The sequence below is a fragment of the Bidens hawaiensis genome, unplaced genomic scaffold (assembly GCF_021521415.1).
Source record: "Bidens hawaiensis isolate Kalapana, Puna unplaced genomic scaffold, B.hawaiensis_p1.1 tig00013743_1, whole genome shotgun sequence".
Lineage (NCBI taxonomy): Eukaryota > Viridiplantae > Streptophyta > Magnoliopsida > Asterales > Asteraceae > Bidens > Bidens hawaiensis.
In genome coordinates this window covers 486,525-558,613 of record NW_027492168.1, presented here as the reverse complement: position 1 = coordinate 558,613, position 72,089 = coordinate 486,525, and the positions used below count along the sequence as shown (strand labels likewise).

Below are 72,089 nucleotides of genomic sequence, written 5' to 3'. Positions count from 1 at the left end.
TCTCGACGTTCCCATTATGCGGGGATGTTATTCCCGTTTCCGCAAGCATGGCCCAGAAGATCCTTCTTGGTTTCAATTCCCTGCGGAGTGCTAGGTATGTGAAGGGTTTCGCCTTGACACTGTACCCGCACTTGTCTTATAGTTACTTTACTTCCAAGGTATTCCTGGCTTCAATTCCCTGCGGGTGCTAAGTATGTGAAGGGTTTTGCCTTGACACTGTACTCGCACCTGTCTTATAGTTACTTGGTTGCCAAGGTAAGGGGTATTTTCCCGCTTATTTTTGAATCTTTTTGAAATTCGAAGAGTTGGTGAAAGGATAAGAACAGTCCAAACTGTTGAAACGTCGTCCGACGGTTTCTTCTGACAGTGTCAGGACGTGCAGGAAGTTATGGCGACGTGACAGTATATGGTCATTCCAGGTGCTTTTTCAGGCGCGTGGGTGCGATTTTTCGGGCGCGTGGCCGCGAAATTAATGGCACGCGTCCTTTCAACAGCTGTTGCCAGCTTGCTCTTTGCCACGTGTCATAGTTTCATTGCACCTGCGATTTCTCTCTCTTCCGCATTAAATTCATCGCATTAATTGCGAAGAGTATATAAAGGGCGAGAGGGTACGCCTTAGTCCACACTTTCACTTTTCTCTTCATCTTCTTAAAACGATTTCCGGCGAATACTCACTATTCTGTCGAGCATTCTTCTGGAATCGTTGTTCTGTACATCCAAAACATGTCTTCTACCCGTGATTTTGAGGCCACTGCCGAGGAGGCTGAGTTGTTCGTCGAGAACCCGACGTCGACGTCCGAAAAGGACGACAAGAGCACTGCCGGCGAGTGCCAGTGCGCTCTTCCTATTGACCTCTACCAGTACATCGTCCGGAAGTTCATGCTCGAGCCTGAGTTTCCGGAGCCTCATCGGACGGTGTACGATGCCCCCAAGGGCAAGATAGGGGTGTACGCTGCATTCTTCGTCTATGGGAATCTGAGGTTCCCATTGACGAAGTTTGTGTACCGTGTTCTAGAGAGACACAGTGTACACTTGACGGAGGTACACCCAATGGCGATCGCGAAGATCCGCCATTTCGAGTGGGTGTGCCTCATTATGGGTGTAGAGCCCCATGTCGACCGCCTGATGACCTTCTACTCCTGGAGGTGCATCCAAGGGTGGTACAACCTGGTCAACCGGATCAAGGGTCTGAAGATTTGCGCCACCGAGCGCAGTCTTCGGTCTTGGAAGCGGGAGTTCTTCTACATCTCTGCCCGTGTCGTCCCTATTGCGATGACATTCAAGAACGGGAGAGCACTCCCCAACCTTCACGCCTCCAACTACCAGGAGGCGGAATGGTTCTCCAAGATTTCCCGGATCCAGACTCCGGTTTACCGGTTTGCGGAGTCCGGGATGGTGATGCTCGGGATGAGCCGGGTATGGAAGGATGCAGGCTCTGAGACTCCGCAAGTACCGATCGTCCTCGAATACGGTTTGAACTCTGTCCCTTACGGTATGCTTTATTTTATTTGCTAGGTTAGGGTTTTTGTTCTAACAATCTCTTTATTTTCAGAGGGAAACGACTTGCAGTCTCTCCTGCAGCCGCGGGAGGCTGGTGGTCCCGCTCGGATGGGTACTCGCGCTCTTGACGAGAACGAGTTGCCCATCCTTGAGCAAACGGCGGATCGGTTCGTGGAGGTCTACCCGCCAGGCCACGAGATCCTGAGCGCCAGGCGGCCAGGTAAAGAACTTTTTAACCCTCGCCCTGTCAATGCTGAAACCTCTGCGGGATTTCCTCTAATTTTGTCATCTTCTGATGAGGAATCCGCAGATGGTCCTTTCTTGGCGAGGAAGAAGAAGGCTGCCGGCGGGAAGGGGAAGGCGAAGGTTGCCTCCACTGCCGATCCGGTGAATCGGTCCGAGTCAGAGACCGAGAGTGAAGAGGCGGCGGGGAACCCAGGTGGTGTTGAGACCACTGCTCCGGAGGTAGAAACGGCTGTCACCTCCGAGCAACCCAGGACGACGACGGTAACCGGTACGAAGAGGCCGGCTCCATCGGGTTCGTCCCCGCCTGTTAGCACATTCAGGCTCAAAAAGACCCGTAAGTGTTCATAACTTTTTCTTATCTTTCCGCTATTATACTTATATATCTTGTGTTCGTGTAGGCGTGGATGCTACGGCATTCCAAAGTGGAGCGGGAAGGAGCAGCTCTGGACCAATGAAGGTAGGTTTGGTCAACCTACCCGAGGCGATGACCCAGGCGGCTACGCCTGCTTGCAGTACTGGTTCAGTTGCTCATCCCGTTGAGCCAACTGTTCCAGCTGTAACCTTATCTCCGCCGGCTGTCAGTGCCATTTTCACCGAATCCGTCACTGAGCCGGCGGTGATTTCTGTTGAGGGTTCTTCCGCAGTCGCGGCCACGGTTGTGAGTTCACCTCCGTTGGTTTCCACCGCGGCAGCCTCCACCGCGTCTCCTCCGGCGCCTGCGACTACGGCCAGTCCTTTAGGTACGTTTGGGGTTGGGGCGTCTAGCCAATCCTTGCCTCCTTCCCGTCTCCTTGACCTTTTGGATGGTTATCCCTTAGGTTCAGGTGATGGGTTTGGTGGCTATCGGCCTGTTGTTGACCCTACAGGTGCGTAGGGTTATTTTGGCCTATATCCCTTTCATCGTTTCTCTGTTTAACTGTTTTTTGTTTTATTGCAGTTCGTGATTCCAACGAGGTGTACGCTCCTCGGTGGAAGATCCGCCGGGGAACAACCCTCCGGACTGCTGAGGACTGCGTCGAATGGGCGCGTCACGCCGCCCCAAGCGGTGTGCTGGGGGAGGCAATGGCCAGCTACCAGGAAGGTAGGCTGTCCAACGAGCTTCGAATCCTTCTCGCCCGGATGCAGCCGCGCGTCGAGCTACTTTGTCGTGAAAACGACAAGTTGAAGACGGCGCGTAGCCTTGAAGTGGCTCAGGCGCGGGCCATCCGGGAGGAGAATGCGAAGCTTGCCGCCATTGCTGCGGAAAAGGAGAAGGCCTTCAAGGCCCTTGAGGTTGACGTTCAGGCTCGTCTGGAGGCCCGTTCCAAGGCTGCCCAAGCTGTTAACGAACAGCTTCGGCTGGCCAAGGAAACTGCACGGAACGCAACCGAGAGGGCCACCAAGGCTGAAGCTGCTGCTGAGCCTCTACGCATCGAAAATGAGGAACTTAAAGCCAAATTAGAGAGGCTCCAGCAGGCTCATGATGCCTTGGCCATGGAAGATGCCAAGAAGCTCCAGGAGATCTTGGACCAGAGGGGGGTGCTTGACCACACTGAGCGTAAGCTAAAGGGCGTCGAAGAGGCTGCAGCCAAAGATGTGTTGCTTGCCAACCTCACAAAGAACGAAGCCGAACGCGCCCGTAATGAAGCTCAAGCTGCCCTCCAGGAGGCTCTGGTTACCAAGGAATGGCTTCTTCGAGAAGCGTTGTCGCAGGTATGCGCAGCTTCCTAACTTCTAACTTTACGCTTTTCCTTACTCTTGAGTTTGACAAACTTCTGTTTTGTAGGTTGTGCATCGGGTGTTCACGAACACATCATATGACGATGCGATGAGCGCAGCCCTCAACGCTTCTCATGAGGATGGGGAAAAGGCTGGCTTCCTGCTTGGTCTAGGGTTTGTTGAACAAGGCATCCCGCCTTCCAACTTCCCTCTTTACAATGTGGATACTGAAGCTGCGTATGACCAAGCAGTGAATCAGTATGCTGCCTTCCCGCATCCGGTGGTGGAGAAGGTCAACGAGATTGCTGCTGCTGATGACGGGCTAGCTATCCTTAAAGCTTTCCTTGAACCGCCACACTCTACTGATGGTGCGGGTCCAAGTGGAAGTGGTCCTGAAGCTTGATCCTTTAGATCCCTTTCCACCATTAGAGTAGATTTTTATTTTTGTATAGCTTCTTTTGTATGCGGGTATGTACCCAGCAATCTTTGTAATATTTGAATTTTGATGGAATAAAGATTATTTGCTAATGCCTTGCCTTGTTCATTTCACGCATATTTTGATTTAACTTAGCAATTTCTTTAGTACTTAGATAAGTTAAATTTTCAACATGGCAGGTAATAAGTCAAAGTTTTGCTTCCTCTTTCGTGATTGTGCGGATAAGACCGTCACTTGCACTTAGTAGGATGGCCAAACTTTACCTATATCTGACCTGCGTGGAAGTTTTCCTCATCTTTTCCTTTGAAATTTTCTAAGTGTTTTGAATAAGTTAACCTTTCGACGCGCGGTTGCCAATAGGTCAATGTTCAGTTTCCTTTATCATGATTGTGCGGGTAGAACCGTCACTTTCATTTATTGGGATGACTAAACTTTACCTATAGCTGACCTGCGTGAAGGTTTTCCTTAGAAATTTTTACCGTTTTATGTGTTTATGCGGATTTTGCCGCCTTCCACATGCAACGACTTACTTCTTCCCATATTTATGCGGTGAATACCGGCATATCAGCGTGGGAAGTTCATAAGTATAAAGGTAAGGCTATCAACACAATGTGAAAGGAGAATCATTTCCATTAGAAGTGGCTCTAGGCCTTTTCTTTACAAGTTTGGAATTGATCTACATGTAACATTTGCGTAATTGAGCTCCGTTCCATGTTCTTGGGATAAGAGTGCCATCGAGCCTTTCGAGCCGGTATGCGCCTTTTCCCAAAACTTCTTTGATAATGTATGGTCCTTCCCAGACCGGTGCCAGTTTTCTTGGGCGCTCTTGGTTTGAAGCCTCGTTGTTACGCAATATGTAGTCTCCTACATTGAAGTTGCAGAGTTTTACCCGCGTGTTGTAGTACTTTTGCATTTGTCGCTTGTAGTTTTCTTCACGCGCTGCGGCTAAGTCTCTGCGTTCCTCGGTTAGCATAAGGTCTAACCGTCTTTCCGCATCATTGTCTTCTGGCTGAATCAAGACCCTTGGTGAGGGTAAACCAATTTCGACTGGGACCATGGCTTCAGTGCCATAAGTGAGGCTGAACAGGGTTTCTCCCGTACTGGCCTTTTTCAGCGTTCTGTTTGCCCAAAGGACGTGTGGAACTTCGTCTACCCAGCTGGATCTGTGTTCCAGGAGTCTTTTCTTTATGCCTTCGACGATGCTTTTATTTGCTCTTTCCACCTCACCGTTACCTTGCGGGTGTGCCACTGAGGTAAAGGTGTGGGTGATTTGAAGTTCTTCTAACCACTTTTGTAGCTTCTTGTCAGCAAAGTTAGTGCCGTTATCACTCACCAAAGTCTGTGGAAGTCCAAAACGACAAACAATAAATTCCCAAATAAATTTTTTAATATGTTTTGCGGTTGTTTGGGCTAAGGGTTTTGCTTCTATCCACTTGGTGAAGTAGTCGATGGCTACCACTAGGAACTGGACGTTTCCTGCTGCTGTAGGAAATGGGTCTGTCACATCGATGGCCCACTTCTGAAATGGCCTTGAAGAGGTGACTGGAACAAGTTCATTCTTCGGGCGATGCGTGTTGGGTGCGTAGAGCTGGCAAGACCTACACTTTCTGATGTATGCCAGCGCATCCATATGCATCCCCGGCCAAAAGTATCCCGCATTATTTAGCTTAGCTACAACAGCGCGTGGACCTGCGTGTACTCCACAGATGCCTTCGTGTACTTCCCTTAGGAGGTAGTCAGCATCTTGGTTGTCCACGCATCTTAAGAGTGGGCCAAGAAAGTTACGTCTGTAAAGGATGTCATCAATGAGCTAATAGTTTAATGCTTTACAACGTATCTTTCTTGCATGTGTTTTTGACTCTGGTAGTATACCCGCTGCAAGGTAATTTATTATTGGTGTCATCCACATTTCTGTACCGGTTTGGATGACACAAATTTTCTTGTGCAGGACTGATGGTGCTTCAAGGAGTTCAATGCGGATGTCCTTTCCCAAATGGGTGAAGGCTAATGATGCAAGCTTGCTTAACGCATCCGCAGATTTGTTTTCGCTACGCTTGACGTGTATGACTTTACAATCATTAAAATCGCGCATAAGGGTTTTTGCTTGTGCGAGGTACAGGGCCATTGTGTCGTTCACGGCCGTGTACGTTCCGTTTATCTGATTGGCTACTAACATGGAATCTACGTGGGCTTCCAAGTTTTTCACTCCCATTTTACGCGCAATTCTCAGCCCTGCCAAGAATGCTTCGTACTCGGCTTCGTTATTCGTACTTGGAAAGTCCAGTCGAATAGCGTAAGTGTATTCTTGGCTTGCTGGGTTGGTTAATTTCAACCCTGCGCCTGAACCCTCGTTGCTGGCTGCTCCATCAGTGTAGAGTCGCCAGACATCATTGATGTCCTGTGCAGGGGAGGGTTGAGCCTCCTCCTGGCACTCTTTCTCCCGCGAAGCGGGGACTTCTGTAATAAAGTCGGCCAGGACCTGGCCTTTCATAGCTGGTCTTGGCTTGTACTTTATCGCATATTTCCCCAACTCAATTGCCCATTTAGCTAGACGTCCCGATAATTCGGGTTTGCCTAGAACGTTTGCGAGTTTGAAGTTGGTGAGAATGGTGATTGGGTGACCCTGGAAATATCGTCTCAGTCTGCGTGAAGCTTGTACAAGTGCTAAGACTAATTTTTCCAGGGTGGAGTACCGGGTTTCTACGTCTGTTAGGACACGGCTAACATAGTAGATTGGCATCTGGATGCCTTTCCGCTCTGCTAGCAGGACTGCTCCGGTTGCTCTATCTGTGGCGGAAACGTATAGGATTAATTCCTCCCCCGCTTCTGGTGCTGTGAGCTTTGGGAGTTCAATCAAGCGTGACCGAATCTCCTGAAAAGCTGCTTCCGCTTCTGGTGTCAAGCGGAAGTGCGTTTTCTGTAAACAGTTCCTCAATGTTGACACGAAAGGAAACGACTTATCCGCATGGTTTGCCAAAAAGCGGTTAAGTGCAACTAGTCGTCCATTCAGTGTCTGAGCTTGCTTGATGGTAGTAGGTGATTCCATTTTGATAATGGCTTCGACCTTTTCAGGGTTCGCTCTGAAGCCATCTTTAGTGACGATGACCCCTAAGAACTTCCCTTCTTCCATCCCAAAGGAACACTTGCTCGGGTTGAGCTTCATGTTTATCTTCCTGAGCGTGTTGAAAGTTTCTTCGATGTCTTTCAACATCGCTTCTGCGTCAGGGCTTTTGATGACCAAGTCATCCATGTAGACTTCCAAGTTCCTCCCAATTTGGGCCATGAACTCTTTGTCCATCAGGCGTTGATATGTGGACCCGGCATTCTTAAGTCCGAATGGCATCATTTGATAACAAAATGTGCAATCGGGCGTCCGAAATGCGGTTTTGTCCTGATCATCTACAGCCATGTGGATTTGATGATACCCCTTATACGCATCCAGGAAGCATTTAAGGCGAAACGGTGCTAACGAATCTACCTTAAGATCAATTTCGGGTAACGGATAACAATCTTTGGGGCATGCTTTGTTTAAGTCTTTGAAATCTATGCACATGCGCCATTGTTTGTTATTCTTCGGTACCATAACGGGATTTGCAACCCATGTTTGATATCTGCTAACGCGTACGATGCCCGCATCAAGGAGTTCCTTGACTTGGGTTCTACACGCGTTAGCTTGTTCCGCCCCCATTACTCTGCGCTTTTGTATGACTGGCGTAAAAGCCGGGTCACACTTCAGCTTATGCTCTGCCTTACTTCGAGGTACACCAGTCATGTCAGCTGGTGTCCATGCGAAGATGTCAGCGTTTTTCAGTAGTAAGCGCTTGAGTAAGGTGCGTGTGGGATCAATGACTGTTGGACCAATGGTAACGGCCTGGTCAGGGTATTTGCCATTGAAGGCCCATTCTTCCTGTTCGGTGATGGTTGGCTTAGCCATCTTTGGTTTGGGTTTAGATGAGAAAGATGTGATGCATACCTGGGGAATGCCGGTGATCATCGCTACACCCTCAGCTGTTGGCCATCCCATCATGCCGTGGACTGAAGATGCCACGGCGTTGAATCTTGCCATCCCGTCTCTCCCGAAGAGAATGTCGTATGTGTGGTGTGGCTTCCTCATTACGACAAAGTCCACATCTTCTGTGCGGGAGTGTTTCCCGTCCGAGAGAGTGACGGGGAAAGATAGGATACCCAGGGGGGTGTTTGTGCTGCCGTCGAACCCTTCCATCGAGGCGTAGACCGTTTCCAGGCGTTCCTTGTCTTCATCATCTAGCTTGTCGAAGAACTGCCTGTACATCACCGTTGACGAGGTGCCGTTGTCAGCAAGAGTGCGTGAAGTGATGTAGTGCCCCAGTTGGCTTTTGATGACGATAGGGCCTTCTTTGCTGGGTCCTCCTGGCACTCGCGGGAAGCGCACCTCAGCTTCCTTCCACGCGCATGGTTCTGTCGTTCGTCTTTTTCTTCCTGTGATGTTAGTATGAACCATGTGGATGCTGATGTCAACGGGCTTTCGTCCATTACCTTTGTACCGTTTCTCATTCCTCCCTCCATTCTTGATTGATGCCACAAGGTGTGCAAGTCTTCCACCCTTGACGAATGTTTCAACTATATCCTTCAAGGATGTACACTCCTCTGTACTGTGACCCTTTGTCCCGTGGAAGTCACAGAATTTGCTCTGATCCGCATTAGGGCGTTGCCGGATCATTGGAGCTTTTGGCCATGGGAGTTTTTCGGTGGCAAATATCTCCGTGACGCTTTTGGTGAGTGGCGTCCACCGGTGTTTTCGGCTTGAAGGGTGCGTGTTATCCCTTCCGCCAACAAGAGGGCGAGAGCTGGATGAGGTGTCAAAGTTTACCCTTGACTGCCAAATACCTAGCTTCCTCTTTTTGTTCTGTCGGGCGATCCGAACATTGTTTTCTCTGATCCTCTGCGTGTAGAGATGTGTACTCTGGGGAAGGTCCCTACCCAGTTGCTTCTCCGTCTCGGCAAAGCGCTTGGCCGCCGTCATGATAGCATCCCATGTGGATGGCATGCCGTCCTTACCCGTCAACGTGCGGATAAGCTCTGGGTATTCGGCACCCTGGATGAAAGCGGCGCGAACAAGATCTTCACTTATGTCGCCCAGACTCAGCTTTTTGGAGTTGAAGCGAGTGATGAAGTCTAGTAAAGATTCATCCTCCTCTCTGGCGCAGTTGAGGGTCGTCCACTGTTCTTCAGTATATTTCCTCTTTTGACTGAAGTGTTGGCTGAACTTGTGCTGAAAGTCCGCCCAATCATAGATGTGGTGGACCGGTAAACGATCGAACCACGCTCTGGCTGCTCCAACCAACGTCATCTGGAACATATAACACCACGTGGGTTCCGTCCAGTTGCTGACGGTTGCCCCCGCTATGAATCTGTTCAAATGATCGTCTGGGTCAGATATACCATCATAGGTGCCAATGTTTGACATCTGTTTGGCACTTCTTGGGGCGATTGCTTTCGCAATGTCCCTTGCAAACTTGGAGGTTCCCGCATTTGCAGCGGTTGGTCTGAAGGTTTTAGAGAAGTCACGTGGGTTTCCTCCCGCGTTCCTTGGTTTGAAGGTTTCTCCAAAATTCCTTCTTGGTTGGAAGTCCGTTTCCTTACGCTTCCCTTTCGCCCTGTGGCGAGGGTTTGCGTCGGTGTCGGATTCCTCCCGATCATCGTCCGAGTACTCGCACTCACTGTTCATGTTGAGCTGTTGTCGAGTACTTCCGAATTCATCAGCCTGTTGGAGTGAACGCAAACGTTCATCCAACTCAGCTTGGAACTCTTTCTGACGTGCTTCGGCCCACGCCTTAACTTGACCGAGTGTTTGGCGAGGGAGCCTCGCCTGTTTCTACAACCGGGCATCTTTGAACCCCAGTGAAATATTGTTTACTGCACTTGCTCCGGCTTGGGTAACCGGGGTAGTGTTCGTAAAATTTGTATAACCGCCGGTGTTCCCCCCAGTAGCTGGGGTTGTGGTTACCGGGGTTTCTTGGTCACTTACTGGCCTTGGGACCGGAGTAACGTTAACCATTTCTTCCGAAATTTTGAAAAAACTGAGAATTAGTTCTAGCTTTTATGCACGGATGGCGCCAATGAAGAAACACTAATCGACCCCGGGTAGATTACGGATAATCTGGGGGTTAAATAGATGTTTCCCACGAGGGTTAGGTTCGGCAAAGAAGGATGTTCTTCAGATGACCTGCAAAAAAAACACCGTGAGCTCGTCACTGAGAAGGGGGGGGGGGGGGTTCCTCCTTATGACCACCCTCCGGCGTGAGAATCAGACTAGATTGCTCTGAATATAAGTGTATATTGAGAGAAATAGCTAGTGAAGGTAAAATACCAGATCCTCCTACCGTTCCAAGGTGTTGGAGTATTTATAGCCGAAGGTAGGTTTCCAAGCAGGTACAGCCAGCTGTATAATATTCCTGTTCTACCAACTATGGGCTACGCATGTGCCATGCTGGTTGGTGGGTAGGCAGCGGCTGATAGTGACAAGGCCGGCTGTGTACTGTTCCCATTCCACCAACTGCAGGCTATGTGCGTGCCACGACAAGGGTTGGTGAGTAGGTAGCGGCTAATAGTGACAAACAGTACTAGAGCATGCTCCTCCTCGTACTGTTGTCGGTGAGCTGTCACCCTGTGATTGGTTCATGGGCTGCTTTGGTCAGATCTTGTCTATTTTGTCCATACCTTGGCAGGTATAGTACAAAAGATCTTCCAGAAGCATACGGACTGGCTCATTTGGGCGGGAGTATTCCCGTCTTGCTCATTCCTTCAGGTGACACTGAATTATTTAGCGCCTTGTGCTTGTAGCCTTGCTATTAGTGCGGGTAGCCTTCCCTGATGGCTTGTATCCGCAGCTGCGGGGACAGGCGGGATACTTCACCATTGGGAGGCTTTCCCTGCGGGAACGGCTGGCGTACTGCGCGTAAGGTCTTCATCTCTGAGCATGGTGGGTCCTGCGGAACCAATTGGTCCTTGCGCAAACGTCCCTCTTCAAGGTGAGTCTTGCGGGTCCAACTGGGCTCTGCTGGGACCTACCTCTTCAGAATCAGAAGATAATTAGGTCAAAATAACAATTAGAAACAAACCTCCTCATGAAGAAGTTGTTAGAATTCAGGATGGATATTGAAGATGAAATTGTGAGGTTAGGTTAATTAATGATGAAGCCAGGGATGGATGATTTTGGTAAAGTAAAGTATGAAAAGCAGAGTGAGTGAGCGTATGTGAATCAGAAAGAGAAAGTCATGGATCTGGTCGAGGTTAATCATATCATCAACTCATATATGATATTGTATCAAGAGAGGAAAGTGGAAAACGTGTTTCTGTTTTTGGATTTATTATTAGGATTAATTTTTATATACCCTTACAAATATAAAACTTAAAATATTATATATACCTTACAAAGTGACTAAAATATCATATATATATATACCCCTGTTAGTTAATAATAATTTAATAAATGACCATTTTATCGTTATTTTTCAAAATTTATAACTTTCATACATGCTCATTTTTTAACGAATAGTTCGTTCTACCCTTCTATTAAATAACATGTTTATATATATATTAATTTTAATCGACGTTTCACCTTTAATGACAACCAAATCGTCTCTCGTAACTTCTTGAAAATTGCAATCCATTCAGATATTTATCACATCGAATGGTCTACATTGTAAAACCTTTTATCGCATCTAATCAAACTAGAGTAATATGGTCGTCTTTTAAATTTTTTAATGAATTGGGTATATATGATATTTTCAATATTTGTAAGGGTATATATGAAATTGCCCCTTGTTATTAAACACCATATCATGTCCGACCAAATTTAAATATAGGACAAGTTTTACTAGTATTTTATTTTGTTTTTAACGAGACGTTGATTGTTGTTTAAGAGATAAAATGTCTGCGAATTACATTTGTAGGAGGTGGACCAAACTTGTGCATTATGTAAGAAAAACACTGTTTGTTTTTAATGTTTGTAAACTACTAAAATAAACCGGTGGCAACGTATGAACAGTGGTAGTGGGTGGTGGTGGAAGATGGTGGTAGACGGTGGTGGTGACGGATGGTGGATGGTGGGTTGTGGTGGTGGTGTACGACGGTGGTGGTGGACAATGAGTGTTGGTAAAGGTTGGTGTTTAATCATTTGCAGAACTTAGACGATTTAAGAATTGGATAGGTCAAATATTTACCAATAAGAGTTTACGTTGGCGTTTTTTAATGAAACGTTTTAAAAAACAAACAATTTGCATTTTGCATATGATAATGTATGTGCGTGGTCTGCATGACGCAGACAAAAAAGCCCTTGTAAACTTTTTTTAGAAAAATAAACACCACCTAACTATTTTCTTAATTGTTTAAACGACTTATTTTTACTTTCACTAACTTATTTATTTGGTTGGGCTAGATGACATGTAGCATGACGTCTTAAAACATTTAGGTTTACATGTCAATCTTTTAATTTTTTAAAAGTGATCTCACAATATAGAAAGTGTATATATTATTCGTTTAGACTTGGGTCATTTCTTAGATGTGTTTATGATAGGACGAAATCAGTGGCCCAAAGTTAATAAGCAGGATAAAAAGACTTGTTCTCGAGAAATCAAGGGCGGTAAGTGGGCCCTTGACAGTTTGGTAATGACAAGTGGTATAAGAGTCGGGTAGGTACTTGGAAAACGGTCCCACAATTCTTAATTATTGGTTAAGTAATGGTGATGGGAGGAGATAAAAAGTTGAAGGAAACTTGGCTGATTAGTTTAGCGGGTCATGCCTGATGACCAGCAGCGAAGGTGTCTGAGGACTCGCGCTAAAAGTCATAGCTAGTTTAAAGATGTGGACATTTGGTATTTTGGTTAGTATGGTCGGGTAGTCATTCTTGAAAACTATAAAGGTGTCGTGAGGAATCACTAGAGAGCATAATTGATATTTGTCATAGACTGTAACAATGTGACATGAAGGTATAAAAAAATTGGATGCTATACTCATCCATTTTCTAGAAATAAAAAGTGAGAAGATTAGTTGATCATGTTAAAAAATGGTAATTGGGGCTACGAAAGACAAAGGTGTGTAACAACGTGAAAATTTCGAGTTCCAAGTATCAATTTTCCAAAGTATAGGAACTAAAATTGTCAAATTCCAAAGTTGAGGGTTTAATTTGAAAATTCTGTTTTCCTGACCCATCGCGCTACGCGATGAGTCAGATGAGACATCCATCGCATATCGCGATGGGGAGTGTGACACGTGTGCCACGTGGCATACGGTGGCACTATGTGCTGCCACGTGTCACCACGTGGCAACACTGCCGCCACGTGTCGCCACGTGTTACCACGTGGAGCGGTAACTGCCACGTGTCGACACGTGGCAGACCTACCCTCTGCGTCATCAAGCCTATATCGCGATACGTGATAGGCCTGCTCAAGGACCTATCGCGTAGCGCGATGGGAGCCAATATTTTGCCTATAAATAGCGGCCAAGGGATGCTCATTTTCATCATCCCAAACTCAGTTTTCACTTCTCTCTAGTCTCTCTCTAAAAACCCAACAATCATATAAACGATTTGCCTCGATAAGCGTGCTCGATCCTTTGTTTGTGTACACTGTTTCCTCGAAGTTTGTGCCACCCTCCACCCCCGATCATCAAGAAGCGTTGTTATGGCAATAAGTCCCGAAAGACGTGCCGACGTGTGTTGAAGTTGGCATATCAAAGCTGATCGAGAAAAGTAAAGCGACGTCTGAGTGCTGCCCAATTCTCTAGAGTTTCTATACGCCACTTAAGGTTAGGCGTAATGATGAATTCAATATAATTCAATATTATATTCAAGGCTTAAGCCTTAAGTCGAGGATATACTCAATACCTCGATAAAAGAAAAGAAAAGAAAAGAAAAGAAAAGAAAAGAAAACATAACAAAGAAACGAATGAAAGTATGATTATGAATACTGATTGAATACGTATATATGTGTGTAAGTATATATGTAAATATTCTTTGTTATGAAATATTATTTAATGAATAAAGAGTATTTTTAAATAATAAAAGAAAAAGATTACGTTTCTTAGAGAAGAAGAAACGTCGGGTTTTGAATATAAACTAAAGGTTTATAATTTACTTTTAAACTAAAGGTTTTCAAATAAATAAAGAATTGAACTAAATGTTCAATCGAGGATTGAGATATAAGACTAAAGGTCTTAAGCCGGATCGTGTATCAGACTAACAAATATTTATACTCGTACTATAGGTGCGAGGTAAAGAAAGGGAAACACCCTTGGACGGTGAGTGAAGCAGATCCTAAAGAGACAAGGTGAATACGCCCCCAAACTTTTACTTATTTAAAAATGAGTCAAACATGTTATTTGATATTGTTTACAAGGAACTATGTGTTCCTAAAACTGTTATAAATAAAGGGTATGAACCTAGCCCTCAGGCTGTGGTATACGTATGTCTGGATCCTTACATAGGTGATACTATGCGATGTATGGGCATGATCGCACCACCCTTGGTCGTAAAACGCTCTCCTGCAGGGAGTACGACCTTATGTGTATATTTACAGGTACTTAACTAAGTCGAACGCTGCAGTGTTTGCTGAGGTGACCTAGAGTAGAGGCTCATATTTATAATGTGTTATTTGACTTTGCTATTCCTAAGCCACGTTGGGCCGAGGCAGGCGTAGTCTCGATGGGTAATAAAGTAAAAGAAATATTTTTGCGTCAGCGTGTTCACCAGCATTCGTTGCTGACGTATTTCCTTACATTTTGCAGGTGAACAAAGTTAGAGCTTGGCATGACGAAGTACTAATATCCGATGGCTCGGATTCTTTTTGTGAACTTAATGTTTTAAGGTGGTGGTTTTGTAAATATTAACAAATAACCTTTTGTTAACTTAAACGGGTGTTTATAATCCCGTCTTTTGAATATATATATAAATGTTACATTTTTGATCCTTTAAGTTTTATAAGTCTTCCGCAAACTAATGCAACTCTGATTTATTTACAAACACGATACCAAGTTGTGGGTCGCACTCCTAGGTCCTGGAAGGGGGTGTGAAAGGCTTGGTATCAGAGCCATCGATCTTAGCGAATTGGGTATCATAAAACAATACCCAAGCTTCGATTCAAGTATAGGAAACTATTTGATTATTTGTTTTAAGGATAAGATAGGTTGGTAACCTTTCTACCCCTCTCTACATTCTAAACCACCTATAAATAATAGATGTCATTTAAAGCTCACAATGAGAACTACATACGCAAGGCCAAGGAAGCCGGTATAGCCGAACCCTACTCTGAAGATAACATGAGCGATGGATATTACGAAGCGTTCTTTGATCAAGACGTGGAATGAGACTTGTCCAAACCCCTATACTATCCCGGAAGTAGGCACTACCCGATCAAAATCCCCGATAGTCCACCGAAGCCAAATGTTGAGGCACCGAGGCATTCAAGCTATCATCCACCGACTATGCCAATGTATCAACAGTCGGAAGTACCAACATACCACCCAACGGAGGTTCCAACTTATCAGCCTACGGAGGTACCACAACATTTCTCAACTGGTTATGTACCGCCAAATCCACATCCATCCTACGCCTTCCTTTCTAACCGACCCATAAAGGAAGAACCACGAAGCCCATCCTTTGATTGGATGCAGTGTCATTCCGACCCATGCCGATGGTTTACTGGAAGTTCTACCTTTTATGAAGTCAGTTCAAAACCCAACAATGGAGAAGGGCCATCCCGAAAGCCCAAGATGAGGATCATGATACCTTTCGAAAGTTTCAAGATGCCTCCATGAACATAGAAACTCCACAACCTATGGAGGAAGACGAACCTGAAGAGGAAGAGGAACCCATGGAGGAGGAAGAACCAATAGAAGAGGAGAATTCCGATCCCGAGGAAGAGGAAGATGATGAGGACCCGGTGGAAGAGTCCAAGGAAGATATGGAAGAAGAGCATCCAAAGAACCCGAACGAAATATCAAGCCCGATGAATGGATCACTCACTTCCAATAATGCAAGCTATGGTTTTGTGGACCCGTATGTCCAGTACTTGGAGAAACTAAGGATCCAAACTTCGTCAAGCTTCCCGCCATTTCAAGGGAGAATTCCTTCCATTCAAGAACAAGCCGATGAAACTCGCGAGCAGAACCAAGCTGCCAAGACCTACCTCTACCTTGCATCTGATCAGACTTATGTGCCATATCCTGAACCGCGAAACCATTACGAGATGGTAAAACTGGGTTATCGCGACCCACCTCCGCAGTACGGATATCCCAACATAGTCCCGCAGTCGTACGAAGAACATCTGGATCGCACATTGCATGAGACCGACGACTGGAGGAAGAAGGTAGATGAGAAAGAGAAGGAAAAGAAGAAAGTTGGAAAAGAACTCCTTCGTAAATGTAACAAGCTCACAAAGGTTGTGAAGAAGTTCTTAAAGGACTGAAGATGGTGATGTGTGATGAGAAGACTATGTGTAAAATAGTTTTTATATGTTATGTGTATGAATAAAGAACGTATGAAACGTTCTCTTGTAATGATAAGGCAAGCTATATATATCGTTGAAACGATATATATACGTATGTGTAATAGAAAGTATATATATATATATATATATATCTTTTATGATATATATATATATATATGTATAATAAATAAAATCTTGTTTTAAAATGAAATATTGCTAAAATTTTCAGACTGAATTGAAAAAGATAAAGAAAATGTCTTAACAAAGCAATAATAATGAAAACGCTCGTAAAGAGAAAGAAGTGAAAGAAAAGGGGAAAGGCCTCGAGAACGAGCGAGAGGAAGAAATTCCCGAAAAATATATGAACAAGATCCAAAAGATGATAAAAGATGCCGTGAGAGAAGAATCTATGAATAGATCTCATTCTAGGCAATCTCGAAATTCTCAATCTGTTATTCCTTCTAAACCCGTTAAATCCCGTCCTAATCCCTCTCGAGTTGAAGAGAGTGTGCATGAGTCTAACGCCGAAGGCGGAGTTAGACATGAGTTCATGAAACTCAAGATAAGCGGTTGTTCGTTTAAAGATTTTAAATACTATGGACCGAAAGAGTTCCATGGTGATAAGGGAGCCATTTCAACCGTGAGGTGGCTCGAGGAGATGGAAACAATCGTGATCACAAGTAAGTGTTCTGAGGTGGAGAAATTCAGTATTCAGCCCTTATGTTCAAGGGTGAAGTGTTGGAATGGTGGAATGCTCTGTTGATGAGCAAAGGAAGAGATGTTATGTACGGTTTGAGTTAGGAAGTGTCACACCCTCAAAATCCACTAACGGCGTTTTACCGTCAGAGGGTGTGAACTAACAGGATCGGAATCATTAGTTATAATCAAACCATAAAACAAAGTTTCAAACCCTTGAAAACGTTTACGAGTAATTAAATGCGGAAGCGTAAAACCATAGAAAACAATGTTACGTCACGCAGGACGACTTAAAACCCAATGATCACAGTTTAAAATAAGTTTGCATAATTAAAAATGTTTCAAGCAATGCATGTTCCTAAACCGCGCGCCCGCCTCGGCTACCTGAGAATAACATACTAAAAGTGTCAACACAAGGTTGGTGAGTTCACAAGTTATATAAAAATAAATCGTTTAGCGTTTGCGTTCAGCGTTACAGCGTTACAGCGTTTTGCGTTACCAGATAGTGTTATGTCAATTATATATCGATAGGTAGCTAGTCTATACAACAAGTATTACTAAGTGTTCGACAACGAAGCTGACTCGTTTATTAAGTGCCTTGTCACCAGGTCCTCCAGACCATGGTACGTGTTAGCCAAAATTACACCCGCTCGACCTCTAGTCGAGTTTAGCGTTGGGTGGGGTTTGTTAGTACTACTCAACAATGACTCGCTATTCAAAATATTAACCGGTTCGATGTGTAGGACTTCAAATGTTTCGTTTGCCACTTAGCCTTTACAAGTGATATATAATTTATAACAAAATCTTAAATGCGTTGTGGAGTATGTTATCTCCCCCAAGTGAAAAGCGTTTGAAAACAGTTTAAAGAGGGGAAAGTGAAACTCACTGTTTGCGAAGAATTTCCCAAATTAAATCACCAAGATGCGCGTCACCGAAAAACTCTCTCTAGCGTTCTAAAACAATAAAGAGATTTTTCTAAGTGTCGGAATATTCTCGAGTCTCTAGACCCGGCACATAATACCTATGCACATAACATGTTTCGTGTTTCGTTTGTGAATCGTGTGTGACTTAAACAAGTGTTTTTGTGACACATTACATGTGTAAGCAATCATATACGTGTCATGTATTCATAAAGTACATCACTATCAATTATTCCCCGTAAGGGCATTTTGGTCAACAAATAACAATTAACTAGCCATTATTCCCCATGAGGGCAATTTGGTCAAATCATGGCAATCAATTAGCAATTATTCCCCGCAAGGGTATTTTGGTCAAAACAAAACAATTATATAGCAAGTATCATGTTTCATGCATTTTTACACAACTCAGCAGCTAGTTTCACCGAGACAGAAATCCTACTAGAAAGATTGTACTATTTCACCGATCATTGCATCTCAATTAATTTACCAAAAATCATCACAGAAGCACATATGTCTTAGGTTTCCAGAACATATTTAATTATATTTTTATTCCACATAGTTTTCTCACAATCATTAAATCATTACAGCAAACTCATAACAGTCAAATTCATGCGCAACAGAATGTTATTTGCAATTCCCGTTAAACTAAAAATCCAATAAATGCAAGACCACTTGGGTTAAGTTCCTAACTCAATAAGTCAACTTCCAGAAGTGGAACCAACCCAATTGGTCTCGTAGTTCATGAGATATAACATTTACAACACAACCTAACAGCAGGTCTAACAACTCAGCTTTGCACAATGTTTTTGTAAAATCATAAAAGTTAACCTTTAATTGTCCAAAAATTACAAATTTATACTCTATAGAAACTAGACTCAACCTAGTTTACATTAGTACCAATAACCTCAACCAATTTTCATCTTTACACTTCGTTACAGTCACTTAAACATCAATAACACATTCTGTCCAGAAACTGTTTGTATCCAAACTCAACATATTAACAATCTATGAACTATCATGCATTCATATAACCCTATAGACTCCATAAACACCATCCATGCACATCAATTACACATTACATACAAGATTAGGGTTTTTGTTTGAACTCAAATCAAAGACACAACAATCAACATGTTACAATATCAATTCATTATCCAATCAACAACAAATCATATTAACTATGCATACATGAAATCGGTCAAGCTAGGGTTTTCAATTAACCCATTAAACATCAAAATCAAGTAACAAGGATGTAAAGGATGATCAATTATATCTTCCTAGCACCTAGTTCTTCAATCAAAAGCTTGAATTGAGGGTTGTATGTGTGTGTATAGTGGACGGCAGCCAAGGGAGCAAGGAGGAAGAGGCCGATCGGAGCTTGTGGGGTTATGATAATAAGTTAGGGTTAAGTTATTAAGGCTATATTTATAAACATACAAGTTACACTCAAATCCCTCTACTTTCAATTGTTGTTTTTCTAACTTAACTAACTAGTTTACATCTTGAGTTAATGTTCATAACCATGTTATCACGTAACACATAAGTCTAACACATAATTATCACATAATTACTGTTTTGACGTTTTTCGTTTATTCATCAATCGTTTGCGTCAACTCGTTTGCGTTTCGGTGCAAATCCCGAAAGACTACACATGTAGTAAGTGTTAAGCGTCATTTAAACCTTAGTTTAAATGTAATGAAGTGTGCGTTATAGATTTAGTGATCTTAAGTTTGAATTGACGGAGTTGAGTTAACGGAGTTAACCTGAAATTGACGATTGTCACATCATTCCCATGTTAAAGAATTTTCGTCCCGAAAATTTGAGTCAAGTCGTGATGAGTGTCTGAAAAAGTAAGAAAAATTTTCAGTTTGTCGTCCCGAAAATTTGAGTCAAGTCGTGATGAGTGTCTGAAAAAGTAAGAAAAATTTTCAGTTTGTCATATCATCCCCTAGTAGAAAGAAATTTCGTCCCGAAATTTAATTCATACCTCCGGTGATGTCTGACGGTTTGCCGGGTTTCGCGGTTTTCTGTGTTTGGTTAGCCCTTCAAAAAGGTGAGGATACTTTTTCATCATTTGATCCTCGCGTTCCCACGTGAACTCCGGTCCACGTCTCGAGTTCCAACGAACCTTAACGATTGGAATCTTGCTGTGCTTGAGTGTTTTGGTTTCCCAATCCAAAACTTCGACTGGTTCTTCAATGAAGCGTAACTGTTCATCGACTTGTAGTTCCTCCAAAGGGACTACTTGGGTTTCATCAGATAGGCATTTCTTCAAATTGGACACGTGGAATACATTGTGTACGCCACTGAGTTCCGTTGGTAGGTCCAGTCGGTACGCCACTGGACCAACGCGCTCAGTTATCCGGTAAGGACCAACATATCGTGGGTTGAGTTTGTTTCGCTTCCCAAAGCGAACCACACCTTTCCAAGGTGAGACTTTGAGTAACACTCGATCGTTCACTTGAAATTCGAGAGGTTTTCGGCGCTTGTCGGCGTAACTCTTTTGGCGATCTCGTGCTGATGCCATGCGATTTCGGATTTGAACAATCTTTTCTGAAGTTTCGAGTACCAGTTCTGGACCAGTGATTTGGCTGTCACCCACCTCTGCCCAGCAGAGTGGTGATCGACACTTCCGTCCGTACAGCGCTTCAAACGGCGCTGCTTTAATACTTGCGTGGTAGCTGTTATTATACGAAAACTCTACCAAAGGTAAGTGAGGTTCCCAACTTTTTCCGAAATCCAACACGCATGCACGCAACATATCCTCCAGGGTCTGAATAGTTCGTTCACTTTGCCCATCCGTCTGAGGATGGTATGCTGTGCTCATATCAAGACGGGTGCCTAGTGCGCTTTGCAGCGACTTCCAAAAGTGCGAAGTGAAACGAGAATCTCGATCAGAAATGATTGAGACAGGCACTCCGTGTCTAGACACTACTTCCTTCACATAGCCGCGAGTCAGTCTTTCCATTTTGTCCGTTTCTTTAATTGCTAGGAAGTGTGCAGACTTAGTCAACCGGTCAACAATCACCCAGATGGTATCGCATCCCGTCGGTGTCTTTGGTAAACCCGTGATAAAATCCATTGAGATATGTTCCCATTTCCACATTGGGAGTTCCGGTTGTTGTAGTAGACCAGATGGTTTCTGGTATTCTATCTTGACTCTGGCACAAGTCAAGCATTTGCTCACGTAGGTGGCAATGTCGGCTTTCATGTTCGGCCACTAGTAAAGTGCCTTTAAATCATGATACATTTTATCTGAGCCAGGGTGGATAGAATATCGGGACTTGTGAGCTTCGTCCATCACTAGAGTTCTCAACTCTCCGTATCGTGGAACCCAAATCCGGTTCTCAAAATATCGGACCCCGTCCGATCTGGTTTCAAGTTGCTTGTTCATGCCCCGCATGAGTTCCGATGGAAGATTGTAATCTTTCAAAGCTTCGTGTTGCGCCTCGCGAATCTGGTCAGGTAAGTTTGCATGAATCGTGAGTTGCAATGCTCGCACTCGTCTGGGTTTATCTGTTTCTTTTCTGCTGAGAGCGTCGGCCACTACATTGGCCTTGCCAGGGTGGTACTTGATGGCACAATCGTAATCTTTAAGCAGCTCGACCCAACGACGCTGTCGCATGCTCAGCTCCTTCTGATCGTAGATATGCTGGAGACTCTTGTGGTCGGTGTAAATGGTAAACTTGGTACCGTACAAGTAATGCCTCCATATCTTAAGGGCAAACACCACAGCTCCGAGTTCCAAATCATGGGTCGTGTAGTTCTTCTCGTGAACCCGTAGTTGTCGAGAGGCATAAGCTATAACCTTCTCGAGTTGTATCAGCACACAACCGAGACCTTGTATCGATGCGTCAAGTGTACCTCAAAATTTTCCGTTCCCTCGGGGAGGGCTAGAATAGGGGCGCTACAGAGTTTGGTTTTCAACAGTTGAAAAGCGGATTCTTGCACGTCACCCCAATTGTACTTAGTGCCTTTGTGAGTCAAAGCGGTGAGGGGTTGAGCAATCTTTGAAAATCCCTCGATGAAACGCCGGTAGTAGCCGGCCAGTCCCAGGAATTGCCGCACCTCAATCGGAGTCTTAGGTGCTTCCCAGTTTTTGATGGCCTCTACCTTACCGGGATCGACATGGATACCATTCTCGTTGATCACATGTCCTAAAAAGTGAACCTCGCGAAGCCAAAACTCACATTTCGAGAGTTTAGCATACAGTTGTTCATTCTTCAATAATTCCAAAATTAACCTCAAGTGCTCTTCATGGTCAGCCTCGTTCTTGGAGTAGACGAGAATATCATCAATGAAAACAATCACAAACTTGTCGAGGTACGCCTTGCATACTCGATTCATGAGATCCATAAATATGGCTGGTGCGTTGGTTAGGCCAGAAGGCATAACCGAAAACTCGTAGTGACCATACCGTGTTCTGAAATCCGTCTTTGAGATATCTTCTTCGCGCACTCTTAGTTGGTGGTAACCGGATCGCAAATCGATCTTCGAGTAGTAACTCGATCCTTGAAGCTGGTCGAACAAATCATCAATTCGGGGTAAAGGATAACGGTTCTTGACCGTCACCTTGTTCAACTCCCGGTAGTCGATACACATGCGGAAAGTCTCGTCCTTCTTTCTGACAAATAAGACAGGGGCTCCCCATGGCGATGAGCTAGGTCGGATAAAACCCTTATCCAACAAATCTTGCAACTGAGTGGACAGTTCCTGAAGCTCCGCCGGTGCGAGCCGATACGGGGCTCGTGCTATGGGTGCTGCACCGGGTGTCAACTCGATTTGGAATTCGACTTGTCGTATAGGAGGGAGTCCAGGCAAATCCTCCGGGAAAACTTCCGGAAAATCTCGCACAATCGGTATATCTTCAATTCGCTTCTCCTCCGCGGGTTTCTCAACAATCTGCGCCAAAATTGCCGGATGACCCTTTCGTAGGTACTTCTGCGCCTTCATGAGGGTAATGACGCTGGTGGTCATGCCGCTTCTCTCACTTCGGATTGAAATGATCTCACCGGAAGGGGTAGAAATGTGAATTATCTTGTCGTGACATATAATCTCCGCTCGATTCTCGGATAACCAGTCCATGCTGACAACGACATCGAAACTACTAAGCGTAAAAGGAATAAGGTCGATGTCAAAGACATGACCTGACAGTTTTAACTTGCATCCCGCAAGTACATGAGTCGTTACTATAGTCTTACCGTCAGCTAATTCAACAGGAAACTTAGCATCTAACGGAGTTGGAGTTAAGTCTAAGAGTTGGCTAAAGGCTTTCGACACAAAACTCCTATCAGATCCAGTGTCAAACAATACAGAAGCAAAATCGTTCACAGGGAACTTACCAGTCACTACGTACGGATCATTGCGGGCTTGACCCGACCCAATTACAAAAGCTCTTCCTTTGCCATTGCCTCCACCACTACTGCCACTTCCATTACCTCCATTGTTGTCGTTCTGTTTCAGCTTGGGACAATCTTTCCTGAAATGACCCTCCTGCCCACATTCGAAACATCCCTTCGTCGTCATAGGTGGTTTAGGAGCACCCTTTGCCGCAAGGTCTTCTCTACATTCCTTCGCCTGGTGACCCATCTTTCCGCATCTTTGACACTTTACGCGGTCACACTGGCCAACATGATGATAGTTGCACCTATTGCACTTTGGATATTTCCCAGCATATCCGCTCGAACCCTGCCCGCTACCGTTGTTATTGTTGTTGTGACTCTGATTGTTAAAGCTCCGAGTGAATTCGGGCTTACGGTAGTGTTGTTGCTGTGGGAGGTTCGAGGACGAGGATCTGGTGTTGTCAAACTTTCTCTTTCCGCTGCTCGGGTTGCTGTTGCTGTTGTTGTCATTACTCGGGTTGTCACGGGCCTTAGTGGTCGAACCCCTAGGTGGTAACGCACCTTGGGTCACAGCCTGATCCGTCAGTTTGTGAGCTAAACGGATCGCTTGTTGAATCGTGGTTGGTCTGGAAGACGTCACCATGCCCTGAATCTGCGGTGCTAACCCATCAATGTACATTTCGATCCTCTTGCTCGGCGGATCCACCATCCGCTGACACATCACAGCCAACTCATGCGAACGGGTAATGTAGGCTTCAATTTCCGAGCCCACCATCTTCAGTGACCAGAACTCTGATTCTAACTTCGAAATCTCTTCTCTCGGACAGTACTCCTCTCGCATCATGTTTTTGAACTCCTCCCAGTTCATAGCATTAGCCAGTTCCAATCCAAGGATCTGCACGTTTGAATTCCACTAAGTGAGGGCAGAATCCTCAAGTGTTCCAGCAGCAAATTTGACCCTACTGGCAGGGGGACAATTGCACATCTCAAATGCCGACTCAGCCTTCTCAGCCCAACGCAGGAAGCCTATAGCTCCCTCAGTGCCCTTAAACGTACTGGGCTTGCAGTCAAGGTAATTCTTGAAGGTACACGTTCCACTTGGACCTCCAGCTTGATTCTGAACGTGTGCGGCTAAAGCGGCCGCCGCATGGTCATTCAGCAGAGTTTGGAGTTCAGCTGCAGTCAAGTTGATGTTACCACGTCCGTGTCCAGCGTTTCTTCCAGCCATTTCCTAGAATCACAGTATAAAATGTTAAACATGAATTTTTCTTTCATATTCAACACACCATACATGTAATAAAAAGATAGGTAAGAAAGAAATAAGAAACAACATCACATCACAACCACATATTAATCTAAATAAAAATTCATGATTAAAACCATTGTATTCGCTACAAGGTATTTCCAATCAATCCTTAAAATCATAGAAAAATAATAGTTCGGATAGAGACAACCCCTCCATCTAAGTGTCATCATCACTAGATGTCATCGTCTGAGGACACCTCTGAGTGTGCCTCTTCCTCAGCCGGTTCTTCTTCGGGTTCCTCCTCGGGATCATCCTCGGGATCCTCCTCAAGCTCCTCTTCGGGGTCTTCTTCAGGTTCCACTTCAGGCTCTGCCTCAGGCTCGGCCTCAGGCTCCGCCTCAGGTTCGGCAGCGTTCTGAGCAAGTTGCATTTGTAAGACATCGCAACGCTCTAGAGCTATCTCGGTTCGGGTCCTTGCTTCTTGGAGTTGCTCTTGCAAGTCTATCATCTCAGCTTGCATCTTCATCATAATCTTCATCTGTTGATCACTAGCCTCTTGCATTTCCTTCATTGCCGCTGCCATGCGGGCAATCTCCTCCTTAGTCTCGGTTCCGTCTTTTAACAGTCCGGAAACGTTCGCTCTCGTATAGCGCATGTAACCAACATCACGCTCCAAACAAGAAACAACAGCTGCGAGAACTCGCTCTACAGGTTCGGTTATGGGTGGTAGGGTGTTGGGGTAAGCAGGGTGGTTCGGGTGAGGTAACGGGGGAACTTGCTCGCGATAGACCATACGCCTGATCATGTTAGGGTACTAATCCCAGCTAACGTCGTTTTCGTATATGCCTCCGGATAGGCGGTACCTCTTCGGTGCGGGAGTTTCGAGTTCCGGGACTACTCGGGTGGCGATGCGGTGGGTAACTGCGGTTCCTTCCCGTGAGCATGCGTCATCGAATCGGATGATGATGAGGGTGGCGTCGACATTCCTACAGGTAAGCCGTGTATGCGCGCGCGTATGAGTGAAAGAGGTAAAGAGATAAGATTTCAAGACTACACAAACCTATGCAGTGCGTATCATTATAACTAATGGGTCGTCTCGGTTATAGTCTAGTATGCATGCAGCTTCTAGTTCGCTATAACCTGGATCTGATACCAATCTGTCACACCCTCAAAATCCACTAACGGCGTTTTACTGTCAGAGGGTGTGAACTAACAGGATCGGAATCATTAGTTATAATCAAACCATAAAACAAAGTTTCAAAACCTTGAAAACGTTTACGAGTAATTAAATGCGGAAGCGTAAAACCATAGAAAACAATGTTACGTCACGCAGGACGACTTAAAACCCAATGATCACAGTTTAAAATAAGTTTGCATAATTAAAAATGTTTCAAGCAATGCATGTTCCTAAACCGCGCGCCCGCCTCGGCTACCTGAGAATAACATACTAAAAGTGTCAACACAAGGTTGGTGAGTTCACAAGTTATATAAAAATAAATCGTTTAGCGTTTGCGTTCAGCGTTGTTACAGCGTTACAGCGTTACAGCGTTTTGCGTTACAGCGTTACAGCGTTTTGCGTTACCAGATAGTGTTATGTCAATTATATATCGATAGGTAGCTAGTCTATACAACAAGTATTACTAAGTGTTCGACACCGAAGCTGACTCGTTTATTAAGTACCTTGTCACCAGGTCCTCCAGACCATGGTACGTGTTAGCCAAAATTACACCCGTTCGACCTCCAGTCGAGTTTAGCGTTGGGTGGGGTTTGTCAAACCCAGTAGTACTACTCAACAGTGACTCGCTATTCAAAATATTAACCGGTTCGATGTGTAGGACTTCAAATGTTTCGTTTGCCACTTAGCCTTTACAAGTGATATATAATTTATAACAAAATCTTAAATGCGTTGTGGAGTATGTTATCTCCCCCAAGTGAAAAGCATTTGAAAACAGTTTAAAGAGGGGAAAGTGAAACTCACTGTTTGCGAAGAATTTTCCAAATTAAATCACCAAGATGCGCGTCACCGAAAAACTCTCTCTAGCGTTCTAAAAAAATAAAGAGATTTTTCTAAGTGTCGGAATATTATCAAGTCTCTAGACCCGGCACATAATACCTATGCACATAACATGTTTCGTGTTTCGTTTGTGAATCGTGTGTGACTTAAACAAGTGTTTTTGTGACACATTACATGTGTAAACAATCATATACGTGTCATGTATTCATAAAGTACATCACTATCAATTATTCCCCGTAAGGGCATTTTGGTCAACAAATAACAATTAACTAGCCATTATTCCCCATGAGGGCAATTTGGTCAAATCATGGCAATCAATTAGCAATTATTCCCCGCAAGGGTATTTTGGTCAAAACAAAACAATTATATAGCAAGTATCATGTTTCATGCATTTTTACACAACTCAGCAGCTAGTTTCACCAAGACAGAAATCCTACTAGAAAGATTGTACTATTTCACCGATCATTGCATCTCAATTAATTTACCAAAAATCATCACAGAAGCACATATGTCTTAGGTTTCCAGAACATATTTAATTATATTTTTATTCCACATAGTTTTCTCACAATCATCAAATCATTACAGCAAACTCATAACAGTCAAATTCATGCGCAACAGAATGTTATTTGCAATTCCCGTTAAACTAAAAATCCAATAAATGCAAGACCACTTGGGTTAAGTTCCTAACTCAATAAGTCAACTTCCAGAAGTGGAACCAACCCAATTGGTCTCGTAGTTCATGAGATATAACATTTACAACACAACCTAACAGCAGGTCTAACAACTCAGCTTTGCACAATGTTTTTGTAAAATCATAAAATTTAACCTTTACTTGTCCAAAAATTACAAATTTATACTCTATAGAAACTAGACTCAACCTAGTTTACATTAGTACCAATAACCTCAACCAATTTTCATCTTTACACTTCGTTACAGTCACTTAAACATCAATAACACATTCTGTCCAGAAACTGTTTGTATCCAAACTCAACATATTAACAATCTATGAACTATCATGCATTCATATAACCCTATAGACTCCATAAACACCATCCATGCACATCAATTACACATTACATACAAGATTAGGGTTTTTGTTTGAACTCAAATCAAAGACACAACAATCAACATGTTACAATATCAATTCATTATCCAATCAACAACAAATCATATTAACTATGCATACATGAAATCGGTCAAGCTAGGGTTTTCAATTAACCCATTAAACATCAAAATCAAGTAACAAGGATGTAAAGGATGATCAATTATACCTTCCTAGCACCTAGTTCTTCAATCAAAAGCTTGAATTGAGGGTTGTATGTGTGTGTATAGTGGACGGCAGCCAAGGGAGCAAGGAGGAAGAGGCCGATCGGAGCTTGTGGGGTTATGATAATAAGTTAGGGTTAAGTTATTAAGGCTATATTTATAAACATACAAGTTACACTCAAATCCCTCTACTTTCAATTGTTGTTTTTCTAACTTAACTAACTAGTTTACATCTTGAGTTAATGTTCATAACCATGTTATCACGTAACACATAAGTCTAACACATAATTATCACATAATACTGTTTTGACGTTTTTCGTTTATTCATCAATCGTTTGCGTCAACTCGTTTGCGTTTCGGTGCAAATCCCGAAAGACTATACATGTAGTAAGTGTTAAGCGTTATTTAAACCCTAGTTTAAATGTAATGAAGTGTGCGTTATAGATTTAGTGATCTTAAGTTTGAATTGACGGAGTTGAGTTAACGGAGTTAACCTGAAATTGACGATTGTCACAGGAAGATTTTAAAGCCTTGTTGATGGCTAAATTATGTCCCATGCATGAGATTGATCAGATTCAAACAAAATTTTTGAATCTCAAGGTCGTTGGGACAAACCTCCGCGAATACAATACTAAGTTCCATGAGAATTGTCGCCTTGTTCCCCAGCTGGTTCACCCTGAATCCAGCAAGGTCACATGATATATTTGGGGACTTCCGCGGGAAATCCGCGACATGGTAAGGTCTCACCTACCACAAACCGCCGACTCTACAATGGAGTTGGCTGGTTACTTAATGGGCGGCATGGTTCGTAACAAGGAAGAATACAAGAAGGTTACGACACCAACAACTCAAGGAAGAACAAGTGGAGGAAATAATCGCTTCAAAGGTAAGGGCGTTAACCAAAGCCGATTTAATTCAAACACGCCACAATGCAAGACATGTAGGAGGTATCACAAGGGCCGTTGCAACTTCGCCCCGCCTCCTAAAGTTTGTGAATCTTGCAATCGCACTGGCCATGATGCTGCTGATTGCTGTAATAAGAGGATGACTTGCTTTAACTGCAAGGAGATGGGCCATTTGAGTTTTGAATGCCCAAAGAACAAGCCTGTTGCTGGTGGAGCAGGTGGTAGTGGCAAGGACAGAAAGGGAAATGCTCGAGTCTTCGTACTCGACACAAAAAGGGCCGCTGACGTGCCAGAAACCATAACCGGTACGTTTTTAGTCAACGACACCTATGCGAGAATTTTGCTTGATTCTGGTGCCAACTTGAGTTTTATAGATTATAATTTTTGTAGTCTACTAAACAAACCATTAACTAAATTAGATAAAACTCTAAGCGTCGAGACTGCTAGCGGTGAAATCATTAAAATCTCCGAAGCTCTTGAAAACGGAAGAATCCTTTTAGCCGGTTATTTGTTGCCTATTTGTTTGTTACCCATGAATCTGGCTGCTTTTGATTTTGTACTTGGTATGGATTGGTTATCCAATAACCATGCCCGTATTATCCGCAATAGCAAAACTTTTGAGCTTCAAGCCCCCGATAAACGAACGATTCGAATTGAAGGGGATAAAGACGCAGGTCAAGTTAGCATAATCTCTATGATTAGGGCTAACAAATGTTTAAATCAAGGATGCCTTGCATTCATGGCCTACGTCAATGAAGAGTCTAAGCCAAAGGAAATCAAAGACGTTCATATCGTTTCCGAATTTTCTGATGTCTTTCCTGGTGAACTCCCTGGTATTCCTCCCGATCGCGAAGTAGAATTCAGAATCGATCTTATTCCCGGTACTGCTCCGATCGCCAAAGCTCCATATCGCTTAGCGCCGACCGAGATGAAGGAGTTAAAGAAACAACTCAACGAACTTTTGGAGAAAGGATTCATACGACCAAGTTCTCCTCCTTGGGGAGCACCCATCTTATTCGTCAAGAAGAAAGACGGTTCCATGAGGATGTGTATCGACTATCGTGCGTTAAACAAAGTTACAATCAAAAACCGTTATCCACTCCCTCGTATTGATGACCTTTTCGATCAACTTCAAGGTGCTAGCTTCTTTTCAAAAATCGATCTTCGTTCCGGCTATCACCAACTTAAAGTCCAATCTGAAGACATTCCAAAGACTGCTTTCCGAACAAGGTATGGACATTATGAGTTCACGGTTATGCCGTTTGGACTTACTAATGCTCCGGCCGCATTTATGGATATGATGAACCGTATCTGCAAGCCTTACTTGGATAAATTCGTTATCGTATTCATCGACGGCATACTTATTTATTCAAGTCAAAGGCCGATCATGAAATTCATCTTCGAACATTACTGGAAATTCTAAGAACCGAGAAGTTGTACGCCAAGTTCTCGAAGTGCGAGTTCTGGTTGCACGAAGTGCAATTTCTTGGTCACATCATTAATGCAAACGGTATTCAAGTGGACCCCGCTAAGATTGAAGCTATCTCTAAGTGGGAGGTCCCAAAGTCGCCAACTGAGATCCGAAGTTTCTTAGGATTGGCCGGCTACTACCGTAGGTTCATCGAAAATTTCTCAAGAATCGCCGTTCCCTTAACCTTGTTAACTCGTAAAACATCAAGTATGAACGGGGAACGAAGCAACAAGAGGCGTTTAACATACTCAAGTAAAAACTTACCCAAGCACCGATACTGGCTCTGCCAGAAGGTACTGAAGATTTTGTAGTCTTTAGTGACGCGTCCCACTCCGGTTTGGGATGCGTACTAATGCAACGCAAGAAGGTAATTGCTTACGCTTCTCGTCAATTGAAAGTACACGAAAAGAATTACACGACTCACGATCTAGAGTTAGGCGCCATAATCTTTGCACTTAAGATTTGGAGGCACTATCTCTATGGAGTACGATTTACCGTGTACACCGATCAAAAAAGCTTGAAACACATCTTTGATCAAAAAGAGCTCAATATGCACCAACGGCGGTGGATGGAGACTCTTAACGACTATGATTGTGAGATTGTGTATCATGAAGGCAAGGCCAACGTCGTGGCCGATGCCTTAAGTCGAAAAGAGCATGAAAAACCCAAAAGGGTTCGAGCTTTGCGCCTAGAACTTCAAATTGATCTCTTGCAAATCAAATCCGCGCAAACGCAAGCAATCAACGAAAATCAAATCTCTGATGAAAAACGCAATGGCACCATTGACTCGCTAGTCAAGGGTGACGATGGTATCCTAAGACTCGGTAATAGGATTTGGGTACCAATCGTTGGAGGTTTGCATAAGAAAATCTTGAATGAAGCTCACAAGTCGAAGTACATGATGCATCCCGGAAGTGATAAGATGTACCACAACCTAAAAGCAAACTATTGGTGTAACGGGATGAAAAGAGATGTCGCTTCGCATGTTGCGAAATGACTTGTTTGAAAGTCAAGGCCGAACATCAAAGGCCTTCGGGATTGCTACAACAACCCGAACTTCCCGTATGGAAGTGGGAGTTAATTACTATGTACTTTATTACAAAACTCCCGAAGACAACTCAACAACATAATGCTATTTGGGTGATTGTGGATCGCTTAAAAAAATCCGCACACTTCATACCCATCAATGAGTCGTATTCTATGGATAGATTAGCGCGAATCTATGTAAACACCATTGTCGCTTTGCATGGAGTACCGATGTCTATAATATCTGATCGAGACAGTCGTTTTACGTCTCATTTCTGGAAAAGCTTCCAACAAGCTCTCGGTACAAGGTTGAACCTTAGCACAACTTATCATCCACAAACCGATGGGCAAAGCAAAAGGACGATTCAAACGTTGGAAGACATGCTCCGCGCTTGTGTGATCGATCTAGGTGGAAGTTTGGATGACCACTTACCCCTAATGGAATTCTCGTATAATAATAGTTATCAAGCAAGTATTCAAACCGCACCGTTCGAGGCGTTGTATGGAAGAAAATGTAGAACGCCCGTGTGTTGGTCTGAAACCGGAGATAATCAATTGTCTGGACCTGAGATAATCAATTGTCTGGACCCGAGATAGTCCAAGAAACAACCGACAAAATCATTCAAATCCGAGAACGACTAAAGACGGCACGTGATCGCCAAAAGAGTTACGACGATGTCCGTCGTAAGCCGTTAGAGTTCAATGTCGGTGACAAAGTGTTATTAAAAGCCTCGCCTTGGAAAGGCGTTGTTCGCTTTGGAAAGAAAGGAAAATTGAGCCCTCGATTCGTTGGACCTTTTGAGGTACTCGAACGAATCGGCACTGTTGCATACCGGTTGCGACTGCCTGAGGAAATGCAAGGGATACACGACGTATTCCACGTCTCGAATCTGCGTAAGTGTTTGACCGATGAATCGTTGGCTATGCCATTAAAAGACGTTGAAATAAATGAGAACTTAAAATTCGTAGAACGTCCAATTCAAATTGAAGATTCGAAAACAAAGAAGTTAAATAAAAGAACGTTGAAAATTGTGAAAGTAAAATGGGACTCGCGTAGAGGGCCCGAATATACTTGGGAACTCGAATCGGAAATGAGAAAGAAATACCACCACTTGTTCGAGTAAAGCAATCTCGAGGACGAGATTTGTTTCAAGGTGGGGAGGATGTAACAACGTAAAAATTTCGAGTTCAAGGTATCAATTTTCCAAAGTATAGGGACTAAAATTGTCAAATTCCAAAGTTGAGGGTTTGATTTGAAAATTTTGTTTTCCTGACCCATCGCGCTACACGATGAGTCAGAGGAGACACCCATCGCGTATCGCGATGGGGAGTCTGACACAGTGTGACACGTGTGCCACGTGGCATACGGTGGCACTATGTGCTGCCATGTGTCACCACGTGGCAACACTGCCGCCACGTGTCGCCACGTGTTACCACATGGAGCGGTAACTGCCATGTGTCGACACGTGGCAGACCCACCCCCTGCGTCATCAAGCCTATATCGCGATATGCGATAGGCCTGCTCAAGGACCTATCGCGTAGCGTGTTGGGAGCCAATATTTTGCATATAAATAACGGCCAAGGGCTGCTCATTTTCATCATCCCAAACTCAGTTTTCACTTCTCTCTAGTCTCTCTCTATAACCCGACAATCATATAAACGATTTGCCTCGATAAGCGTGCCCGATCCTTTGTTTGTGTACACTGTTTCCTCGAAGTTTGTGCCACCCTCCACCCCCAATCATCAAGAAGGCGTTGTTATGGCAATAAGTCCCGAAAGACGTGCCGACGTGTGTTGAAGTTGGCATATCAAAGCTGATCGAGAAAAGTAAAGCGGCGTCTGAGTGCTGCCCAATTCTCTAGAGTTTCTATACGCCACTTAAGGTTAGGCGTAATGATGAATTCAATATAATTCAATATTATATTCAAGGCTTAAGCCTTAAGTCGAGGATATACTCAATACCTCGATAAAAAAAAAGAAAAGAAAAGAAAACATAACAAAGAAACGAATGAAAGTATGATTATGAATACTGATTGAATACGTATATATGTGTGTAAGTATATATGTAAATATTCTTTGTTATGAAATATTATTTAATGAGTAAAGAGTATTCTTAAATAATAAAAGAAAAAGATTACGTTTCTTAGAGAAGAAGAAACGTCGGGTTTTGAATATAAACTAAAGGTTTATAATTTACTTTTAAACTAAAGGTTTTCAAGTAAATAAAGAATTGAACTAAAGGTTCAATCGAGGATTGAGATATAAGACTAAAGGTCTTAAACCGGATCGTGTATCAGACTAACAAATATTTATACTCGTACTATAGGTGCGAGGTAAAGAAAGGGAAAGACCCTTGGACGGTGAGTGAAGCCGATCCTAAAAAGACAAGGTGAATACGCCCCCAAACTTTTACTTATTTAAAAATGAGTCAAACATGTTATTTGAAATTGTTTACAAGGAACTATGTGTTCCTAAAACCGTTATAAATAAAGGGTATGAACCTAGCCCTCAGGTTGTGGTATACGTATGTCTGGATCCTTAGATAGGTGATACTATGCGATGTATGGGCATGATCGCACCACCCTTGGTCGTAGGACGCTCTCTTGCAGGGAGTACGACCTTATGTGTATATTTACGGGTACTTAACTAAGTCGAACGCTGCGGTGTTTGCTGAGGTGACCTAGAGTAGAGGCTCATATTTATAATGTGTTATTTGACTTTGCTATTCCTAAGCCACGTTGGGCCGAGGCAGGCGTAGTCTCGAGGGGTAATAAAGTAAAAGAAATATTTTTGCGTCAGCGCGTTCACCAGCATTCGTTGCCGACGTATTTTCTTACAATTTGCAGGCGAACAAAGTTAGAGCTTGGCATGACGAAGTACTAATATCCGATGGCTCGGATTCTTTTTGTGAACTTAATGTTTTAATGTGGTGGTTTTGTAAATATAAACAAATAACCTTTGTTAACTTAAACGGGTGTTTATAATCCCGTCTTTTGAATATATATAAATGTTACATTTTTGATCCTTAAAGTTTTATAAGTCTTCCGCAAACTAATGCAACTCTGATTTATTTACAAACACGATACTAAGTTGTGGGTCGCACTCCTAGGTCCAGGAAGGGGGCGTGACAAGGTGGAAGCCAAAAACTCGAATGTTCGGTTAGAATGTCAAAGGCAGGAATTCAACATTGGGTTGTTAGAGCCGCAAATCTGACAACGGGTTAACAACATCGTAAGTTTGATTATCATTTGAATGATAGTAGGGAAATAATGGTCATTGTGATCTAGATCTAACTAATTGGTAGATATAGTAATGGTATTACACAATTGAATGGATATAAGCGGAATAGTTTGGATGATGGATGGTTGTTGCATGTTGAGATCAATGAGTTCCTTGAGTCATCAACCCAAAACGATTCATTTATTTATGTGGTGCTACGCAGGATGTGTAGTCAATGCATGACAACGTGAACGATTTTATGGTGAGAGAATGTGACATGCCAAATTGATAATCGTATTTACTCGCTTTGTGTTGAAATTCTAGGCTTCACTCGCTACTCGTGTATGTAATCCTAATGATTGGCCTCATTGATGAAAAATTCACGTACCCCACAAGTGTTTACAGATATGGTTAACAACACCACTACTCCACTAGTCAGGGATTGAGGCCACTTCCCTTATGAGTCAATGACATGATAAAACAATCATATCAATAAGCGGGATAAAAAAACTTGTCTTAGGACGACCAAGGGTATCGCGTGAGGCCTAGAACGACGACACGTAACATCAAGGAATAAACACTTAAACTAATGTTACAAAAATTAATACACCTTGTAATTTCCTTCTATCATTTTAGTATTAAAAAGTTAAAACAAATAAAAAATAATTATAAACTTGTATTTTTAATATTTGAAAGCTATAAACAATGGAATGGAAATAGAAGAAAACATAGGGTTGAGTTATAATAAGAATATTAGTTTTCCTAAGAATGATAATAAATAATCTTGTCAATTCATTTTAAAATTGAATGATTGAGATTAAAATAGAGAGATCATAAAGTCTAAAACAAGGGTAAGGACATAATAGGGATAAAACATTTGTTGATTTTCTCTCTCCACATGCAAGACACATGTCAAATACCCCCATCATTTTAAAACACTCATAACTTTTTTATACGACATTTTTTTTCAAAACAATTTCACCATAATAACGAGTGTTTTTTTATCTTTTATATGAGTACCATATTGCAATATAAAAATAAAAAAAAATTCATGGGTTTTTTACAAAGTGTGTTTTATCAAAATTGTGTTTTACAAAATTGTGTTATATAAGTGTGTTTTATTTTTTCATATTGTTTTTTGCATTGTGTTTTTTACATTGTGTAATTTAATTGTGTTTTTCATTGTGTTTTTATTTTCATAGTGTTTATTCCATTGTGTTATTACATTGTGTCTTTTTATTTGTGTTTTTCATAGTGTTTTATTTTCCGACGAAATTTCCGAAGACTTTTCCGGCAAGGTGGTGGCGGTGGGCGGTGGTGGTTGTTGAAGATAAGTGAAAATTTATGTGGGTTTTAATTAAGTGGGTTTTTAAAATTAAATTAAGTGAGTTTTTAATATTAAGGTATTAGACAAAAATACCCTCCTTCCTAGCCTTCTTAGAATAATCAAACTTCTTATTTGATATTTTCTCAGAAACATATTGACGTATCTTCAAACATGAAATGAACCATGGTGTAGTTGCACATATCCCTTTATAAGTTTATTCAATTTACTTAGTAAAAGTTCATTCCAATTAAGTAAAAAGAATTTAACATTAAGCATATGGTTTGTCATAATTCATATATGAACATGTAGGCACATACAATCACATTTGTACACAAATACAAAACAACTAAGCAGTTGTACATGTCATTGTATAATTAAAACGCAAAAAACCAAGTTAGTCTTTAGGATATTATACGGTGGGACGTGCCCGTGACAACACGGTAATATGCCAATGGCTTAAAAAAATAATTATTGTGTTATGGTTGCGACACATATAGTAAAAATGTAACATTATCATTCTCAATCGGTCAAGAAAACTTGTCTTGCAATCTTCTCTTTCTAATTAAAAAAAAAACAAAAAACAAAAATAAAAAAAACGAAGTCCCGCCAAAAGAAGAAGAAAAACAATATTAATATTAATATTAATATTAATAAACCCTAGATAGATCAACTTCATTCAAACCAGTGGCAAAGATCCACACACATGTCTTCTGAATCAAATGCAAACCCTAAACAATCAAAGCCAAATGTCAATCTCATCGAGTTCCCATTCCCGCCGTACGGCTCTCAGCTGGCTTACTTGAATCGCCTACTGGTACGGGCAATTCATTGTCTCTGCTGTGTTCGGTGCTCGCGTGGCAGAGGAATTACCGGTCGAAGTTTATGTATGTCGGTCCGGAGGATATGAGCGATCCGATCGGTATCGGTGGGGGTTTTGTTCCTGAAATGGAGCCATCGTCAGGTATAAATGCCATTGTTTTAATGTATGTAAATGCATTTTGTGGTGAATACATTCATCATTGTGTTTATGGTTTGTTTTTGAGAAGTAGTGATGAGTGTCAATAGTTATTGGTATATCACAAGCAGTGGTGTAACACACGATAGTCACGCGGTGGGGTACTGATTAGTGATTAATCAGGATTAACGATTGGAATTTACATGCAAAAATTTATTTGAAAAGATTCTGTAAAAATGAATTTTTTTTTTTATAAATATTTTACACGTAAATCACTTGGTTCTCCGGTTCTTCACTTTTTCTTGTGGTTCCCCGATAAACCCACCCCTATATATATACAAAATTTCTTCAAATTTTTATATATAATATTTCAAACTAATTAATTGGATTGGATTAATAAGTATGATTTTCAGTTGCCTTCAAGATTTTGACTGACTTTGACCAATGTTGACAAATTATGATCAAAATTTTTACCAAAGTTTGACCGATTTGGATCGGCTTTGAACACCTACAGAATTTTAGGCGTGATTAGGTGAAGTTGAATCGGTAGCATACCGATTAGCAAAATCAGCGACTAATTGCATTTTTTACAACATTGATTGTTGACGGTAGTAGGAATCTGAAAATCTAGCAGCTTTTTGTGGATTTGTAACATTTTAAGTAAAACTTCAAGTGAAATCTTGAATTTGAATTCAATTCATATAGAAAATAATTTGAATAAATGAAGCTTTCCTGTTTCTCACTTCACTCAGTCTGAAAAAATATGACTGCTAGAATTGAGAACTTAAAGAAAACAAAAAGGAGAAACATTTGTGCTCATACACCTGATCTTTATGCTTTTGTATATACTGCCCTCTTTTTTTATATTTTGTCTACTACCTTATAACATACAAATTTATAGAAAAGACATAGTCTCAGGCGTTTATGTTTTGTTGATAGTTCTTATAATCTTTGATATTAGTAGATGATTCTCTTTTAGTGTGAGAAACTGTTAAGAAAATACTTCTGTATCATTGAAGATAACCATAGCTCTTCTTTTTTCTAGAGTTTAATGCCATTAAATATGTTTTGGCCAGTGTACTCTGTACCAATATTCTCGTTTATTCGAAAAGTTTGTACTTTATGTGTGTTTTTTCTTTTATATTGCACAGTTGGTTTTATCACTATTAATTAACGTTTCTTTCTCTTTATAAATCACAGCTAACGAGATGCCTACTTTTCCTGAGACAAACATTGCGAATCAATGAAAAAAGATTACCATCTATTATGCGACGTAAGTTCTGTCCAATCAAGCATTTGAGATTCTAGTGTATGTGCTCTCTATTACATGGAGATCACTGTTGAATTTAGGCTTTTTTTTATTGGGAATGCTGATACTTCTGCACATTAACATATTTTGTTGTAAAAAAGCAACAATTACATTTCCTTGATAGTCATAACAAATATAAATCGTTTTTTGCACTATGAGTTGCAAGTGGATTGAGGTGGTCACTGAGTTTGGGATTAACGAACTTATGCACACATTGTTTAGGAGGCAAATGTAAATAATGGACTGTTTTTTTTGTTTTTTTATATATGTTTTGAGTTTGTATTTGTTATTTTTTTATGAAATAGTATTTGTGTTTTGGTTATTCAGGAGGACGCATGCACAGATTAGTCAAGTGATTGGCGAATTTCGAAAAACAAGCTACCGTGTGCCTATGGCAGTTTTGGTTCGTTATCTGGATTTTACCCTTTGTCTTACAATATTCTTTTGGTCAAGATAATGTTTTAAAAAACTTGCACTCTCATCTTTTATGGTCATCTTTCAGGGATCCAGAAAGCGCTACTGTACAAATCCTAAAGTTCGCGGTAAAGATAATATTGACGAGAGATGGTACTTATTTATCTGTAAAATATGCAGTTTTACTTCGTTTCCACTTCTTATATGTATTGTTTAATATTGTAGTAAGCTACTTGTAAAGCAGAATAAAAAAAAGAAAGTTGGTTGCAGACAGTTTACGTGAGTTATTTCATTTTTATATACTTTCAGATTGATTCCCGATTCTATGAGAATTAATAATCAGCTGCGAGCTTTAACAGGAACACACCAAGGATCAGAGCTCACCCATCTCTCAGGAAAGGGGGTTGCTATGAAGTTCATGACATTGAGGATCTTGTTAAAGTTGGAGAAATGGTAGAAGGTTTGGCTTTTTATTCTTGAAACTTAATTTTTGACACAATGTTATTTATTAGTAAGTAATTTTTTTCTTGGCTTTTCAGGCTGCTCATATTATGGGGCACAAGCCCTGGCAGAAGTCGCAGATATAGTTTTTTGTCCATACAACTATATTATCAATCCACAAATTCGAAAAGCAATGGAAATAAACCTTAGAGGAAATATTATTATTCTTGATGAAGCACAGTGAGTAATAAAATATCAGAAATCTCAACAGGAAAATTTTTAGAGAATATTGCACAAACGGTTCCTGTGTGGTTTGACTTTATTGCGAGTTTGGTTCCCATATTTTAAAAATTGCAAACTTAGGTTCTTTCGTTTATGTTCGAACGTGGATTTTAAAATTTGGAGACCAAATTGCAATATGGTCAAACCACGAGGACCAGTGGTGCAGTTTTCTTGAAAATTTAAAATTTATGTTTTTTATGCTCATTTTGATATCTTTTCAGTAATATAGAGGATATATCTCGCGATTCTTGTAGTATAGATGTCGAAGAAGGTGTCCTGTGTCGTAAGTGATATCTGGTTCTAGCTCCATTTTTTGCTTTTTACAATTTTGTTTTGATTTGTTCTTTAATGTTCTTGTACATATGACAGTATTACTGAGGGAATTGGAAAATCTTTGTGAAAGTAATTTGCAAATTTATCAGCCATTATATGAAATGATAGATGTACTACTTTCTATTTAGGAACTATTATTTAACTGCACAGATTTTGTCAGTGTACATAATTATATCTAGCTGTTTATATTGACAGGGTATTATGAGTTGGATCAGTTTGAGGAAAATTTCATTGGGGAAGCTCAGTTCTCAACTTAAAGCCTCATGGTTGGTTATTTAATATATTGTTTAACCACTCATTCATCATTTGTTCAGATTGTTTAGTTGTTTTTATATACATTGTCAACTAAAAGGTATCATAGTTATTATATATAACTAGCAAAAGTGCCCGCGCGTTGTTACGGGTTCACGCAAATTATCTTCTCGTATTGGTTTGCAGTGTTTGGTGTTGTGTGTAATGGGCTATCCGTGCGAGCGAGCTGCCACTTGTGCATATGGTTTGGTGGATTTTTTTGGGAGGGGTTGCGCACAAAAATTTTAACATATCCATATGCATTGGATACATCGTGTTTTGTGAAATATTTGCTAATAAAGTAGGTTTTTATTGGTTTTGTGAATTTTAATCAACATAAAGGATTAAATGTGTGTTAATTGGTGAGTAGTTAGAGTTGAAATTTAATCGGCAGATAAATAAATGCCAAATTAAGACCACTAAGTTGTAGTTAACGAATTGTAAAAAGGGTAAAGTGGTGGGCATACGTGATTTTATTGTGCACATGCATACTGGCATATGCATATATGTTGGATCAATGGTGTTATGAATTACCGGGTATTTAAGTTCTAGAAACAAAACTTTTTATTTGGGGCATCACAAACTGACAAGTAGGAATGTGATGAGAATTAAGAAAACGATATGACATTAACAAACTTCTATAGTGGGAGAGACAAGGGTCTTAACGAAGATTGCACCCTTTTCGCCCGTAAACCAATTAATGTAGTAGGTCTTCCTAACAGTTTGTTGACGATCGCAATCTCATATAGTTTTGTTGTGCCAACCATAGCAAACAGTTTTTGTTTGTAACGTAATGGGTAATGGGGATCCACGAGTGCAAGGATATAGATGCGATTGCGGGGGTTGTGAACATGGGGTCCATTTATCTCGGAGTACGGACCATAGGTTGTATGATATTTTGTGCCTTCCCAGAGTATCTGAATGGAGTTGTCAATGTTTCCCAAATGGGCCATAAAAGTTGATTTTGATGGAACATGAGGGAAGACCATCTCTTTAACTTGTTCCATTCTCGTCTGAAACTTAATAATAACATTCATAAACACAGACCAAGCCTCTTAATCGACGAAGTGCAACGCATGTTGACATGGAGTTTCGTTTCCCACAGAAGTCGTTCTTACATGTTCCCTATCTGTGTTGAAGGGCCTTTGTGTCCATGTTGTTGTTTATGTTAAATAAATGTGTCCTGTAAGGACACCTGTGATACGTTTAATATGCGAAACTCTGTGTCATTTGAAGGGTCATTCTATAATCCCAAAGGGTTTCTGATAGTGTTATAGTGTTATAAAGGCCATGAGATTCATTTGTTGGTAGACGTTTGTATGCCATGGCTGTGGGGTTCTAGAGAAGCAACTCATTGGTTTGTAGAAACGTATGACATAGCAGGTCATCCAAGTGTGCAAATATATTGGTGGTCATGGTTAGTGATTGGATGGGAAAGCAAATTATTGATCGAGGGCTATAATAAGTTGTTTGCATCAATCAGCTAAGAATACCATTCATTCTTGCGTACCAATGCATTGATTTAATCTCATCATTTAAAACCTTATTATGAATCTAAATGTTGTGTTGTGATGCTTCAAATGCAAATAAGTGGCTAAGTTTTTTTCAAATTTCAAACTGATATTTCAGGGTTTTTGATCGGCATAAGAATTCGAGTCGATTGATGTAAACCTTACCTCAAAACGACGATCCAGTGAAAACAAATAGTGTGAAAGTTGAGACCAGTGGCAACTATTTTCAAATTTGGGATTAATATTGACCAACTGTATTAATTTAAGATTATTAATTTCCAAGTTTCCATACTTTTATTATGTTATGTTAATAATTTGGATGGTTGCATGAGGTTTAAACTAAGCCTGGTAAAACATTCAGGTTGAGTTAGATTGCTTGACAGGTTAGACAAGTTTATGTTAAAACACATTTTAACAAAATGAATTTGGGTTAAATTGTATCATTTCAAAAAGTTTAACTTGTGTTCATGAAGGTGGTGATTTTATTTATATATATAAAGCACAACTAAATGCCAATGTAACATTTGTTTTATTTATTTTTTTTTTGTTACAAAATTTTCTAGATGTTTACATTAGCCCCATCAAAGTTTCATTGTTTTAATTTGTGCTCTCTTCATCATTGTTATATACCATTAAACTTTTCATGGTTTAATTTAGGTTTATTGGATTTTAATAATCCTTATTGACTGGTATTGGCCGATAATAACCCTTATTTATTTTATCACTACTTACGTCCCAAATTTTAAAAAGTTGGCCCCCAATGGTCCTCCGTTAAAAATGACTTAACGACGTTATACGTTTTCCCGAATTTCAAAATTATTTTTTAGAGCTTTTGATAGAAGGAGGATACGAGTCAATCGGTGTAAAATTGATCTCGAAAAGGTGATCCAAAACGACTTGATTTTTGTTAATTCAAAGTTTAAACACCCGGATTAAAGCACTGTATCGTCATTTTGGAGGACCCTTTCAAACTAAGTTTTACAACAATTAACCTGTATTATCATTGTGATCGAAAGTCCTAAAACATGAGTTTGGAATTTGAGTATGATGAGTTATTTAATTTAATATGACTTTAAGGCATGAATTTAAATACATACGAAGTTCAGAGTTAAAAATCGTAAACCCTCCATTAAGAGCAAATAGAAATTAAGTGTGAATTATGTATTATCCTATTATCCATTTTTTAAATACTAAAAACATGGCACTTTTTGTATCATATCCTTTGTTTGACCCATATGATCAGAAACTCGTGGTTGTTCGTTAGCTTGTTTAAAGGTGAATCTTGTGGTTGCTCGTTAGCTTGTTTAATAATCTGCATGCGAATAGCTTACAATCATATTATTATAAGTTAAAAGTGAAGCAAGTCTACCTAAAACATATTGCATTCTTAGCATTTTGTGCAACATTGTTCTTTTGTTTCGATGATTGATATTATAAACTTTGAGCATGTTACCTTGTCATCTACATGTTGCGCAGCATTGTTCGCATATATTTAACTTCAAAGCTAAAATGTTTCAAATACCTATAACAGATGTATATTATGAATTGGTTAGTTAAGACAATACAAACTAAATACCAAGAATTAAGGGTGTGCATGATTACTTTTATTCATTTTTTTTGCTAAAATCAAACAAAATATCGATACTTCGGTTTTTGAATTTTAGAAAACTATTCGAGATTGGTTTTTCGATTCAAAAATTTTGGGCCACAAAAAAGAAAGTTGGCCCAAAAATGTAAAGTTGGCCTAGATCATTTTGTTAATTGATAACTAATTGATTATTATACATTTATGCCAAAGTATTCGTGCTACATATTTGTAATATAATTCTTTTAAATTACTTAAAATAAAAAATAACAACTAAAAATTGAAATCATCTGATGCCATTAATGATGACATTTATTTAAAATTATTGGTACCGAAAATATTTCCTGCAATTTTCTGGAAGAATTTATGCAAGCCGTTTATGGTGGCCGGGAAAAACAGTTCATCTTTTGAACCAAATTGAACAGTTGCATTACATCTATGTACAAATGATTGACCTACAATCACCTATTTAAGGGAAAAACAAATTTACTGTAAGTGTAACAAAAAAAATGGTGTTTCTCTTGGTAGTGACAAAGTCCAGGTTTATTGACTTTTTGACAAATAAAATTACAAAATATTAGTTGAAGCATTATTTTGGTTATTTTTTATTTTTTGGACAAAAAGTGTCAAATAACTTGTTTTCCAAATTTTTTAATGTTATAATGTTGGGGTAAATGTAATCGGTTTGTCGTCACGGATCGGCATCTTATCGGGTCACATAGGTCAGATGGTCAACCTCATTTCGAGTAATCGGTGGATAAATGTGCTATCACCAATTAAAGGAAAAAAAGGTCTTGTCCTAATATGTTACTAAAAACTTATATATATTTAAATAAAACCGTACTCAAATGCTCATGATTTACTACAAGATTTGTATTTTAAACAAACAACGTTGTTTTCTCTAAAATTAAAATGAAATTAAAATTTTTCCTTTTAAAAGTAAAAAATGACGGAAAGTAACATATACTTTGTTAAATTAATCCAAGGTAAACAAAATCTACTCAGGATTTGGAAGGAGTAATATACAAACTTTGAAAAGAAAAACTATTCTCTTATATTCAAATAATTGTGTTTTTATTTTATTTGTTTATTACAAAGAAGATGTTTTAATATAACCTTTTAACAATCTTAGAATTTTCAGTAGTGCTCGTGTTTAAAATATATGATAAATAATTAACCAATTACTTTGACCAAATCTTACTTTAGAATTTTATATTTGTCTTACACTGAGTTCGTTTATTTTCAAATATTAGTTTTTCAATAAAATTTGATAGTTTCGTATCTAAATTCATGCTCTCCTACATTTTTAGAGTAAATTGAAATTTCCGTACTTATTCATTAAGCAGATTTCAGGCTCTATTCTTTAGCTAACGTATTTATATTTTATTTTTTAATTGATTTTTGTCCTTATGCCCAGTACAGATCCATAAATTTGTTCATGAGGGTGCACTGTTTTTATATGCTCCAATTTCATGGAATCGAATATAAAAAAGTTGGGTCGGTTTTGATGGTTCGTTTTAGTAAGGTTCATCACATAATAAAATTACGAATGCATCCAATTTGATTATGAATTTTTTTAACCGACAAATCCTTCAGAAACCTAAATAATGTTTGAATCTTTTTAAACTTGGACTAAACTAACAAATAGAACCATTATGTTAAAAAAAACATCATAGTTTAAACAAAACCTAGTAACTATTAAAACCCACAACTAGTTAGAAACGTGTTTCTATTAACTTTGTTACCCTATATATATAGTGGCGTCTTGTGCTTGTATTAGACATACATACATACATACATACATACATACATACATACATACGTACGTACGTACATACATACCAATGAATAATAACCTCTCTTAACGGATTGTCAATTGAATTAGGTTTCGGTCATCTCTAATCCCTACTTCATATGTTGGTCAACTTAGACTTCTTCCACACACATGTCCTGTTAAATATTTGATGATATCACATATACCAACCGATGACTCGGAATGAAGTTGACTATCTAACCTTGTGACCCGATAAGATGCCGATCCGTGACTCGTAAACAAACCGATTACATTTAACCCAACATTATAACATTAAGAAACTTGGAAAACAAAACCTGGGAGTTAAGAACGTGGATAGTCACCATAATAATAACATATTTAAATCATAACCTTTTGTTTTTTAACTTATTTAGACTCTTTATTTATTATAGAAATCTGAATTTTGTATTAATAATCATAAATTCATAATTACTAAATCTATATAAAATCTGACCTTGTGACCCGATAAGATGCCGATTTGTGACCCGTAAAAAAACCGATTACATTTAACACGACATTATAACATTAAGAAACTTGAAAAACAAATCATGGGAGTTAAGAACGTGGATAGTCACTATAATAATAATTACATATTTAAACCATAACCTTTTGTTTATTAACTTAGATTTAGACTCTTTATTTATAATAGAAATATGAATTTTATATTAATAATTACAATTAGTAAAATATATAAAATCTGTACATATATTGTGGCTGTTATTACTCCTTATGCCCAATTCATGTTACGATTTGTATCAGACTGCGGAGTACTGCCCAGTCCCTTGCTATATCAATAAAAATACATGAAAAAGAAAATTTAACATTATAGTCTTTTAATTTCATTGTATGGTAACGTGTTACTTATCATGCAAATTAATTCTCTTTTTTACTTTGCACTTTTGAAGTAAAACCGTCAGTATAAGGTTTGCGAGAAGGACAGATGTAACGCATGCAGTTCCTCTTGAAACAAAGTACCATCCATCGGCTGTAGATTTGCTTCTCATTAAACGTTAAGCAGATAATGCGGAAAAATATCGGATATCGGTCAAGGGTCGATATTTGAGATATCGGTTATTGCGGTGGTAATTCGGTGAGATATCGGTAATTTTAAATCATGCGAAATTTATATATATGCAATGTATTTAATAATTAGAAATTCATCTTAAAGTTATGTTAATAAATATTATTAGGAATTAAAAATGGAATTTAACAATTAGGAATACTAAAAGGTTAAAATAAATTAAAAACTGAATATTACATCTTTCCATCCACGTTCTCTTCAACAGTTTAACACTTGGGAATACTAAAAGGTTAATATTTTAACTTATTGCATTCTCTTTTCACCCGACCATCTCTCAACAATTACCTTCTTCGTCGTCATTACATCTTCTCCAACATGAAGTCCCAAACAAATTAAGGTTTCGTCCAGGTTAGTTTATTTTCTACCTCAATCGATATTATGAAAGTTTAATTATGCATACAAGTAAAAATTGGTTTTCTATTATGTGTGTTTGGGAGTAGTTTTTTTTTTTTTTTTTTTTGCCTTAGGTGGTTTGAGAGACGGACAAAATAATTGTTTATATTCCTTCAAATCCACCTAAATATGCAAACAGTTCGTTTGGTTATTGATCAACATTATATAGCCCACATTGTGATCGTGTATATTTTGTTCTATATTTGACTAATCTTTTTCTTTATTTACTTTGTTAGTTTTTCTGATGAAACCGCAGCTATTATCTCTGTTCTTCAGTATTTTCGTGATGGATACAACATTAATCTTCGTTATGCTTTCTTCAATTCAAGCAGGCACAGATGCAAATCCAACATATTTGGTTAAGGTATGACACTTGACCTAAGAAGTTGACTTAAAAATATTATACAAAGTTTTCTAAAATAAGATTATTTTTTTTCTTATTATGCTGATTTATGCATCATGCACATGGGATGCTGATGCAGCTGTGAAAAGTTGGAATCATCCAACATTTAGCTTTGGGCTTACTATAGAATGGTATTAAATACCATTCCATATTTTATTCTTCATTAACTGTCAACCAAACATGCACTTAGAAGCACCAAATTTCATTACAATGCACAGCAAATATAAACAACACACAAAACCGATTTATAACAAAAAGATGAGAGAAACTTGTTAAAAAGTTTGACTCTAGTACAACTTCCTTATCCAAAAGCAGATATGTGTTGCTCTTTTCAAGTAGCATCAACATTATTTTTTCGTACAAAAACATCAAAACATTCTAATTTCTACACATCATTCCCCCAAATGAGAACCGACAATGATTAGTCCACCATTCTAAATCCAAAGCCGGACCTTCCTTTACGTTAGTTGTGGTTGTCGTTTTGAATAGCGTATAGAGAGCATAATAAGTAGAGAAAAGAGAGTTTGTTCTTCATTGTTATGTATACATGTATACACAAGAAGCCACTATATATAGGCTAACAAAGTTAGTAGACACGTAATGACACATAAGAGTTAAGAATATAAATAGTCACCATAATAACAATAATAACATATTTAAACCATAACCTTTTGTTTTCTAAAGGATTGAAAAGTAATGTCACAAAAAATGAAGTTTCATGATGTTGTACCAAAAGCTTTGAGAGTTGATGTATATGTTGGCAAATTACTTTTCTTGCCCTATTATGTAATGACTATTTTGTCCTTGTCATGTAATTGTGAAATTACCTCCATTGCCCACCACTCTTCCTTTATATATAATATAGATAATACTATTGTATAAACATATATTAAATATAAAATTATATTAATGATAGGCTCGATTAGGCTTGCGAGCCAGCTCGAACTTGATAAGTGAAGCTCAGGCTTGGTCTTGTTTATTGAACAAGCTTAGTTTTAGGCTTAAGCTTGTTTAAGCTCGGTTCAATTCAAGCTTTTAGCGAGCCGATCTCAAGCAGCTCTCGAGCGGCTCAGGTCGTGTACACCCCTAATGTATATTTAGCTCTTGGGTTAACATTTTGTTACAAATTGATAATGCATCTACAATGGACTGAACCGTCCCAACTTAAGTATTTAATCCTAATCTCTGGAGACTGACACTTATGTGTTGTGTTTCTAATATGTACAATTCTGTTTGCTTGTTGAATCAAATATCATTTTTATGGTATTAAAATTTATACGTTTGTGTATGTTAAGTACGCCTTCAACATTAAGTGATGTTGTGTGATAACTATTTTAGTTGGAGTGGTGATAAAGCTTTAAAAGAACTTCAAGAAGCAACCATTTCAATGCAGTGCTTCCCAGGTTTACAAGATTGTGCCACACAGGTAATCCTGTTGACTTGATGTTAGACCGAGTTTTTTTAATTATCATCTTTTATATAAGTAATGCTGACATTAGTTTAACATTTTTTCTAAAAGTCAAGAATGAAAACAAATTCTAAAAGTTCTAAAACTTAATTCAGGCAATTAGACTGGCTGCAGAAGCTGATCCAGAAGTTAACACCTTAAGTGGCTTACCCTGCACGGTATTAGAAGGTAATTAACTTCCATGTTATCATTGTTATGCTTTCAATATTTATTGAAATCAAAATAAATTGTAATCTCATTGCATCTTTGTTTGCTTACATTGCACAGATCTCTTCTCTTCGCTTACCTGCTTTTTCTCTGAAGATGGGAGACACATATGTGATTATCAGCTTGTATTGCAATGTCAGATCAGTAATGATGCTGGTAAGTTGTTGATAGAAATATATATGTAGAATTTGTATTGTCATACAAATCTCAGTTTTAGTATTTTCTAGCATTTATTTGAAGATATTATTTTAAAAATATATTTTCTAGCAGGAATTTCTGAAGATGACTGGCCCTGTACTTTCAGTTTGTGGTGCTTAAATCCCGCTATCGTGTTCAGAAACATGGCTCGTGGTGCTCTGTCAGTGATTTTAACATCCGGGTAGGTGCATGCTTGTATATTACATTTGATTTTCTGGTAGTACATATTACTTTGAGTACATTACATATTTTGTCCCTCAAAACTTTGCATATCTTTTCTTTCTCATTAACAGGGGTTAGAACTTTTTTGTTAGTCAGATTGTAAAACTTTTAATACAGTCACCATGCTTAAATTTTCAGCTTTGACAGTTACACATGCTATAAGTGCAGTTTGCAGTCTGTTGGTTTGTGCATGTTTATCACAAACATTCATTGTGTTGTTCGTATAATCAGCTAATAATCTGATGCAGGACTCTGTCACCAATGAGCTCATTCCAATCAGAACTCGGGGTTCGGTTTGGTACTTCTCTTGAGGCTCCACATGTAATTAATGTGGACTCACAGGTACTAACAAAGCAGTTTTTTCCCCTTAATAAAAGTTAACTCATCATTTTGGCTCTATTATCATTCTTATGTTACTTTTTTTTAACCTTTTATACAAAAGCTATGGGCTGGTGTGATCCACACGGGGCCAGATAATTACCCTTTGAATGCAAGCTACAAAACATCAGAAGCTTATGGTTTCCAGGTAAGTTTTTAAAATAAAGATGTGAATGTTTCTTTTAATGTTAAGTATGATGTCATTATTGTTTCATGTACAGGATGCGCTTGGTACATCTCTGGAAGAAATATGCAAAGTCGTTCCTAGTGGATGCTTAGTATTCTTCCCAAGCTATAAGGTTATGGACAAATTACGCAGTCGTTGGTCTCAAACGGGACAATGGTCTCGCTTAGACGCACAGAAAACCATTTTTGTTGGTGAGGTTCAATCCTGTGTTATTAATGTGTCGTAGTTAGTATTGTTGCTGAGCTCTTCTACATGTTGTTGGACATCTTTTTCTAATTAATTTTAAATGAGGTCATGTCCACACACGCTGTGCCGAATTAAACTGCGTGTCTGGCAGTTAAACCGTGGAAAACAGTGATTTCCTTGAAAGTTTACAAAATAAACCAGAACCTTTATGTAAACTCACCCTGCGCAGGAAGAGCGTATATGAAAAGTTCAAAATTAATTCTAGAATATAAATAAAAAAAAGGAAAACTAAAAAAGAAAATAAAATTTTAAAAAAACATTGATGCTTGTACGTTTGTGCTACAAAAAGACGAAAACTTGTGCATTTTTTAAAAAAACTTGGTTTTGAACAAAATTTACATCAAAACGTTGATAAAAATAAGCACATCGCAATGATTTTTTAGGTTTTTAAAAAACAATTTACTTTAAAAGTTGTAAAAAAAAATATTGAACAAAACAACGTGAGTGCAACACGTGGCATAATCAGATTGGGCAGAAAAAAAGAAAAAAAAACGAAGCAGAAATTTGAAGTGAATAATATATAGTACATTAGGGTTTAAGTTTTCAGTTTAGTTTGATGTTCTCTTATATGATATAATATCATTTGCTCTAATATTGAGTTAACCTTTTGTTATATTTTTAGAGCCAAGGGGAGGTCAAGAAGAGTTTGAGCATACAGTTCGTCATGGCAGTAAACCCGTGACAGGGAGGAGAAGGGGTAAAAAGTGGGATGTAAATAGTTGTAATGCAACAAAAAACAATGGGAACTTAAAGGGAGCTATATGACATCATGATCTTACTATTTCCTTCTTATCTTGATCAAAAGTTAGGCTGCAATTTGTTTGAAATGTGTCTGATAGAATTAAAGCTAGGGGGGCAAGTGAAAGTTGGGTTATATGTTATATTTAGTCTTTGTTGGACATAAATTAAGAATTTCAAGTTTATAAGGGTATTTATGAAATTAATACTAAAACTAAAAACAAATAGCTAAAAAGGAAGAGGGTCAAATGAATGGTTTAAATGTTTAGTTGATGCTCAAAGTGTACTGAAGCTGCTATCTGGCTTTACAGGTGTCAGAAGGAATGAAATGATTTTGCTCGAACAGTTGTATCCTTTGTTGTTTTATGAGAATTTTTGAACCTATTTATAATATTGTTTCTTCTCAAGATGATCCTTGACTACCACTTTTGAAATCTCAGATAATTGTGGGGATTCCTTTTTCAAATGTGTAAGCTTCACCTTTTCTTTTTATGATAGGATGTATTTTTATTTATATTATAGGCTTTATAGCTATAACTTTTCATCAGGTTTGATATTCAAGTAGCAGAAAAGAAGAAATACAATGATACATATAAGTCGTCTAAAGGCCTTCTTAGTGGCAACGAATGGTACTGTCAGCAAGCTTTTTAATCAGGCAGCAGGTATTATTCTTCTTGATGATAACACGATTCGGGCTGTTTTTATAATGGGTTAATTGGATTAATCTTGTCAATTTGTCGTTATATTCTTGTTTAACAATTAGTTTTAGTAATGTTGTGATAGACCTGCTCATATATCAGAGTGAACATCTTTTTTGTGTAGGGCGTTGCATTCGACACAGATTTGATTATGGAGCCATAATCTTCCTAGGTAAGGGTTTCTTTTAGTTATAAGGTTGTGTTATACACACACACACATATGGGAGGGTTTGTGAAATGGGAAAAAGGTAATAAAAACATGTAGCTCACGGACCTACATATATGTATCTTATGCTAGGTAGTAGGTACTTGTATGTAAGTTCGCGAGATACATCCTTTTTAGGGGTTATTTTCTATCTTTTTTACAATTCTAATTTTATAATTAAAAAGAAATGATGAGTTGTTGTGTCTTGGTTTTTTCCTATCCTTTTAGTTTTCTCAGTTGGTTTGACTGGTTTGTCCTGTTTTAGATTAAGTCATTCTTTCTCAGTTATTACTTATCTATCTCTAGTTTATTATATTGTTATATTCAGTTTTCTGTGTGCTCTTTTAAGACACTTGAGTCCTCATCATGGTTAATTTTGCAAGCAGATGAACGCTTCCGTCAAGAGAAAAACTTAACATACATTTCAAAGTGGATAAGGAAATCCATTAGACAGCATGACAGTTTTGACCAGTCATTAGAAGGGTTAAAGTCTTTTTTCGGAGACTTCAAGGTATTCTCCTTACCATCTACTGTTCTACCATCCTCACAACATCTTTTTTTCCTTACAATTTTTTATGCTCATCACTAACAGTGTTTACATTTTGTGAAATGATGAAAGATAAAAAAAGAACAGGTTGATACTAATGGAAGTTCTGTGCAGCCGATCGATGTTGATGAACCAAGAAACTTGTTCACAGAGATAAAGGACATTAAGCCCAACATTAATGGACAAAGATTTGTGTCGGATGATGTCACTGAACCAAAAACTACAAGTAAAACTATTGATGTTGATGAATCAAGAAACTGGTTCACAGAGATGGACACTAAGCCCAACCTTAAAGGACAAAGTTCTGTGTCAGATGATGTCAAAGCACCAAACATTACACCTAAAATGGAGAAATTTGCAGATATGACCACAGAATCTAAAGCTCAGAAGTTAAGGCCATGCAGTATGAGTGACAACAAGACTGGTATACCTTATGTTGACTTGGAAGATGATTTGGAGACCGAAAACAGGTATACCAACATTGCTATTTCAACTGTTGTCTTTTGATGCTACCAAACAAATTCCCTTTTATTAATGAAGTTGTGGTTTCTTATATTTGTGCAGGTGTTCATCACCATTGGTAATTATTTTATCTCCTGATGATATTGATGGAACCGTTGTTAAGGAAACCCTGAGAAACAATTACCCCGAGAACTTAATTGCAAAGGAAACACCAGTTAAGGAAACTGGTTCTGTTACGTTTGAATCTGTCTCTGTGGACGTGCTGTCTAATTCAACCATATACCAAGCAAAGTTCCCAGATCAGCAATTACCGCATTCCTTTTCTTCCCCATGTTCCACTTCTGCATTCGTGACTCCTAACAAACAACACATATCTCAAAACAGATCACCTTTGCTAGAATCGAGTGTCAATTCACGTTTTCATAAACGATTAAAGACTTCAGTGGTCAAAATGGAGTCCTTAGATTCTCCACATCCTAAAACTTCAGCTGCCATTTTTGGTGATGCTATGAAGAAAGATTTAAAATTAACTTGTTTACTTTGTAAACATCAGTTAGGTCTTGAGGAAAATAATTATTTTGTTTCTTGTTCAACAATGTCATTATCTAAGATGCATTTGGCATCAATTTGGAAAGGGAAGTTGGAGGAGTCAGTAGTAGGCCCCACAAGTGTACCGGTTATGGTATCTGATATTACATCAGTTGATAGAAGAATATGGGAAACAAGTCCAAAACAAGGAATATGGAGTGAAGAAGATGGTTGTGTATATAATAAAATTATATGCAGTTTTTGTAATAACCAAGAAAATTGTCTTGGTTTGCATGTTGCTGCAACCGATTCATCCAACGTGCAGCTTCTTAATAAGGTACTACTGTACTGTCTGTTGAAATTATTACAATTTCTCTTTTACATTGTTTTAATATTTTGACTCTATTTGCAGGTGATTTTTAATTCTGATAAACTGGAAATCCAACATGTTGATGTATCAAAGAATAAGGTCAGTTAACGCGTCTTAGTTTATTCTGAAATCTACAATAAGTGATCGAATGAAGTAGGCCTGTAAACAAACCGAGTGTTCAGCGAACTGTCTAGTTTCAATAACTTTTTATGCTCAACACACTGTTCACATTTACTTTTAATTAATTTTAACTCAGTTATGCTCATTCAGTTATGTTTCGCCATTTATGTTCGTGAACCGTTTATATATTGTTAACAGACGAACATACTAAACACAAACATGTTCATGCTTACAAGCCTAAATGAAAGCACAATTTATTATTTAAAATATGTTTAGCGGCTAGCGCACACATCACATATATATCTTTTCTTGATTTTAAAATCAAACTTTAAAACTTTTCATTGATCTAAAAACATGCTTCAAGCATGGTGAGTTGGTGACACATGTCATCAGAAAATCTTTGATAACTACAGTAACAGAAAACATTGCTAGACCAAGACGAGGCTGACGTGGCTGCAGTTTCATTCAATCTATGTGTCAGCTTTCTGTTGGTTGTAACTGATAGTTAAAATCATTTGTAGGAACTGTCACCTTCTAGCACTGTTACAAGTGAGACTAAAAGTCCATCACAAGATTCGTTTGACCAATATGCATACGTACATCCAGAAACTAACTCAGGAGGCTGGCGAAACAAAAACTTAAAGGCTGTAATCTTAAATATTTCTTTTAATTATTTCTGTTAGCGATTCATATATTATAGCCTAACTGATTAAGTTGAGTTATATATATTTATCATGCGGATGAGACTACCAAAAAAAATCCAACTTTCTCAAAACATTGATGCCTGACCAAAGTACATTTTAAACCGGTTTTCTGGATGACAATGAGGAAGACTGAGTAACGGTCAAATAACAAAGGCAATGACAACTTTGGTTTATTAGTGTTATTCCTCTTTTGCTCTTTATTGACATGGTTTAATTTAATTTGCATTATGTTGATACTAATTTTTCTTTTTCATGTAAATGATTCATAAATAGCTTTATTTCAGTAATTATGATAATTGACATGGTTTATTTATGATAATTGGCTTTGACCTTTACATTCTGTTGACTTCTGAATATAACTCCCACTGAATCTTGTAAATAATAAGCAGATTTAAGACCATTTTAACCCATATACTGACTTTGACTGCCACAGCAGTCTTGACCATATCGCTACATAATCCAATATAATTTATGGTCGTGAACGTTCGTTCATTTAGACTCCTTCATGTTCTTTCATTTAGTTTATGTTTGTTTAAGTTCATTCGTTTACATTTGTAGATATTCCTTTAAAATTTAGGCCGATTATAACCAATAACGGAGCTAGGACTTTTAAACCGGAGGGTTCTAAATAATATTAACTTGATGAAGTAATTGGTTTATTAGACACTAAAAATTTATTTCCTATTAACTCCAATTTTTCTTTAGCCTTTTTATTATTGGTAACTTATTTCAAAAAATCTTATTAAACCTCAACGCTTAGTTAGAATTTTTGAATAAAATATTATTTCTAAAATCTAGTTGTTATATGTATATTCTTATAACTAGGTTAGTTACCCGTGTATCACACGGGTTAAAATAAATAAATTTATTTAAATAACACAATGTAAAATACAAAAAATATTTTCAATAAATATAAAGATATATTATATGGTAAACTAAATTACACAATACACAATATGGAAATAAAAAGTTGTTACAAAATTCATAAATTTCAAAATATTTTTTTGTACACAATATTTGTAGTTTTATTTGCAACTTTATTTTATATATCAAAACTTAGTAGTTTCACATTGTTTCTGCTTTAAACTCTAAATAATCCAAATAAACACTGAGAATACATCAATAATGAATTTGTCTTTTAAGGTTTTGAAAGAAAAAACTTGTAATTTAGTATACAGTCATATATATTTAGTAAGTAAAAGTTTATTGAAATTTTAAATTTAAGTTAATCTTGTCTCTTCATCCAATAAAAATTATTTATTATAAAACTTTAATATTAATTAACTAATAAATAATATATTTAAAACCTTAATTTTTGCAATAATTATTCAAAATCAATGTGAAAATTGGATACTTATAAAAACTAATATTAATAACCAATACAATAAATTTATATAAAAAATAACATATTTATGCTGGTATTTGATTTTCTAAAATCAAGAAAAAAATTATTAAAAAGAGAAAAATGAAAGATTAAAAAGTAAAAAAAAAATGAAATACAAAACTATTAATAAGAAAGAGAAATGCATTTAATATGAAAGAGATGATGGAAAATTTGGTGAGTAACATTTTGGTGATAACATGTGGCATTAGAAAACTTTATTTATTATATAGTATATATTTTTGAATAAAATATTATCAACTTAATTTAGTTTTAATAACCTTTTAAGCTTAGCATATTGTTGTTCGTTTCTACTTTTAATTTTTACTCATTTATATCGTTCAATTATGTCCCTTTTTTTATGTTTGTGATTCGTTGTGTACCTTATTAACGAACGAACACGAAAACATTTTTTATTTTGGCGAACGATAAACCCAATTCGTTTAATTGTTCATGTTAGATCATTTGTTCTATCATAAGTTAAAAAAACGAACAAAACCAAGCTTCTTTTGTTAAAATTTATTTTAAAGTATGCATTCTACATACTAATATAAAATAGACTACGCATAATACGGAGTATATCTTTATCTTTAGATTTTGCTAGGCAGAATTTAGATACATATACTTTAAACATTTTTATTATTTTATAGATACTAAGGATTAAATACTTTATAATTTGATAAAACCTTTTTTAATATCGTTTGAAAATATCCCCAATACCCGAGTGACATTTTCTGAAGTCAATTATTTTATTGATTTTGATGTTTCAGGTTGCACACACATATGAACACTATCTAAAGAAAACCAGCCAACCCAGTTAAGCTTAAGATTCAAAAGCATTAAAGATCTCGACCCTTAAGCATTACCCATATGCCATCGGAATCGCGCATTTGATATTTTGTTTTAAACCAAAAATGAGAAATTAATTTTCGTTATGTTAACCATTTTCGGTTGCTGTAACCAAAATCAAAATCAAAATCAAAATGTCAGACAACATTCCGTTCGACATTCAAACAGAAATCATCAAACGCCTTCCCGTTAAATCATTAATCCAGTTTCAATCCGTCTGCAAAACATGGAAAACCCTAATCACCAGCTCCGATTTCATTAAGCGCCACCATACGCAGGTGCAACATCATCATCATCTACTTGTAAGGTACAAAGATACAATTGATTACGAGCATAATTACATTTCATTTGTTGATGATCACACATTTCCTCAACACAAAGTTTCCCATACCGTTCCTGATTTCATTAACAATCTTATAAACCCTAAAATAATCGCCAGTTCTCACGGCTTACTGTGTTTGCACAGTAATAATGACCAATTTGTCCTTTGGAACGTTTCAATTAGAAAAGCTATTGCTGTTGTTAACCCTAGTATCGGAAACGATGGGATATATGGAACTGCTATAGGTTTTGGGGTTTGTCGTGAGACTATTGACCCTAAGATAGTCAAGATTACGTATGTTGATCAACGGAGTGAGATCCGTGTGGAAAGTGAAACTTCTTGCATTGCTCCTCGTGTTGAGGTTTTTACGTTAAGCGCAAAGGTCTGGAGAAGTTCATATGTCAATCTCCCTCGTAAATCAATTCATTTTTATCCATTTAAAGGGGCCGTTGTAAATGGAATTTTTTATTGGCTTGCTAATGATAGGATTACTATGGATGGTGAGCATAAGTTTATGCTTGTTTCATTTGATATGACAAGTGAAGAGTTTGGAGAAGTAATCCTTCCGGATAGTTTAGCACGCATGGGTTTGTGCTTGTCTAAGCTAGGGGTCCGGGAATCTCTGGTTTTGGTTGCGTTTGATTTACATGACATTAATCCTAGCTTTGATGTATGGATGATGGGGGATGGTGTTTCGAAATCGTTTACAAAGTTGTTCACTCTTACACCGGAAGAAGATACTATATTTAAGGGGTTTCGGAAGAGTGGTGAGCCTATCATTGAAATTCCAGAGCAAGAAGAGGGTGATTGTGGACAACTTGCTGTTTACGAGCCCTGCTCAAAACTCATCGATAGTCTTGGGATTGTTGGAAAATGGGGTACGTTTGATGTGTATGACTACAAGGAGACATTACTTCTACTTGATCAACCAAATGTAATGGTTTATAATGGCATTTGAAAGTATGTTTTTGGGACTGAGTTTAAGGTTATTTGTCTTTAATTTCAAACGCATGTTATAACATATGATCATTTTTCCATGGTTTCTGTTGATCTTATTACTCAAAACACATGGAGTAATTCAAGACATTGCAATCTATAAAAGGTTTTTCTAATATCTAAGCGAGTGCCATCAAGAATTTGCACCCAAAAAATCACTCTGTTTGTTATTATAAAATCTTAATGAGTTATTGCAGGAAATAGATACTTGATGGTGTGCGTTTATTGTGTGATTTGGTAGTGGATCTTGTTCTTGGGTATATATTTGTGAATTGTGATATACTAAGTTTAGTTTAGTTGAAAAGCTGTTGTTGCAAGTTTTACAGTTGATATTAATTTTGAATTCAACAAAGACCCAAAGCACAAATGTACTTCAGTATTTGAAACAGGGGATAGATCACTATTGTTGAATTTGTTGGTTAAATTGGTAATATTTTCTGAATATAACTCCCACTGAAGTTTGTAAATAATTAGCAGATTTAAGACCATCAAACCCTTACACTGACTTTGACTACCTTGAAGATTTGACCATAGGATACATAATCCAAAGTCATTTTACTTTTGGTAATAGATTTTAATTTCATCAACCATTTTGTTTGGCCATCTGTGATCCTTCCAATTTCAACAGATCTTTTAACTTTCAATATAGAACCGCTGATCGGTGAATGATGCTCGAAATATTGTATTGAACTTGTGATTTTGGGGTTGAACCGTACAAAATATTCCCTTCTACAGTGTATTGAAAGTATGCATAGCACATGGTCGATAAAATGTCTATGAGAAAATTGCAGTATATAACTGCTAAACAAACAGCAAGATTACCACAAGTGTAGTTTAAAGGGATTACCATAACTAGATCATAGGCAAACTTTGTGTGAGATAAGCTCAATTTCACAACATTTTGTTGAAACCAACAAAACATACTTTTCTTACAAATCTACATATTTTTACTTTCTAAAAAAATTGAATTTTTCTTTGCAAAATGTCGGTGAAGAAGCCCTTCATGCGGATTTGGTGGAGCATGTTTGGTGTTATCATTCTTATGAATTGGGCTTGGATATAGAGGAAGATTCGACCTAATTATGTTTATCTTGTTCGTATTTGTGATGTTTTTTCTCTTTCCCTTTTATTGTTTTCTATTTAAAATTTAATGAAACTTTAACGTTTTAAATTATAAGAGAATTTAATTATTTTAATTATCACATTTGTTAATATATAAATAGTAGAAAACAATAATTAAACATTTTAATTAAGGGAACTCCGAAATTTGGAGAGTGCGGTAGCCTAAATACAAGAAAGTCGCCGTTTAAAAAAATAATTAAATAATGATTATCCGATCACCAACCAAGCCCCTTACCTTACACCCCTTTTGAGTATTTATGGGTGAGAAAACTGTATGTCTACATGTCGTACATGTCGCCTATGTGGCAACACTTTTTTCTCACCCAAACCTCCTAACCAAACCTTATAAAACATAGTCGTAAAACGACTGAAAGTTAAATAGACATGAAAGAACAGATGACTTCTCCTTTCATGCTATGTTATGCTCATTAACCGTTTTTTAATAGAACTGTAACACAACAAAGGGTATTTACATTTAACCTTTTCAAATTAATGAGAATTTAGCTAACTATGCCCAACAAACTTGATAAAACATAAAAGACATCTAACCAATAGTGTTGAAAAGTACGAGTTTACGTTCAATTCATTTGTGAATATTTGTTAATTGTGTTTATGAGGTCATGTTCCGAGTATCATTCTAAAGTACGGGTTTAAAGCTTTGAGGGTTAAAGTTTAGATTCTTTGTTTGTGATAACTAGTAAACATGTGAGTTGTGACCAGATTAAGGTTGTTCAAATTAGGAATGAGATCGAGATTGTACCCGTATCCGAAAGTAACCGCATCTAAAATCAGTAAATCTTGGTATTCATACTCGCACCCGAATTTTATGGTACGGGTACGGGTACAGGTACCTTGGGTACAGATTTCGTTTTGGTATCACTTTGTTCTTTATTAAAAAATCTCCACTAAACTAGGTATCGACAACAGTACGGTACCGACAATCAGTTATCTATAATACCAAAACCGTAATACCACAACCAAAACCATAATACCGCAACCAAAACATAATACAAAAAATAAAAATGAAATAAATCAACCATAATATAAAATCCATTCAAAATAAAGTAATTAATGCCAAAACATACAAAGTATCCAAAAAAATTATCAAAATGTTTAAACAAAATAACTTATGCAAATAAAGTCAACATTCGTTTAATCATTGCTAGTCATCTTTTCTTTTTCTCTTATCAATTTCTTTGTTTATTGTTTCCTCAATTTCTATAGAAAAATAAGAGAGAAAGTTAATACATATTATTTAATTATATACACAATTACATATACATGAAATAAAAATATACGAATACACAATATATGAATATAAACATATAGATCGAGAAGAAACTTATTCAACTAATATATATTAGGTCTTGAAAATACCGCTTGAAAGTTAAGTCATGAGTGTTAAAAACCTAATAAAAACACCTACATATTCTAAACAGATATCAATACCCAGTGACGGCCCAACTATTTTAGGGGCCTAAAGCTGATAACAATATATTTTTTTCCCTACAAAACTAACACGTCGAAATATGATGAAATCAACAAATAAGATTTTATATGGGACATTGTATTAGTTCAACTCAAATTCGACCACTTAGCATAAGCCAACTAATGAACATAGCGGATCCAACTGAGGAAAAATAATCCAAAAATTAACTAAACAGAAATCAAGCATAATTAGACGAAAATCAAGCATAACTTTAGCAACGGAAATAAATGAAACCTTAAATCGTGAATATGAAAATTGAAAGATATAAGAAAATAAAATCAAACTTTTGAAAGACTCATAAATTTTCAACGATTGTAAGTTGAAGTGTCGATAGATTTTGAAACTGGAGGTGTTTTTTGTCTCTCCTCTTAAAATTAAACTCGCTTATGTATATCATAAAAAATAATATAATATTCTTAGAAAGAAACAATCAAAACAACCAACAGAATAATTTTTTTTTAATCAAATATAAAATAAGTAATTCGTCAAAGATCATATTACCTTCATGTATTGTATATATTGTTTTCTTTGCTGCAAACAACAACGCATTTTATATATAGTCTAGAAATAAACGTGAACCACTAGAAAATTATATTACAAGGAAATTTTAAAAGTAAATAAAGGTAGGAAAATTCACTAGAAATGGGATAAAAAGCATTGCAATTGGATTCGAACTTGTGTCTCCGTGGGGAAATAAAAGACATACTATTGCAATACAAAGGACATATTTGATAAGAATGCAGACTACATAATAATATGAACATTAAATATATGAACTTTTATTTTAAAAAATAATGCCTTTAAAGTTTGGGGGCCTAAAGCTAGGGCTTTAGTTGTTTATAGTATTGGGTCGGCCTGCCAGTACCCTAAATACTCGTATGTGTATCCGTACTTGTACCCTAAAGTACCCGTACCTATAATCAGTAAATTTGGGTGCACATACCCGTACGCAATAGACACGTACGAGTACATGTATTTGGGGAAAAAAATCCCATCCCTAGTTCAAGCAGCTCGCATCTGACTAGCTAGGAAAATGCTTGCTAGATTTCGGTTCAGTTTGCAAATAAGCCAATAACCAGCTCGGTTCAGTTCGTTTTGCTCGAATATATTTTAGATTGTTATCTTTATATCTATATTTTATGTACTTGTAGCCTAGTGGTAGGAATACTTGGGTTTTCTTAGTGGAGACCCAAATTTGAATCCCACTTGTATCATTTTGGGTGGATGTTGATAATGGAGAATTTGATCTATGCCTTGTAAGGTTGTCAATTCGGATCCCGAGCCCACCCGGGTTTAATCCCACCGTGTGTTACGCTAAGAGAGTTCTGCCCTTGTGGCGGCACAAGTATTATCAAGTGACATTGTATGGTTTCCCGGGGGAACACCCAAGCTAAACTCTAAGGCTAGCGTGGGCCTGGTTAAGACAACATAGTCTGACCATAGTGAACCAACGGGGCTCTCTAAATTAGAGAGTGCGGTGGTCTAAACACAAAAAAAAAGGTAATTATTGTTTAAAAAATATAAAAGCATACAATATTTTTTTTTAAATTGACCTTAAAGTTTAATTTAAGGGTCTTGCTAAACATATCATTTTTACTAAACATACCAATTTCCAACTTTTACATTAACACGATCTAAACCTTTGTTAATAATGTTAATTTAAAGGATTTTCGGCTGCTGTCTATTCGTTTTCTCTCTCGTAAAACCCTTAACCAAAAACCAAACCCTAATCAAAATCAAAATCAAAATCAAGATGTTAGACAAGATTCCGTTAGAAATTCTAGCTGAAATCATCAAACGCTTTCCTGTCAGATCACTAATTCAGCTTCAATCGGTCTGCAAAACATTCAAGACTCTAATCGCTAGCTCTGATTTCATTAAACATTATACCGGTCAGATGCAGCAGCAACAACTTACATGGATCCGGTTTATTATAACCATAATTACGTTTCATTTGTTGATGATCATACTTTTCCCCAACTGGCGGATCCAGGAATTTTTTTTAGCTGGTTCCCTCTTAATTTATAAGATGGTTCCTCTAGTATCTTGTGGCGGCACAAGTATTATCAAGTATTATCAAGTGACATTTAATGTACATTTAATGTGTTTATTATAACCATAATTAATGTACATTTAATGTACATTTAATGTGTTTATTATAACCATAATTACGTTTCATTTGTTGATGATCATACTTTTCCCCAACTGGCGGATCCAGGAATTTTTTTTAGGTGGTTCCCTCTTAATTTATAAGATGGTTCCTCTAGTATCTTCTATATATCCGTACACTATTATTTCGAAACTCGGGTGGTTCCGAGGAACCACCCTTTTCTTCATTAGATCCGCCAATCACAAACTTTCCCATACCGCCCCTCCGTTAGTTCAGAACCTTATAAACCATAAGTTTTGGATAATCGCCACTTCTCACGGCTTACTGTGTTTCTACAGCCAGTATTACGACTACGGTATTAAGGACATGGTTGTTCTTTGGAATATTTCTATTAGAATAGCCGCTGCTCTTGTTAAGCCCGGTTACGAACGCGGTGGGATGTATGGAACTGCTCTAGGTTTTGGAGGTTGTCGTGAGACTAGTGAACCTAAGATTGTCAAGATTACGTTGTTGATCAATACAGTTGCATCGGTATGGCAAGTGAAACTTCTTGCATTGTGCCTCGTGTTGAGGTTTTTACGTTAAGCACAAGGGTCTGGAGAAGTTCGTATGGTAATCTCCCTCGTAAATCGGTTCATTTTTTTCCACATAAGGGGGCGGTTATCAATGGAGTTTATTATTGGCTTGCTACTGATGAGATTACCGTGGATGGGGACTATAAGTTTATGATTGTTTCATTTGATATGACAACTGAAGAATTTGGAGAAGTAATCCTTCCGGATAGTTTAGCACGCATGGGTTTGCACTTGTCTAAGCTAGGGGAATCTCTTGTTGTGGTTGGATTTGATGTACATTACCTTTATCAGCATTTGGATGTATGGATGATACGAGATGGTGTTCCAAAATCGTTTACAAAGCTGTTCACTTTTACACTAACAAATAATGATGTATTTCTGGGATTTCGGAAGAGTGGTCAGCCTATCATTGAAATTTCAAAAGGAGAAGATGATTGTGGACACCTTTCTCTTTACGATCCCTTCTCAGAACATGCTGCCAATATTGGGATTGATGGAAGAGCATGTACATTTAATGTGTTTGAGTTTGACTACAAGGAGACATTACTTCTGCTTGATCATCCAAATCTTATGGTTTACAATGGCATTTGAAAGTATGTTTTTGGAACTTAATTTAGGTTATTTTTGTTTAATTTCACGCCCTGCTTGCGGTGCGCGCATATAATGTATATATGTGTGAACCCTCGGGTGGGCAAAAGTAAAAGTGCACTAATTTTGACGTTATTTTACTAATCTCGTGAAAATAACGTTAAAAGTGGCGGAAGGTTAATCAGGCATCATGTGGTGGCGTTGATAGCCGAAAGACAAGGGCACATGCACCAATCAGCCGGTGTCCCTGATGATTGAGTGCTATGTGCCTTATGTCCAAGGCTTGATGCAAAACTACTATCGAGCCGGGGGTCTCACCGGAAGCAGCCTCTCTATCCCTATGGGATAGAGGTAAGACTGTCTACATCTTACCCTCCTCAGACCCTACCATAGCATTGCTATTGGTGGGATATACTGAGTACGATGATGATGATGATGATTTGTTTAATTTCAATTTGAACGCACATCTTTTCATTATAACTAGAATGTCTATCATCCATAGAACAAAAGTTCCATGAATATGATTATAAGTTTGTTTACTATTACTATTTGGATGTTTGAATGGCTTTTTGATGATTTTAGTATTATAGTTGTTATGATTATTGTTCTTAACATACTTTGATTAATGTTATAGTATATTCAAGAAGTAGAGGCAAACATTAATGCTAAGCTTATTTTAGTTGGAAAGTCGTTATTGTGTGATTTGGTTTTGGATATTTTTCTTGGGTATATTTTTTGTGAATTATGATTATATTAAGTTTAGTTTGGTTGAAAAACTGTGGTTGGTTATATCAATTTTGAAGTCAGCAGTAGCCTCTTTGACATCTAAAGCACAAGTGTAGTTTTGTATTTGAATGAGCATGGTTGTTGAATTTGTTGGTTAAGTTGGTAAATACTGTCTGCTGGTTATAACTACTTAGAATTGACTTTTGTATAATGTGCTTAATTACAAACTTTCAAGTGTGTTTGATATTTACATTCTGTTGACTCTATCCAGCTTTTGACTTCTGAATATAACTTACGGGTTTGAATTTCTGAACATGAACCTAACACGAAATTTGTGGGTTTGGTATAAATAGGTTTGGGTCAAACCTGCAAACCCGTTTAGCTAAACGGTCGTGTTCTGGTCGTACCTGGCTGTTTGTTGGATGACCCGTTTAACCCATTTATTTCTTAGTTTATTTTTTAAAGTTCATTTTTTGTAATAAATGAAATTGGGTGGGAGTTTTATGCAATAATTTACAGCTAAAAAAGAAACGGACAAGATTTTATAATTATTTTGCATTAGTATTAATTTGTATATTTTTTTTCTTAAAAGTGTAAATTAAAGTACTAATATTTGAAAAAAATTAAAAACTTTCAGGTCAAATGGGCCGTGTTAGGGTTACCCGTGAATATACGTGTCTTGTTTGCCTGACACAGTTTTCGGGTTCGGGTTGGACGTAGAGATGGGCAACTAAACCGGTTCCTGGAACCGAACCGGTGGACCCGAACCGGACCCGAACCGGTTCCTACCCGATTTTTGTAGGAACCGGACCCTATCTGATTCAACCCGATGATCCGTGACCGGTTCTTGCTTTTCTGAGTGTGGGCGGGTAGGAACCGGAACCGGTTCTGGAACCAAATCATTCGGAACCGGTTCCTAACCGGTTCTAGCCGTTGGATCGAGCCGTTGGAAATCGTTTTTTTGCCCGTTTTTTGACCGTTGGGGTCAAAAATAGCCGTTTTTTGGCTCCCCCAAGCACCCCACTACTAGTATAAATAGGTATTTGGTGTCATGGGTTCATCACAACACTCAAAACGCAAACCCGAACGCAAAAAAATACAAAAAAACGCTATTACAACGTTTTGAGTTCTCTAATCTCTTGTTTTCTCTTCTTCTATATTCATATTTGTTGTTATGGCTACCTCACAATCATCGGTTGGTCAAGGTTCCAACGTCGAACCAAGTTTCGTTCGTGTTGTACCTCATAATCGTAATCAAGAGATTTGGTGCAATTGGGATTTGGTTGAATTGAGTGACCATTCATTCAAGGCTCGGTGCAAGTTTTGTGGGATTTATTTAAACCCACTTTCGAATTCAAATTTGAAGAAACACATCGAAAAACCGTATTGCAAGGCGTTGAAAAAGAACGTCGATTCGCAACAAACGCAAATGGATAGTGAAGGCGGAATATTTACATACCAAATTGATCGAGTTCAAGATCGTATGGCGAAGTTTGTGATTCAAGAAGCTTTGCCGTTTAGCCACTTCGACAACCCTCGCTTAACCGCCATGATTCGAGATACGCTTCAACCACAATACACTCACGTAAGTCGTCATACTCTTAAACGTTATTGTTTAAAATTGTGGAAGAAGGCCAAAGAGGTACTAATTGCATATTTTGAAAATATAAATACGGGAATAAACTTAACTAGTGATGTTTGGTCGGCTCCACATGGTCTACCCGAATCTTATTTTTGTGTCACCGCTCATTGGGTAGACCCGTCATCGTGGGAAATGATGAAACGCACCATTGCTTTCGAACTCTTTGAGTATCCACATACGGGAGATAATTTGTTTGAAATTTTAGATTATGTTATAAAAACTTATAAACTAGAAAATAAAATATTTTCAATGGCATTTGATAACGCGTCGAATAATATATCGGCGGTTGATAAATTAATATTAAATTATACGCCGATTTGCAATGGTGTATTTTTTCACTCAAGGTGTGTTGCACATATCATTAATTTAATCGTGCAAGACGGACTTGCTTCGGATGAGGTTACATCGGTTATAAACGATTTTATACTAATGATACATGAAGTTTTTAAGAAAAGTAAAAAAAGACAAATGGAATATAGAAAATTTTGTAAAGATACGGGAAGAAAAGCTTTGGGAGCTAATTGGGATGTACCTCATCGATGGAATTCCACTTGCATAATGTTTCAAAGTGCTTTGAAACAAAGAGAAACTTTACAAATGTTTCATTCTAGTCTTGCCGAGAATGATTTGGCAATCCCCTTTTCAAATGAGAAATGGGAAATTATCAATGACTTATCGACTTTTCTTGAAGTTTTTAAAACATCAACTACGAAACTATCGGGAACGTATTATCCGACAAGTCCCTTGGTTCTTTCGGAGTTATTTTTAATCGTTAACAATCTTAAAAAATTTGAAAATAAAAGTCAAATGTTTTCAAACATCATATTACCAATGAAGTTTAAATTAAAAAAATACTTTCTTGAATTGCCACCGGTTTTTACTTGCGCCGCCGCTTTAAACCCAATGTTAAATGTTACGGGGGTTGAATGTTTGATAGACGAAATTTTTTCAGCCTTAGATATGCATGAAGTTGACCCAAACTTTTCAACAGAGGCAAAAAATGATTTTAACTTGAATTTTAAATTTATGTATGACTTTTATTTAAATAAATATGGGTCAAACATACACATGCCTATGTCGGGGGGGGGGGGGGGGGTCTTCATCAAGTTCAAGTGCTACTAGAGTACGAGATCCCATGATTAGCCTTATGAACACCGTTCGCAACGTAACGGCTAAAAAACAAAGGGGTAAAACCCCTTCAAGCGAACTAGGAAGGTATAGTGCAAATGATTACTCTACCGGTTTATCCGAAGAGGAATATGGCACTTTTGATGTTTTGGCTTGGTGGAAGGTAAAGGAAACCGAGTTTCCGATTCTTGCCACCATGGCCCGTGATTTACTAACCGTCCAAGCTTCTACGGTAGCTTCGGAATCCGCTTTTTCTCTTAGTGGCAGGGTAATATCTGTGAGAAGAACAAGACTAAATTCGGAGTCGGTGGAGATGTGCATTTGCTTAAAGGATCACTTGGACTCAATCGATCGTATTCAACACGTAACCACTCTCGAAGATGAAACACCACTTGATGTTCGAGTGCACGACGAACAAGAAGGCATTTCTACAAGTAATTCCGAGGAAGAAGTCGCCGCTCAATAATTACGACGAACAAGAAGGCTTTTCTAGAAATAATATGTCACAACTTTATATATATAAGTTTAATGTTTTGTTAGTTTGTTTTTGAAGATTTTAAAACATGTCACAACTTTATATTTATTTTTATGTTAATTGTTTTTTTTATTTTTCATGTTATACAAATACGAATCGTAGTTTAGAATCCAAATCGCAAACGAAAAACGAAAAAAAAAAAAAAAATTTTACACTGTAACCGGTTGGAACCGGTTACGGTACAGGAACCGGTTTAGGAACCGGTAAGAACCGGTTAGATAGGTTAGGGGTCCGAGGGTGGGAGAACCGGTTCGGTTCCCTAACCAGTTCGAGCCTGGAACCGGTTTAATTGAGGGTTTTGAATATAGGAACCGGTTCCGGTTCCTAGTCCCAAACCGTTTTGAACATCCCTAGTTGGACGCGCCAACCCGTGAACACGACCTGTATAACTCCCACTGAGTTTTGTAAATAGATAGCAAATCTAAGACCATTATAACCCATATACTGACTCAGTTCTTAAGACCATTATATAGCCCATATACTGACTTTGACTGCCCAATATATTTGGCCATAATCCAAAATATATTGACTTTTGACTTTTGACTTTTGACAATAGTATTAAATTTCTGCAACCATTTTGGCCATATGTGATATGTGATCCTTCCAATTGCAACGGATACCATTACCTTCATTCTTCAGTATATAGCAATTCAGGCCTAATATTATATTTGATCCACTTGTTTTTTTGCGTTACAAAATTTTGTATTTTACCAAGAATGAATTGACCCTGTGATTTTGAATCTGAACTGTACAAAATCGTACCTATCTACATTGTATTGAAAATTTGAATACCACATGTTCGATAAATTGTATGTTTAATATCGCATGATGTAATTGCTAAACAAAAATCCAGATGATCGCAACTGGTTTCAAGAGATTAACATAACACTTGTTACGTGTGTTGTCCATAACTAGATCATAGGCACACTTTGTGTGACATAAGCTCGACTTCAGAATCTTTTGTTAAAGACCCATAGAAGAAACACACTTTTCTTACAAAATCTACACATCACACGTTACAGTTTGGAAAAAAAAAATTGAAATTTTAGTTGTAAAATGGTCTTGAAGAAGCCAATAATATTGATAATGGGGGAAAAAGGAAAGTGAAAAGTTTTAAGAACAAACCAGTATTTGTATTATTAAATCTTGGATCTCTCCTTTTCTACTACTAGCTTTTTTAACAAAGCTTATGAGCTTTTTTTTCTTTACAAAATAAGCTTAACTCGGTGTTTGGTTTACCTTTTTAAACTTATGCTTATTAGCTTATGTAAGCTAATTTGAAGAAGCTTATTGAAGATGGTTTTTAGCTTATTTGAAGAAGCTTATTTGTAACAACTCGGTTTTTCCAAATCTATATTATCCGACCCATTTTATATTCGAGAAATTTTACCAAGAAAATATACCGCTTATCGAGACATTATTATTATTATTATATTTTGTTTAAATTATTTATTTAAATATATATATATATATATATATATATATATATATATATATATATATATATATATATATATCTTTCATGATGTTGCGAATTTAACCCTAAACTAAACTATTACCTATATTTGATCCCACCTCTAATCTTTGAGGACCTTTTTGCAAATTACACATATATTATCCATTTAACCCTTTTACCCAGCAACCTAACCCGTAACCCATGTTCGTATCCTTAACCCGATGACCCGTTTGATTTTCTTGGTCCTCAATTCTCGTCAGAATCATAGTAATTAAATATTTTGATATGTTAATCCTTCCTTAATCGGCCTAACCGACTCTATTTTATGTTAATTAGATAAAAAACGAATCTGTAATTTATATTATCTTGAGCCGACCCTAAATCCTAACTCGTTATTCACGTAATCGATCATATAAATTCAATCAACCTTGCAGATCATATCATCTATTCATCGCAGTCATTAGCCCTCTATCTAATTTGATTATAAAGGCTTGCTGGGCGTTCGCCCGTCATTAGTAGAGCCGTCCTCTATATCGATCTATTAAACGCATCATACTGTGTGTTACGAGGTAATTGCTTATTGTATGTTGTTCGTCTATCATCGTTAACCTAAAACCCTATCAACGATTGGGTAATCATCAACTGAACAACTTGAATCGAATTACTAGGGTTTATGTATATGAGCTAGTTTGTGTCTGTTGTTTTTAAATATTCAGATTCATGATATAATCAATCAACACCCTAGCTCAGTTGGGGTGCTGGAGGGCGCGGGTGGGTTCGAGCCCCTCCAGACCCGTTTTTGGGTATTTTTTTTACAACCCAGTTTGTTATTTTTCTTTTGTGTTCTTTTTCTTGTTTTGATTGTTTAAACAAGTTATAAGTTATTTTCTTACCATTACGTATAGAATAAACATTATTTTATCTAAACCGACATCATAAAGTTAACGTTTCTTGTTTCGTGTCGACTAATCTCGTTACATGGTTTTAGTGTATATATATATATATATATAGGTAAAGGATCAAATATGCTAATAACTTATTGTAACGATTCCGGCAAAATCAGGTATACCCTAACCGGTATATACTATTTATGTGTTATTTAATAATGAATATGTGAATTATGATGCGTTTATACAAGTATGTATGATTCATAGTATGAATTATACTCGATTATACAGTTAATCGTATTGGAAATACGATTAACCGATTAACGGTTATTGAAGCCCGAACGATCGGGGATTGCATTATAGACGAAATATATATTATTTAGTGATGTTTGCGAAGTATTAAAGCTTCAGGATAAGTAAATTAAAGCACAGAAAAAGGATTTCGATTTAATGGTACGTCGGTACGTTAAACGAAACCTTTAATACCAAACCGAGCAAGTGACGATCGATCAAGCCGAAAAAGATGCACAATTATTAATACTATGATGTTTTAAGTTAATAAATGTCAAGGTTTAAGTTTTTAAATCGGTTTTATATAAATTTCATTTTTAAGCCGAAAAACGATCGTTTTAGCCTCGTTTTAAGCCGAATTAAACGTTTAATCGAAAAACGAACTGAACCAGATTATCCAAAACATTATCCAGATTACGAGAATCTGAATATGTGGCCACAAATGAAGTTGTGGGACCCACCCCACCCTCCAAGTTGGTCCTATCGGACCACATTACATCAAACAACATTTCATTTTCTTTTTTTCACAAACCCAACTCAACCATCTTCATTTCTCTCAATAACTCCATCCAAAAACCGACAATTCTAGCAAGAAAAACCGAGGTAAAAATTGTGTTATGTACGTGTTTATGTTCGTTTCTTGAGTTCCCTTTCAAGAAAATGAGGTTTCCAAGTGAAAAAGGGTGAAAACCCGAGATGGAACCGATTCTTGCATGATCAAGTGATGTATACGGGTTATACAAGGGATCTTGGTCCAAGAAAAGAGTTAAACGAACCAAAAACGAATTTTTACGGTTAAATCTTTGTTTTTAAAGCATAACCGAAACCATGAAAGAAATGGCTTGATTGTGGGTGTAACTTGCTTGGTGTGGTGTTATTGTGCTTGTAGGTGTTGTATCTAGTTGCTAGCAAGGGCTAGAAAGCGAGATTCTTGCGGTTTGGAGCTAGAAACTCAAGGTAGTTCGGTTTTTGTATAAGGGTTGTGATTTGGACAGATTGTGTTTCGTGTAGAGTTAGGTCATGAAATTTTACAAGGATGATCTACACATGAAAATATGAGTTCTGTGAATGTTTGGTAATTTTTGGATAAAGGATGAATATTTGGTGAATTTAATGCTCTGTTTTGGCCAAAAATGGTGAAAAATAGTTAAATATCATGAAAAATTTTGGAAAATTGCAGATAAGCTTTTTATAACATGTATAAGCCACACACAAAATTTGAGGTCATTTTGAGAAGTCTAAGTAGGCTTTTCGGTTAAACGAGTTCTAGGGTTTTCTAGCTCGGTTTTAGTGAAAATGTCATTTAAAAAGGGATTTTGGTTCTAGAAAAATTACAGGGGACTATGGAGATGGCAGGGGTCTTCCAGGAAAAATTTGGGATTTTTCTAAGATCGTTTGGTATTTACGACATATTTAGTGTTTAAATGGTGTTTAAAAATAGATAAATAAATTTTAAATATAAAAATTAATTCTGGAAATATTTTTATAAAATTCCCCACTGTCAAAAAGTGATTTGTGCAAAATTTCAAGATCCGAGACTAAACGGATAATTATTTGTGCTAAAACAAACTTTTAAAACTTAAAACGCGTAAACCGGTAAAGTTCGCATAAGCGAGCTGACTGGTGTATAAAAACCCTAAAATGAACTATTTTCATATAATTGAGTTAAACAAGTAAAAATGAATCATTCGAAAATAAGTTGGATGATTTGAGTGTTTTTAACCTATTTAACAGTTTCCGGTACGATAATGACGGAAACGAGTCCCGCGGTCAATCGGGACATCTAAACCGAGCCCTAATTTCACAACTTAGTTAAATTATCAATTAACAACTATTTTCGGGTCGTGTGTGACCAAACTCATTTTTGAAACATAAAAATGGATAACCGTGCTAGGCACGCAAAACGGGAAAAATGACTAATAGTAAATCTGACTAGTGAACTCTAAACGATATCACAATCTAAGTCCGGTGAAGTGTTTCTGGGTTAACATTGCCCCCAGAACGGGTACAGTACTGGGTTAACTGTGTCCCCAGATGTACCGGTTAACACGGTTAAAGTTATGTTAATAGTGATTGTATAGTAACGAACTTAGGGATCGTATTACAGATTTGGACTAGTAGCTGGAG

At 38.1% G+C, this 72,089-nt stretch overlaps 2 protein-coding genes and 1 pseudogene across 3 annotated transcripts; all 3 read left to right on the top strand.

Moving 5' to 3' along the window:
- Positions 1 to 28,599: 28,599 nt before the first annotated feature.
- LOC143544737 (uncharacterized) lies at positions 28,600 to 54,330 on the top strand (annotated as a pseudogene). Its single transcript, XR_013137303.1, has 28 exons — positions 28,600 to 28,861; positions 36,567 to 36,737; positions 37,932 to 38,004; positions 38,368 to 38,443; positions 38,543 to 38,607; positions 38,680 to 38,733; positions 38,814 to 38,914; positions 38,994 to 39,135; positions 39,399 to 39,460; positions 39,547 to 39,620; positions 39,706 to 39,776; positions 47,926 to 48,013; positions 48,151 to 48,223; positions 48,323 to 48,418; positions 48,533 to 48,641; positions 48,931 to 49,024; positions 49,125 to 49,208; positions 49,282 to 49,438; positions 50,116 to 50,249; positions 50,672 to 50,700; positions 50,780 to 50,893; positions 51,054 to 51,101; positions 51,521 to 51,645; positions 51,769 to 51,824; positions 51,909 to 52,070; positions 52,246 to 53,008; positions 53,084 to 53,140; positions 53,683 to 54,330. The product of XR_013137303.1 is annotated as an uncharacterized LOC143544737 (transcript).
- A 1,883-nt stretch (positions 54,331 to 56,213) lies between these two features.
- On the top strand, positions 56,214 to 58,033 carry LOC143544730 (F-box/kelch-repeat protein At3g23880-like). The gene has a single exon (XM_077036763.1). It carries the CDS (start codon positions 56,230 to 56,232, stop codon positions 57,373 to 57,375), a length of 1,146 nt encoding a protein of 381 aa, XP_076892878.1. The 5' UTR covers positions 56,214 to 56,229; the 3' UTR covers positions 57,376 to 58,033.
- Positions 58,034 to 62,500: 4,467 nt separating this feature from the next.
- Positions 62,501 to 63,300, top strand: LOC143544736 (uncharacterized). The gene is made up of 2 exons (XM_077036768.1): positions 62,501 to 62,574; positions 62,658 to 63,300. The coding sequence occupies exons 1-2, from the start codon at positions 62,501 to 62,503 to the stop codon at positions 63,298 to 63,300; spliced, it is 717 nt and encodes a 238-aa protein (XP_076892883.1).
- The last annotated feature ends 8,789 nt before the right edge of the window (positions 63,301 to 72,089 follow it).

Coding starts and splice junctions, on each gene's coding strand:
- LOC143544730 (XM_077036763.1), top strand. CDS start 56,230: ATGTCAGACAACATTCCGTTCGACATTCAAACAGAAATCATCAAACGC.
- LOC143544736 (XM_077036768.1), top strand. CDS start 62,501: ATGGTTGTTCTTTGGAATATTTCTATTAGAATAGCCGCTGCTCTTGTT. Junction 62,575..62,657: donor GGTTACGAACGCGGTGGGAT/GTATGGAACTGC, acceptor TGATCAATACAG/TTGCATCGGTATGGCAAGTG.